General features: G+C 42.7%; 5 protein-coding genes across 9 annotated transcripts; all 5 read right to left on the reverse strand.

Annotated features, from left to right (window-relative positions):
* Positions 1-255: 255 nt before the first annotated feature.
* Positions 256-5,177, reverse strand: LOC133887791 (putative wall-associated receptor kinase-like 16). Of its 2 annotated transcripts, none has more exons than XM_062327775.1 (4): positions 5,066-5,177; positions 2,017-2,922; positions 1,753-1,896; positions 256-1,569 (listed from the first exon to the last, which is right to left on the reverse strand). In XM_062327775.1, the coding sequence occupies exons 2-4, from the start codon at positions 2,918-2,920 to the stop codon at positions 374-376; spliced, it is 2,244 nt and encodes a 747-aa protein (XP_062183759.1). In that variant the 5' UTR covers positions 2,921-2,922; positions 5,066-5,177; the 3' UTR covers positions 256-373. The 2 variants fall into 2 exon arrangements, with proteins under 2 accessions (XP_062183759.1, XP_062183757.1); XM_062327773.1 differs by having other exon boundaries at positions 2,017-3,461; positions 5,066-5,170.
* A 10,749-nt stretch (positions 5,178-15,926) lies between these two features.
* On the reverse strand, positions 15,927-18,771 carry LOC133888513 (phenylalanine ammonia-lyase-like). The gene is made up of 2 exons (XM_062328788.1): positions 18,310-18,771; positions 15,927-17,974 (listed from the first exon to the last, which is right to left on the reverse strand). Exons 1-2 carry the CDS (start codon positions 18,672-18,674, stop codon positions 16,228-16,230), a joined length of 2,112 nt encoding a protein of 703 aa, XP_062184772.1. The 5' UTR covers positions 18,675-18,771; the 3' UTR covers positions 15,927-16,227.
* An 11,169-nt stretch (positions 18,772-29,940) lies between these two features.
* On the reverse strand, positions 29,941-32,573 carry LOC133888715 (phenylalanine ammonia-lyase-like). Its single transcript, XM_062329055.1, has 2 exons — positions 32,050-32,573; positions 29,941-31,949 (listed from the first exon to the last, which is right to left on the reverse strand). The coding sequence occupies exons 1-2, from the start codon at positions 32,439-32,441 to the stop codon at positions 30,203-30,205; spliced, it is 2,139 nt and encodes a 712-aa protein (XP_062185039.1). The 5' UTR covers positions 32,442-32,573; the 3' UTR covers positions 29,941-30,202.
* A 16,912-nt stretch (positions 32,574-49,485) lies between these two features.
* LOC133887641 (uncharacterized) lies at positions 49,486-51,577 on the reverse strand. The gene is made up of 3 exons (XM_062327590.1): positions 51,405-51,577; positions 49,990-50,050; positions 49,486-49,757 (listed from the first exon to the last, which is right to left on the reverse strand). The coding sequence occupies exons 1-3, from the start codon at positions 51,487-51,489 to the stop codon at positions 49,703-49,705; spliced, it is 201 nt and encodes a 66-aa protein (XP_062183574.1). The 5' UTR covers positions 51,490-51,577; the 3' UTR covers positions 49,486-49,702.
* Positions 51,578-53,013: 1,436 nt separating this feature from the next.
* On the reverse strand, positions 53,014-55,592 carry LOC133889841 (uncharacterized). 4 transcript variants are annotated; one of them, XM_062330322.1, is made up of 5 exons: positions 55,442-55,592; positions 55,186-55,267; positions 53,985-54,062; positions 53,433-53,537; positions 53,014-53,345 (listed from the first exon to the last, which is right to left on the reverse strand). In XM_062330322.1, exons 2-5 carry the CDS (start codon positions 55,198-55,200, stop codon positions 53,229-53,231), a joined length of 315 nt encoding a protein of 104 aa, XP_062186306.1. In that variant the 5' UTR covers positions 55,201-55,267; positions 55,442-55,592; the 3' UTR covers positions 53,014-53,228. The 4 variants fall into 4 exon arrangements, with proteins under 4 accessions (XP_062186306.1, XP_062186304.1, XP_062186305.1 ...); XM_062330320.1 differs by having other exon boundaries at positions 53,985-54,065; XM_062330321.1 differs by having other exon boundaries at positions 55,186-55,218; positions 55,442-55,591.
* Positions 55,593-71,144: the final 15,552 nt, after the last annotated feature.

Below are 71,144 nucleotides of genomic sequence, written 5' to 3' on the forward strand. Positions count from 1 at the left end.
CTCTTAACTAATTAAGTTAAAAAATAATCTAAATAGTAATTCAGAACTACCTATTAAATATCTACTTATATCTCTACTCGTAACTAGAGGGGTTCCAAAAGCCCTGCACAGAGGGGGGAGAGTTTCAGTACGTTGTTGGGCAGCACATGCTTATCAGGAACACGCAAAAACAACGGGTAGTGCAGATTTGTAGCTGCAGATTTGTAGTTGCAGACATGGTGAGCAGAAACACACGGTACGTACTGAAACGGCGGAAACAGAATCAAATAGATAGAACTTTGTGCATGTATGTATTATACATATTAGGTAGCAGCCCAACTAGCCAATACCCCCATCATGTAGAAGTTCTAATGGAGTACAACATATGTTTTAGTCACCTCGCATAATACGAACTTCTTGGGTTCATGGGCAGGTCCGCACCTTCCTGTGAAGGATAGCCAGTAGTAGTAGCTTCTATCTCAGAACCAGTAGTTGATCTTCCATCAAGAAGGCTTTCAGATTCCATCTCTGTATTGAGTTGTATCCAAGGATGCAGTGAAAGCTTCCTCAATCTGCCAAGCTCATCGGCGATCTCTTTCATGGAGGGCCTATTGTTGCCGCACATATCCAGGCATTGCCTGGCTAGCTCTGCAATTCCTTTAATCAATTCGATGCTCTCTTGCCCTTTTACGTGGCTCGCCAACACTGCATCGAGATTGTTCTCCTTCATAGCCAACAGGAAATTTGATGATAGGTTCCTCCGTTTCTCAGGACCGTCCAGTTTCAGAGGCACCTGGCCTGTGAGGATCTCTAGAAGAATAACACCGAAGCTGTAGACATCGCTTTTGTCGGTCAATTGGCATGTCTGCAAGTACTCAGGGTCAAGGTAGCCACACGTACCTTGAACCATTGTTACATACTGCTCTTCATCGGATGGGTCTAGTACGGAGGCTCCGAAGTCCGACACTTTAGCCATGTACTTGTCGTCAAGGAGTATGTTGGCAGTCTTGACATCACCATGGATGATTGGGGGAGATGCGTACGAGTGTAGGAAGTTAAGTCCTTCAGCTGCTTCATGAGCAATCCTAAGGAGGGTGCTAAAAGAGATCTGCAGTGCTTGGTTCTTGCCATGGATAAGCTCGAACAGTGTGCCATTTGGGATAAACTCATAGACTAACATCGGAACTTCCACCTCAAGGCAGCAGCCCACGAGCTTGACAATGTTCTTGTGATTGATTTGAGAGAGGATTAACATTTCTTGACCAAATTCCTTCTTTTGCCTTTCGTCAATCAATGCACATCTCTTAATTGCAACATGCATGTTATCCTTAACTATCCCTTTGTAGACCGTTCCGTGGCCTCCCTTTCCAATTATTCTACTCTTATCGTAGTTGTTTGTGGCTTGTATAAGTTCAGCTTCTGTAAATACCGTGAAGGCAAGACCTTTTTCTGACTTCATCCTCTCGAACAGAAGAAGACCTCCATGTTGACGAAAATGCTCCTGCTTAACTTTGTTCAGCTTTCTCCTTTGAAGGATCATGCATCCAGAGGAGGAGAAAATCATGAGAACTAGGAAACCGATTGTAACTCCTGCATAACAGCATCGGATAAGAGCACTGCCAGAATACTTTCTTATACCTTTTTTGCTGATATTGGGTGTAAATCATTGTAAGTCAATTTGACTTTTACAATCATGTTATTAGTTGATGTTTTCACATAAATGTGATAGCAAGTTAATAAAGGTCTAGCTAGCTGAGGGTCAAAGGGTGTTACCTATTATTAAGCCGGCATCAGGGATGCATGTCTTGCTTTGCTTGGAAAGCTTTCTTCCTGCTCGACAAGAGCACTGGTATCCTCCTATTGTATTGTGGCAAACGCCGCCTGAAGGGCATGGACTGTTATTGCATTCATTGACATCTGCAGTATGATTAGCAAAATAAGCACGACAGACACAAAGTTTAGAGATTAATAATCATTGGACATGTGCAAATCTAGGACCAGGTTTACATATGAGATCCAACAGGAATTAGTTAGTACCTTGGCATCCATGTGGAAGATACGGGTTGCCTTCGTATCCCTGGGAGCAGTTGCACAAGTACCCTGGTCCGTTGGTGGAGTCCACACACACGCTGTTGTTGCTGAGGCACGCGTAAGTGCCTGCCTCGTTCCGTTTGGCGACTTCGCAGGACTTCGTCCCGTTTCTTACAGCCCAGTCCAACACCACGGGTACCCTCCCGGCGTTCGTGTCGTTGAATCTGGTCGTGTTGAGGTACATAGTTCTGAAGTTGAACGCCGCTGCCTCCATCAGCACAGCGTAGCTGCAGCGGCTGAAGGTCCAGACCTGGCTCGTGTTGAAACGATCGTCGAAGCTGACGCGGTAGTAGTCCATTCCTCTTGGTATCGCCGTCTGGCAGCAGCCGATACCGGAGCATGAGCCGTCTGTAAGGTCTGACAGCGTGCTGCATGTCGAGACGCACCCGCTCTGGTAGCCAGTGCCGTTTCTGTCGGAGATGTAGGCGAGGGCGTTGTGCCCGATGACCGTGAACTTGTTGTCGATGGCCGAGAACCGGTAGATGGAATCTCTTCCGTTCAACCCCGCGACTCCACTACGGTCCATGCGCCCGGAGGAGGTGTTGTAGCAGTATGTCGCGATGCGATGGAGCACCCGGACCGTGGCATGAGTCAAGGAAATGTTGAGGAGCTCCACAGTACCGATGAACGGCTTGGAGATGCCACCTTGGACTTTGCAGCTGATGTTAAAGGCTGCTGTCAGTGAGCAGCTCATGCCGATGCCGAACGGGTACTCTATCTCAACGTCGCCACACTGCCTTCGGCATTGAGGACTGGGAACCGCAATAGCGTGGCCATCCTGTGCCGCGAACAAAAGTAGAAGACCAAGGCCAACCTGCAGAATGCGCATTTCCCTACTTCTCGGCTGCATAACTAGAAACCATGATATTGGAACATTCAGCTTAATTAGTGGACGCAAACTCTTATGCACCTAAGTTGTACATTGTGCGCTACTACATCTACACGCACTTCGAGAATTCCTACATGTACTCTAAAAAACTATGCAAAAATATTTTCATATAGACGTGCATTGCGAAAGGGAACAAAAAAATAACTGAAAAGATAAGTTATATTATCTCCATTTTTACAGTATGCACATATGAAAAGATATTTTCTGCACAACTTTTTACAGGTGTACATGTCTTGACACGATTTACATGCAGTACAAATCCAATTTGGCTATAGATGAACCTAAATTTAGAATTAAATTTCCTAGTTTGATACCATAAAAACTTTCCAGCGGGAGATCTATCGGTATCTTATCAGTCAAAGTTTGGAGTGTGTCTTCACCTTAATATATTTTGAATTAATGGTGCTTCCAAACTTATCTCTTGAATTCATTGCAACAGAACAAATCTCTTGAAGTCGAAAATATGAAACCTCGGTTATATATATTGTTAGTTTATATCGCCCTGTTCCAATGAAGGTTAGGAAAATACAAAGATAATGAATATCAACTTGCAGTGGTACATCTGATTCTCAACTAAAACATGAAACATCTCGTGCATATGTTCGCAGGTTTTTAGACCGTTGAACGATTCCTGGCGAATTAGGAACTAACAAGCGAATACTTACGCTAAAGCCAGGTTTTGGAAACAGATATGGTTTGAAGTTGGGTTTACAGGCATCTGAGCTTTAGCTCAATCGACAAGGACTACGCTGCACGGAGCGCGCGTACGAGCCGGTCTGTGTTTGAGCTCGGACTTCTGCAGGCATGCAGGGGTTTTTTCCCCGATTCTTCGGCGGCCTGCACGTAGCAGCCTCGTCTGGCCCCACCTCCAACGAAGGCAGTGGAAATGGACCCCACCGTTAAAAAAAAGTTAGGTTTACAGGAAAAAGCCACTGCATCTAACAGCATAAATTATGCAAGACAGTATTGAGAATAAATAAGCATTCCATCTAATTAGAAATATAACTCATTTAGGACAATGACATGATCTACAAGGTGAAACTTTGACTAGTAACTTCTATAAAAGTATGGCATTTAAAATAAAATTAACTATATGTTTTTTTAGACAATGCAGATGCTGCCTCCTCCGATTTCTATTATAAGAAACCATAGTAGGGAAGCTACATAGAACATAGAGGTCTTAAACACAAAAGAAAATATTTGTAGACACAGATGCAACTCTAGCAATATGCAGACAACTACAAGCTAGCTAGAAGCCACTCGCACATGAACCGCTTCATCTACAGAGATAGCTCGAATGTGGAGGAAGCCTCCATCGCCGGAGACTCCATACGATCCACGTGGCAGAGATGTGGTCACTGGCGAGCTGGCTGCGGCGGCGTCGGATCCGTGAGACCGCACCACATCGCACCGCCCCACTTGTGTGGAGGCCGCCGATGCTAGTAGTGTGCAGAACCGACCATCGTCGCCCAGATCCCACCGACGGCACGCCACTCTGACCGCAAACACACGGATCCCACCAGCGGCATGTGGATCTAGCTTCAAACACACGGATCCTACCGACGGCTCGCAGATCTAGTCCACCGGCGGAGGATGAAGTCGCACCGTGAGACCGACCGCACCGGAAACAAGAAAAGGAAAAGGAGAAGGGAGGGAAATGAGAGGAGAGGGAGGAAAAGCACGACAAGGCTGCTTGGCACCACTGCAGTGGCGGCGACAGCCGCACCAAGCATGATGACGAGCCTAAGGGGCGGCGAGGCCGAGTCACCCTAAGAAGAGCGATGTGAGGGCCGAGTATGTAAGAAAATATTTTTCATGGTAAATCTACTAATATCAATCTTGCGTTGTGAGTTTACCTAATTCTTTATATATCAATGGTCAAAGTTTAAAAGATTTAAGGAATCCTAAATCAACTTGTATTTTCAATTCGGAGGGAGTATTTGTTTTGTTTGCCTAGCATCTAGAAAATGCAGCATCGAACTTCACGTATGCAGGAAAAGGAACTGAAAGGCTGGTAAACGTATAACTAAACGGTAGTGAATATGTTTAGTAAAATTCATCTGAAATAGCAAGGAAGTTAAATTTTCTGTCAAATAGAAGATGTACCTTGGGGGTGGGGGGCGTTCTGCCGAGAGGTCTGCCAGCACTAAACCTTTGGAGATCGCTTATGTTGATGTTTGTTCTAACACAAGCAAACACGTTACACCGTGTGTGTATGTTGTGTGTATATGAAGAGCACACCTCGTCGTTAGCATATATAAGCACACAACAAAGACCGGGTCTTACCAGAATGTGCACAGCAACCCTGTTTTCTATAAAACAATGCCTGCAAGTACTGCCTTAACTACTCAGCGGGAACAAATCAACAGACACCCTCATCCACACGTGCCGAGGCGACTACTGGGTTGGGTGGACCACCGACTGATCCAACGGCGAGCACAACAAGGCCCCTCGGTCATCTGCCTTACAGATTGTAGTTCTGTGATGCTCAAACTCCCCATTTCGATGCTTCAACAGCTCGAGTTATGAATCATTCGGTCCCGTCGTGACAGAGGGAAGATTCAGTGTGGTCACATGCATGCTGATGGATTCCTGGACATATTACGACATAGTAGTTGGCAAATGGCAAGTATGTGCTTGCTCACAGGATGCCATTTACATTTGCTAAAACAAGTTGCCGTACATGTTCTAGCAGCTTGATTGGCACATGCCACGAATCAACCCCTGGCCATTTCGCCGGATCATAGGAACGCAGAATTCTTTAGGAGTTTAGCACGTGATCGTTTGTTCATAGGAGAAGTATATGAGGGAGGAAGCACATGGTTCTTGACTAAACATTACCTATCCCGACCATATGACTTCATTTTATGGATAAAAAATCAAAACTTCCAGATTGATGAGCTGTATTTTGACAGTCCAATCATGTTCTGTCAACTAATTTTTTATAGGAACTGTTAGTGCCATGTCATCCGATGCTCGCTGTCGTCGAAGTTATTGAAATAGTCTCATATTAATTGTGTCAGGGAATGCGTCTAACTTAAAAAGGAGAGATCATTATCTCAATGGTTAGTTTTTGGGTGTAGAAATGTCCTTTTGATCCTATAATTATTATCAAAACCTCATCGGTTAGCTTTTGAGGTGTAAAAATATACTTTTAATCCTATAATTATTATCAAAGCCTGATCCACAAGATGTGAGCCACAATCGTATAGACATGAGTTTGTATAAAGGTCTGATGGATCGCTTGTGCCGATGGAGCATGGTCTAAGAGACTCAATGTATGGTGAAGAAACGGTGAAGGATTGAGGGACACTAATATGTAAAAGGAGAGATTGTTAGAATCGTTTTATATTGATTCTGAAAAGATAATACACTCAACTCAAATGGAGAGGCTCCTACGTCATCGGCTAACTTTTGGGTTGTAGGTAGGTCATTTCGACCCTACAAAAGCCCAATGCAAGTAGCGAAAACAACGTCTGCAAACAAAATTAGTTTAACATCTGCAACGAATGGATAATTTGATCTAAGAGAAAAGGGAAAAAAAATCTTATGCCTTTCGGCAAAAGGTTCATGAGAAGTTCCGGATCACATTGCAGCGCGAACTTGTACTTGAAAATGTAGCACATAGGCTTGCAATCGCAATAGCAAAGCGTCAAATGTCCAAAAGAATTACGTAATAATTCGTGCAAATGTGTGCCACATCTATCTATTATCTATGTATTTGGCTAACAAAAGATACTTCCTCCTTCACTCCCAGTCTAGAAATTACCACATTAATTAGATCAAAAAGAAAATAAATTATCCATATACTTGTATCTAAATTAACTACCACTGACATTATGAAAAAATTAACTTAAAATACTAATATATTTGCTTCACTATTACCCACATTTTCCATTATTAAAAAATAAAGCCAAGTGCTAGCAAAAAAGACAACATGATTAATGCATAAGTTCGTCGCCCTTCATGCATTTAAGATATCAAAGTTGCAATTCAAATAATATTTGGATGTAAAATGTAATGGAAAAAGAAGAAATAGAATCATAGCTCAATACGGGAGGTGTAAAAGAAAAAGAAAAAGGAGATAAGACCCTATAAAGGGAATGACCGATTTATTCAGCCGATACAAAATGATGACAGATCTATTCATATCGTAGAATAAACAAGTGTCCGCTCACATAAACATGTAATCTATTCTCTCTTCCTCTGGATGACATAGATAGGCGAGCAATGTCGGGTGAGAGGACGTTGACGCCTAGGATCACGATCAGAGTGTCAATTCCAATTAACAGGTCAAACTGTAGCCAGGCAGCACAACCTCTAGCAACAACAAGGAACATTGATGAAGTCATTTATCTGGTAGAGAAAGATATAGTCCGCATATCGTTAATGGTAGAACCACAACCTCTGACAACGACAAGGAAACCAACAAAACTATTGATCTGCAGTGTAGGATACTAGAGTGAAACGATACAAGAGGGTACAGGCTACGCTGCACTGGCCTTAAATTTCGTAGCTCAAGGTCGTGGCGTTAGGAAGATGACAAGAGAAGGTGTAGTCTACATACCAAGTACATAGTAGAGCATGACCTTCCAACCCAAACAATAGATCCTCAATTGGAATAGCAAAGAAAAATGAGAATAAGTGCTTGCGGAACAAAATCTACATGAAATAGAGCATAGAGATGATGATAGTGCCCGAACAGATGAAAATATTGTTATGATAGGGTCAAGTTCAAATTATGTCTAGAATAGTGGTGGAATGAATAGCGATGGTAAGGTAACACATAATTTTGTGGCAATCTAGGATTGTACAACATTACATAATTTTTAAAAAATAATATTAATTTAATGAAAAATTGCAAAAATAGTATGCATTTTCAAAAAATTGAAAAAATATACCCTGTTGGGTGGCCTGTCAGCAACTGATTTGCCAACAGGTGCTTTTTTGGCAGGGTATATTTTTTCAATTTTCCGACGGGTGGTTTGTCGGCAATTGATTTACTGTCATGATACTATTTTTTTAATTTTCCAAAAATGCATACTATTTTTGCATTTTTTTATTAAATTATAATTTTCCAAAAATGCTACTCCCTCCGTTTGTTTTTTCAAGGGCATGTTAGGATTTTAAAAAAAATCAAAAAATCAACAATCCGTCAAATTATATATATGTTTAGTATACAAAAGTAATATTAATAGGTCTATATTTTAAAGATCTTTTAATACGATATTGATTTTATAAAAATCGATAATATTTTGGAGGAGAAATTAATATTCAAAGTATACTTTGAAAGACATTTTCGGTCTCATCAGCCTCGGTCTCGGTAGATCCGGCGAGGTTCAGCCGCTGAGGCAACAATCCTGTGGTCTCAGGCCACCCCACAAGAGCTCCGGCCATGGCCTCGTGCCGACTTCCTGTACACGCGACAGCGATGGCTCGGTGGCAACGCGGCACGCACGGTAGACAAACATCGGTAGCGCACGGCCTCGTGACAGTTTGCCCCGCCGCGCTTACGACGCCCGCCCGCGCGCGGCAACCTCAGCGTCCCACAGCCTCACTCGCCCGGCGGCCGTGAGGTGAGCACAACACCTGTTGCGGTCGGTGGAACACCGAGCTTGGTCTACTCGCGCTGCTCCCATGGAGGAAAGGGGAACGGTACGCGGAGTCGTGCATCCTGGGAACAGGGAACGGTACGCGGCGGAGACGTGCACGCATGCGGGTGCGGCAACGCCGGAAAGTCCCGGTCCCCTGTGTTCGGAGAGCCCAATAAAAATAGAAGAGTTTACACGGCTCGGGAGTCAGGACTCGGACCCCATGACGACGACTGATTTAGTTAACTGTGCTGTTATTGGGCCGGCTCGCCTACGTTGATGAGTCATGGCCCACCACATCGTGGCCTAATGAATTCCAAGTGTCTCACAACACAAGGGCTGTACCGGTCTGCCAAGAAATTACAAAGCTCGAGACTAGCTCATCCTACTAGTAGTACGTTGTTGCAGCTAATGTCTATGCTGTTCTAATGTCTCGAAAGGACTATGGATGCTTAGGGTATGTGTAGCGGTATAGACCGTCTATAAGATTTATCTATATTATTTTTAGATATTAATAAAAACAACTTATATAATGTACTCTCTATAAAAGTTGTTTATAAGATTCACATATAATACTGTTTATATAATAGTTTAGACGTTTAATAAAGTAATAAACCCTGCAAAACTAGACCAAACATACGTGGAATAATTATTGCCGACATGCTGGGCAGAGACACACAATCCACACTAAGCAGAGGAAACATATTAAGATAGAAAACTTTGCCCCTGTGTGTAATATACACATTGGATAGCAGACCACCGAGCACATGCTCCAGCATGTCGAAGTTTCATTGGACTACAAGTTATACCTAAGTCACCTCTCATAGTACGAACTTGGGTTCATGGGCAGGGTTTCACCTTCTTGTGAAGGATACCCCGTGCTAGCTTCTATTTCAAAACCAGCAGCTGATGGTCCGCCAAAGGCGCCAAGATGCAGTGAAAGGGTCAGTGAAAGAAAATATCTTTCATAAATAAAGTATGGTGAAAGCTAATTAATAGGAATGACTTAAACTTGAAGTAGAAAAGATGTATAGAACACCACGAGTTTTCAGGAAAATCTATCCCCTTGATTTGTTGATAAGGATATGTATTTATACTGATATTTAAAATGTAAATATATAAACATGTTCATATAAGACTGCTAGAAATACAAATTCTTTACTGTACAACAGGGTATAATGACATCCCCGTAAATCATTGCTATAGCTGGTGAGACGGTTGTTCTAGCGGCTGATCGTCTATTCCAGTGCTGCACTACACCAGTGTGTCAGACGGCCATCACTTGCACCTGCGTGTCAGACGATCACCACTTGAATGGTATTAAATACCAGTCACTTCACTGCAAGTGAGGGTGACCTGCGGACCCCCTCCTGATTGATCTTTCTGAAGAGCCGATGGCTCCCGGGTCTAGAGGGTTTCGAAGGCATAGCCTCTGGGACCCCTCTGGAGCCATAGGGCTCTGGAGGGGTCCTGAGTTTAATGGTCCTCGGGCCTAAATTGACAGAGCCAAGGCAGGGTTCCTTAAGACCATCTACAACCATATTCTCTTCATTTCGTCCCCTTTCTGATTCCCTTCCCCATTCTCATTCTCTTTATTTATTCTCATCTCCAACAACTTCCCTTCAAGGGGAATCGCGAAGGGAAAGGAGAGAGAATCCCGTCCTGAAGGGAATGACCCTGAGAATCCTTTCGTAACAGGAACCGTGAAGGGAAACCATTGATGCGCTGAAGGGAACTAAAATCCTATTGTGAAGGGATTCTGGATCCTGAAGGAAAACCATTGAAGATGATCTAACGGTGACCCCAATAATAACTCCTCGCGAGGATGGCTAGCACTGTGACCGTCCCCGCCGTACTAGAATCAGGATCACCGGCGATCCTTAGCTCTATGGACTCTAAAGGTATGCTCAATGATGTGATGATTTTCTGTTGTGACGTCGGACTCGGTACTTTGGGATATTAAGTTACTAACTTCGAGCTTGACCATATCCGACCGTACAAAATTAAAACCATATCATGCTTTTTTGTCGTACTTACTGACTTTGTTTTCCATTCTCGATCCACAACAAGCCGGTAATATAACAACACTCAATAATGCAAGGGAAGCTAACAGGAGGAACAAACTTACATCGGCAAGTGCTTTTCCTCAGCGACAATGGCATTGCCAGGCTTCACATCATACCTAGGACACAGGTGCAGAGAAAAACATATCAATTAGCCGCCATAAGCCCATAACTGCAGGTGCTACCTACTTACTCCGTACAAGTAACCGATAAATCATGGTCCAAGCCTGCAAAGATAGTTCAGAACATCTGATCAATTAATCTAGGTTTGTTTGTTCGGTTGTTGCTTTCCTTTTCTTTTTCTTTTTCTTTTTCTTTTGGCGAGGAACCAACATAGCTGCAGCTATCATATTTGCAGACTCTAAGTGGACTGATGCAATTGATACTACTACTTGATTTCATTAGCTAATTCGTTTAGCACAAATGCACTGCAAATTGCGGGTTCAGCAACATGTTAGATGTCACGAGCAATTTATTCAGAGTTTTACTTTGACAAGCACCACCTGTAGAACCCTCGCACCAAAGTGCAGGCGAATATGACAGAGATGTTTTTCTGAGAGAGAGAGAGAGAGAGAGACAGACAGACAGAGAGGCCTATATGACAGAGAAGGTGGTGGCCATCATCGCATCACACGACTAACGAAATTACATACAGAAGCATCGGTAAAAAAAAAATCAGAGATTGTAAGATGAGAGAAGTGATCGAAGCGGAATCTGATTACTTGGCGAGGAAGGCCTCGTCGACGAAATCTCTCGTTGTTGACGAGCATATCATTTATTATTGAAAAAAAAAATTCTATTTTAATGAGACACAAAGCAAACCTACAGTCCCACACCATGTGTTCACCACCCGTAATGCTGGCAAAATGAATATGTTTATCAAAAGGAAGTAAGATTATGAAAAAAAAGAGGTTGGGTGATCTGCTGTAAGACCCATGAATTCTTACCCTACCTAATGCCCTGGTGGTACAAGCTTGAGTAATCATTTTTTATCGGTTATTTTTCAAAGGAGAAATTTGTTGTACAGTGCCACTGCTGAGGTCACACCAGGGTTCATAAAACCGTTGAAATTTGTGATATTCGATCAATTCGGTCTGAACCGCATTTTGAATTCAACCGGTTTTCGAATTTAAATTAAAAAATTCAAAAAAAATCTAAAAATATGAGACAATTCTAAGACTTTCTGTGAAAATAATTTCAAAAATAATATCGTTGTTATCATATTTCATGAAGAGGAAGTTTGAAAAAAAAAATACTAAAATAGACCGAATGAACAAAGATGATTTAGCTCATCATATTAAGGAAAATCTTAATATGCAAACACATATTTTTTTTTATATAGGCATATCTTAAGAGCATATTTAAAATTAGTCTCACTTCATTTATAGTTTTATTAATTTCTCCATAATTTTTACAAAGTTCACAAGCATAAAGTGAACATGTTAAGAAATAATATTGTAATTAACTTTTTCATATCTAAAATTATTTTTTCTACATAAATCATAGTATAAGTAAACTAATAAAAGTGGTTTCACTAATTTTGGAAGTGTGATGGCTTAGTTATGAATTAATCTAGTTGCAACACATTTACACAATCATGCATGTTACAATAATTATTTCATGAGTTCATATATTTTTAAAAGACATAGTATCATGCAAGAAGACTAACAAAATTAGTTTCATGATTTTTGGATCATCAAAGAATTAACTGTGCATTTAACTAGGTTTAGAAAATACATTTTTCTCACAGAAAATATTCAGTTTTTTACGAGTATAGATATTTTTATCATGTAGACCATGTTACAAGGAAACCAAAAAAATTTGTTTCACTTGATTTGAACCTCAGATGAATTAATTATTGTTTTTACAATATTGAGCTATTTTTTGGGTTTTTTTGCTAAACTTCATTGAAATTCGAGAAATGTGTTTGTTAAATCGGGAAATTCGACTGGTTTATGACTAATTCGTTTGAAATGCGTTCAATGTGGAAAATTCGGTCGGTTTTTGGTATAATTCGATCGGTTTTCGTTTGAATTCAAGCGGTTACCAAATGTCGATTCGGCCGGATTTTACCTCCGATTTATAAATTTGACTGAGTGAATTTAGCCAAATTCTCTCCAAATTTTGAGCAATTTTTCCGTATTTTACAAATTTCGAAAATTTGCTGAGGATAATTTTCAACCCTCAAACGATTTTATTAACCCTGGTTCACACTAGTGGAGTGGTAGTTGGAGCCAACCTTCTCAAGTTCATCAATGTATATCCATGCATGATCCATCTGATGCTTTCCTCACCTACCTCTCTCTCTCGCCAGGACGGATCGACGCGCACCATTGGCCTCCCTGTGGCCTGAGTAGGGAGAGCTATGTTTGGTATGTGACAGCGGCATGCATATACCTTTTCTATTAGTGTTGCTTAATCAGGCTGCTGAGCGAAGAAGCAACACCTTTCAGATCTCAGCTGCTTTGCTTTTATCGGTTTATTATACCCTGATCCATCAGCATCGCTGCACTGTACGTGTAATCATTCTTTTTGCACCGAAAATCATCACTGGGTAGCAGAAGTGATCGACCTACCAATGGATCGCTACACGATCGGCTGACTGAAAACTCGATGGCAAAACGAGACGTCTTAACTGAGACCTGCCGACAAATGCAGCCGGTAATATATCCTTGTTTTGTCTCCACTTGCTTGCAGATTCCTGAGATCTCACTCCTTGTTTGACGAAAAGAAGGAGAATCTTGCATGTTACAGTTTTGTGAGGATCAAACTCCATGCACGTTGATGCCTCAACAGCTCGAGTTTTCAGTTGGTCAGTTCCTTGGTGACATGTGAAATATTCAGAGTGGTCCTGTGCGTGCCGACGGATTCATGGATATATTACGACATGGCAAATGGCACGTACGTGCTTGCTCATCGGATGCAATGTACCTTCTCTAAACAATTTTTGCCGTACATGTTAGCAGCCCGGTTGGCACGTAAGACGAACCATTCTCTGGCCATTTCGTCAGACCAAAGGAACACACATTTCTTTAGTGGTTCCGGACGTGGTCGTTTGTTCATAGGAGGATTATAGATGCAAGCACATGGTTCTTGACCAAACATTAGCTGTCCCAAAACCAATTATCACAAGTTGCAGGTCGACCGCCGATCTGTTTTTTTTTTTTACAGTCTAATGATAACTATTCTGTCGGCTAAAACTTTTCAAACCTGTTCAAAATCATCTATTTTGAAGCGTCCCTGTTTCAAAGTTGCCGGAGAGAATAATGTTACTTCTGCAATCTTTCTAGCCTACGCTGCTTTGTGATTTCTCGCTTACTTTTGACCCAGGACAGAAGTTTATGTTGAAAGAACAGACACAGAGAACAGTATGTCCAAACCTTTTTGTTTTCCTTTGGATAGAGCATAGCTTATTACCTACGTAGTACATTGTACTGAAGTCGGATATCTATGTGCTCAGTGTTCTTTATTGAATTCTTGGTGCTCGAACTACTAGGTAGCTATCACGGTTGGTGTAGGTGTAACAGATATGAGATAGCGACCAAATCGTCGAACAGTAGGTGATCGCTATTTTAGTTTCTGCTCCAAAAAAACATCTTAATCCGGTAATCTATACTTATATACAGATTTGGAAATTACTTATGCGTCTCTAAATTCCAATAGAGGACTTTTACCGAGCACTAGAATAAATACACGCCGTCTATTTCTTTCATCTGACAGTTTAGATTCACAAAAGATATTATTCTTTCCACAAGTATCATTAGTATCATTTGAGAGCATCATTATTATTATAGAGGTAGAATTGGAAAATAAAAAAGATATAATAGGATTTACTTGTATCTCTTATACCCAAGTTATACACTTTAACTTTTTTTCATATATTTTTTTATCCATTCTGCTAGGGTTCATTTTCTTCTCCCTTCGGTTTGCTATCGCCATTTGCGAGCGCTGCCATCTCATGTCTCCGAACCCTGGCGTCGGCCTCATCTCTCCGACGCGCGCTGCGATTGGATCTAGGCAGACGGCTGCTACACAGCTCGTCGGTAAGCTACTGCAAAATAGCGTGGGGATAAATAGGTCGCCCATCGGCACTGCTGCCCTCTTGGGCAGTGAGGAAGGGGAAGCGACAGCATACGTGCGGCCGCATGGGACAGCGGCGGGGCTGCACGTTTGAGGTGCAAGTGGCTGCAACAGCGTGGAGGGGGCTTCTTGCAGTCGACCAACAAGCCAAGATCCTCACGCTCGATGAAAAGAACGGACAGCTAATTAGAGACCTAATTACCCTTAGGCTAATTAGTCCTAATTTTACACATAATGATATTATTATGAAAATACCCTATTAAATGGATTGTCGGATTGTATCAATGATACTCTCCTCCTACTTAGTATCATAATGCACTGTAAAGGTCCTCTGCAATTATACATATCACTAGAATGACCAATAATTACAGTATATATATTCCGAAGAAAATGGTCAAAACACAAAAGGTCCTCCTCTTGGAGAAAAAGAACTGAACCGAGGGAAAGAAAACAAGAACCGGATAATCTGCCGTTGCGCTTACGCAAGATCATCACCTCATATGCCTAACTCCTTCCTCGTGCAGTCAACTGTTACGGTTCCACGGACTGACTCCCATGCATAATCTTGCGGTTAGTCTATCGATTAGTTTGCATTTGGTCATTTCATTGTTGACCGTACTTACGAACCAAAAGGGGAGCGAGAAAGTATAGCAGCCAGGTGACCTATGAATATGGTGAAATACAATAAATTTCCTCTACCCATTCAGTCAGTGAAGAATATTGCTATGGTCAATCCAAGCTTAACTTTGCTATGCTATTCTTGGTTTAACATCTAAAAAAACTTAGCCTCCATAATAACTAAATGATGCACAACATTACAAATTTACAATGAATAGAAATGGGGGTCCAATTCGTTCCCAAATCCTTTTACCATTCACTGAATACGAAGAACTGAATTAGTGAAAGTTTTCCTTCACTTGTATGTTACCTGTTCTCACCAAAAAGAAATTGTTTTCTTCCCCTTGTTCTAACACTTGTATGATGCACCGCGAGTAGCCCCGTGGTCGGTAGGAGTGGGCTTCTCCATCCTCGCAGACCCTGGTAGTGGTAGACATGACTCAAATCCAATTGTGTTTCGCCACTGCCCAGCATGAGCTATGATGAACTGATTATGATCTCGATCAGACAATCACAAATTCGGAGAAACAAATATAAAGTTACAGACCCTGTAATGAATTTCAGTGAGTTCGATTCTCATGTAACAATAGAAACATTCCAAGATAGGACCACATGTAATCGAAATAGCAGTATACTTTACTTCCAAAACATAGTAACAGATCGATCAGAAAGCTGCGTGCCAGGCCACGCACTCTGCAGGCCACGGCAATGCAGCGATCTATGTAAAAACAACAGACATAATACACGGTTACACGGATCACTGTAACAAGCTCAAAAAAGATGAACAGAGAAACAACATAGTCTGCGCAAACAATCCTAAGAAGCCTTCAGAATCCTGAACTCTTCCCGTTTTTATTTTGCATGTACGGTAGGGTATGGTCTCCTCCTCCTCCTCCTCTTGGAGTTCGTGCTCAGGTTAGCAGATGGGCAGGGGCTTGCCGTCCCACTCCTTGAGGCACTCGAGCATGGGGTCGATGAGCTTGCCCTCGCTGATGGCCAGGAACACCTTGTTGCACTCCTCGCCGGGGGACTTGAGCTTCTCGCCGGTCAGGTACACGGCGCCGAGGTCCTCGCGGATGAAGCGGTACAGCGGGTACGACCGGCTCCCCTTGATCCTGTTGGCGATCGGCGCGGTGCCGGTCTCGAAGGCCACCCGGGCCGCCTCCATCTCCCTGGGCAGCGCCTCGCGCAGCTCCTCCTCGAACTTGGTGATCTTGGAGAACACCGAGGCGCTGGGCTCCTTGTCGGCCTCGCCGTTGGCGAGGGCGTGGTCCACGAGCACGGCGCGGATCTTCTTCATCAGCGACGAGTTAACGCTGCAGGGGTCGTCGTAGTAGCCGTACACCGCCTCGCGGTCGATGGCGGTGAGCAGGGTCTTCTCGCTGAAGCGCGCGCTGTGGAGCTCGCCGTCGGGGCTCGTGGTGAGCACCTTCCTGCCCACCGTCGTCACGCAGTTCTTGACGGCGCTCTTCATGTTCTCTTCGAGGTGGCGCAGGTCGACGGCCTGGCACAGCGCGACCATGTACGTGGAGGACATGAGCTTGAGGATGTCCACCGCCTCGGCGGTCTTCCTGGCGGAGACGAGGCCGAGGGAGTTCACGTCCTGGTTGTGCTGCTCCGCGCTCTGGACATGGTTGGTGATCGGGTTGGCCAGATACTGGAGCTCGGAGCAGTAGGATGCCATGGCGATCTCAGTGCCCTTGAAGCCGTAGTCCAAGCTCGGGTTGCGGCTGCCGGCCAAGTTGGACGTCAGCCCGTTGTTGTAGAACTCGTTGACCAGCTCGGAGAACTGGGCGAACATGAGCTTGCCGATGTTGGCGATGGCGAGACGGGTGTTGTCCATGGACACACCGATGGGGGTGCCCTGGAAGTTGCCGCCGTGAAGCGCCTTGCCGCGGTGGACGTCGATGACCGGGTTGTCGTTGACCGAGTTGACCTCGCGCTCGATGGACTTGGTGGCGGCGCGGATGACCTCGATCTGGGGCCCGAGCCACTGCGGCGACGTGCGGAGCGCGTACCTGTCCTGCTTCGGCTTCAGGAGCGGGTCCATCGCGTTGACCTCCTTGGCGTGCTTCATGAACGAGCTGCCGTCCAGGATGTGCTCCATGATGGCCGCGGCCTCGATCGACCCCGGGTGGTGCTTCAGCTTGTGGGTCAGGTGGTCGGTGTACTCGGGCTTGCCGTTCATGACTTCGCAGAACACGGCAGACAGAACCTCGGACAGGACGGCGAGGACGTTGGCGTCGTAGCACACCATGGCCGCAAGCGCCGAACCCACGGACGTGCCATTCACGATGGCGAGACCCTCCTTGGGCTGCAGCTTGAAGAAGCCGCCCTCGATGCCGGCGACCTTGAACGCCTCGGCGGCGTCCACCTTCCTGCCGTCGACGGTGACCGCCTGCGCGTTGGGGCGCCCGGTGATGAGACCGGCAATGTAGGACAGCGGCACAAGGTCGCCGGAAGCGGTGATCGTGCCCCGGAGCGGGAGGCACGGGCTGACGCCGGTGTTGATGAGCTTGGTGATGGCCTCGAGGATCTCGAAGCGTATGCCGGAGTAGCCCTGGAGGAGGGTGTTGATACGGACGAGCATGGCCGCACGTGACACCTCGGACGGCAGCGTGTGGCCGTCGGAGCCGGTGCCAAAGATCCCGGCATTGAGATGCCTGGAGAACATAAGGCAGAGCGTTCAGCAGCCAGCACGGTAGCATCAGTAAACTCTCGGTGGTTAGTGCCAAAAACTGTACTGTACAAAAGCTAAACACAAGTAGCATGCACAAAGTTTAGAAATCTGGAAGTCGCCTCAGAAGGTCAGAGCGAGCTGAGAGCGATGCACGTACTCATCGCACTAAACATGGGGCACTGATTGCCGACCGGCGCTGCCACTGGCACGCACATGAATCTATCATTGGAAACTGGAAAGCAGCAACACTGCAACAGTGTAGCAACAGTGCGTGGAGCAGTACTAGTAAATAAATCAAGACGAGGCTTTGATTAGTACCTGAGCAGCTCAACCTGCAGCGCGGGTCCGTCCTTGGTGCGGCGGTGCGAGGTGCCGCCGAACCCGGTGGTGACGCCATAGATGTCGCCGCCGTTGGCGATGCAGTTGAGGATCCACTCGCTGCTGGCCTTGACGCGGGGGCGCGCCTCCTCGTCCAGCTCGACGGCGACGCCCGAGGCGTCCTTGGCCGCGGCCACGGCCGCCACCTGGCCGACGCGCAGGCTGGAGCCCTCGATCTTGACGACGGGCTCGCGGGACTGCGCCACCATGCGCTTCACCTCGTCGAGGTGGCTCCCCGTCAGCTCCGCCGCGGCCTTGCCCCAGTTGAGCGGGTCGCTCTCGACGATGGCCGTGTTGCTCGCCATCTCGGTGGGTGGTGGAGAGATGAGGAGGAGGAGCTGTGGTGTTCGTGGAAGTAGAGCTCGGGAGGCAGAGGACTCGGGAGCTCTTCTTGGAGGGGAACGGGGTGGAGTGAGGCGCTTATATAGCAGCTGGGAGCAGGGGGTTTAGGTGAGCCCGGGTGTTGGTGGGTTAGTTGGCGACTGGTTTGGTGTGCGGTGGATCTGAATTCTGAAAGTGGGATTCATTTTTTCTCTTCCTTTTTCTCTTGACAAACAAGAGTATGTGCATGAGCGGGTGCAGGTGACTGTGTGTTGACATTGTTGAGCTGAGCTCCAGTGTGAGTTGGGTGGAATTGGCGAATAGATTGGGATGGAGTCATTTGGAAACTGGATGTAGTACAACTACAGTAAGGCTCTGCCTGCCCAACTTAAAAAAAGAGCGACACTAGAAGTGTCTTTTGAGCGGAGTAGAAATCCCTCGTTTACCAGCTTGATTCATCCGCAGGCATCTGATCCTTTCGGAATCGAACCCGGGTTTTTTCTTCGATTTTTATGAGAGTCGTTAAACTGTTTACGTGTGAATTTTCTGCAAGCTCCTACGTTCTCAACGTCACCTGGGTAGTCACATTTCCAGGTTTACGCACACACTCTTGCCAACCCTCCACGCCCTCAACAAAAACGATTTTTAAAAAATAATATTTTATTAGAAAATTACAAAAATAATATAGAAATTTATAAAATTATAAAAATAGATACATATCGGTACGTGGAATACTGATAAGGACCTAGTTAGCACTCTATATACCGACATCCTATGTGATAATGGGTCCGAGGGCCTATCGGCACTCAGGTCATATCTCCCGCAGATGATATTTAAAAAAAAATTATTACTTTTTCATATGATCTTGTATAGAGATGATGTTTATACGAAAATTATATCTCTTAATGAGATATATAACTTTTTAGTTGAACACTTTTCTATTTGAATCTGTTTAGATATATAAAAAGTGATTATAAATTTTAGATCTGAAAAACAAGATCTAAGAACTTCTAGCTACATTTTAGATATCTAAACGAATTTAAATAGAAAATTGTTCAATTACAAATTGCAGATCTCATTGATAGTAATAATTTTTATTTAAAGACCATCTTCATCTGATATCATATAAAAAAATTTATGATTTTTTTTTAATATTATCGGCAGGATACTTGACAGACCTCCGGGCCTACTGTCACGTAGAATGTCGGCACGTGAAGTGCGGATAGTTCCCTACTCATTACTTCACGTGTCGACAAGTATCTATTTATGTAAATATTGGATTTTAATCATTTATTTTTATAATTTTTAATAAAATAATATTATTTTTAAAAAAAAATGCTGCAGCAAAAACCCAGTGTGACATCAACTATTGGCAGGAATCGATTTTTGGCCAACCATGTCTCTACGGTGGTATAACGGAGCGTCGAATTATTTCGTGGCATAACGACTGGCACCTATTTCTATAAAAATTTTTATATTGTATAATATTTTTGCATTTTTTAATAAAATAATGTTATTAAAAAATCTAAAATATCGATCTCACCAACCCTGAAAGGGAAAACAACCAAAGGGTTGTTGCTCTTGCTCCCTCTCCCAACTGTTGCAAATCAGGGTTGTTGGGGGCTCAGTAGTTGTGGCCCGTCAACCAATTGGACCCCTTTCCTCGCATACTTATTTAGTGGTTTTCTACGTGCACACAACGTCACGTTCCGTCCTATGATAATAGCGCTCGCTTGTCATCGTTTAGTGGCCCGAAAATGCAAGAACGAGCGAATCATTCGCATGGTTCTAAATGTCACGAATTATATTCATCGATCGAATGTTAGTTAGGGTGACCGGCCGGCCGGTCGATTGTTGTTCTCGTGGAGATCGGCAACCTATAGCTCATCGCAATGGTTCTTCAAAAATATCATGACGACGGAGATTCGACCGTTACGCTGATGTTAGGAATGAGTGTGGAGCGATATGTGAATCTATACTAATATGATTTAATTAACTAACTAGTTAAATTTATGAATATTTATTGACGCTCCACGCTCATCCTACCTAATGGCGATAGAGATTCTTAACAGGCTGTGCAAATGTGCTAAATCGGTTGTTACCAAATTGTATGGTTGCCTTTTCAAACTTGTGCAACATACTTGTGTACAGCCGGAATCAGAACGAGTCAGGAAGAATGTCAAAATGCAAAAACATAGTCCGGTTAGTATTATCTCAAAGAAGAACAACATGACGAACTAGCGAATCAAAACCACTCCGCGTAAAAGACAACGTAGTAACCACATGGCTCTAGCATTTGTCCAGTTCATGCATGTCAAAAGTTAGGACTGACTGGGCTTTAAAGCTTCTGGCGAGATAGGTTGGAAAAAATGTATGTTGACCTATAAATTCAGTTCGCCTTTCTGAGAGTTTATAGTTCCAACCACTGGAGCAAGTGTTACACCAACCTTTACTGGAATTTAGAGTGACGCCGTTAATACCGTCGGCTTACCTTCAGGGGCGGAGCCAGGAAATTTAGTCAATGGTTCACTCATTGAGGGGATTTGGTATGAACTAATTAATGCAAAGTACAATTTCTCATCATTTTACAGCAAGATAATAGCATTGAAAGACGATATAAGGATTAGAAATATGATACGTATCACTTATCACAGATAGTTGTTACATTAAAACTAAAGAGTGCAAGATATAGCGGTTAAATAAAATTATAAAACCACTTGTCTACATATTTAAAATATAGTAGTGCCAAAATAACTTCATATTTCTGAAAACATTGAACAAAAATGACATTAGTTTCACAAGTTTTAAATAAGTGCCATCACGACATCAAGCAAAACATGTAAAGTCACTCGCATTTCAGAGTTTTCCCTTCCGGTCTTTCATCATCTTAAAAAGATCAAACACAACATCATTACTAATGGTAGAAAATATGTCTTTCTCCACATAGCAAATTAGACAACCACTCATGAATTGATCACCCATTTTATTGCACAACTTTTTCTTCACAATATTCATAGCTGAAAAGCATCTCTCCACTGATGTTGTTGCAACTGGCAAAATTACTATGAGCTTTAGAAGTTCATAGACCAAATAAAAAGTAATATGCTTATTTGTCTTCACCAATAATTTAGCAAGATCAGCAATCCCATTCAAATTGGCAAACCCATTCAAATTAGCAAGTAATATGCTTATTTGTCTTCTCGCACGTTTTCAATGTAAGTGTGAAGTTCAGGACCAAGATCATCCATTTTTTTAATCAAAACCATCTAGATAAACTCAGCTAGCTTTACTAAGGTCTCCAAGTTAAAAGCAACAAAGGAGTCTTTTGGGTTGAAAGAAGCCAAGCAATGCAGAATTTACCTGGTTGAAATGGTCGTCAAACTCTTGAAGTTGCCAGCCAATAACAGAATAAAGACACTCTATTTGGTAATGTTGGAGGTTTGTCTTATTGGTTCTTTGCCGTGGTTTATGCCGATTGACATATTCCTCCTGCATGTTTAGCTTTAGAATGTGATATTCTTCACATAATGAATATGCCTTCTCTAGAAGTGAGTCACATCCATTCTCCCTTAGTTCTTGCAGATCATTCCTTGTTGACTTCACACATGACATGGCATTCAGGATGTCTTGATCCTTCTTTTGTAAAGATTGTGATAAAGTATTTACACTTCCTAATATATGGAGCATCATGCTAGACGACCACGTGTCTGGCATTTATTCTCATTTTTACCTTCTTTCTCAACATATTTTAGAACAGAAACAATATGTAAGAACAATTTCACTAGACTTGAGCGAGTTCTGTAGTGTGTACCCCAATGTGTGTCACCAACTCTTTGAAGAGTTTGATCTTGATTTAACCTTGTGCCAGTGCTAATCCGTCCACTACTTATAGCTTTTTTTAATCTTCTCTTGGTGTTTCTCTCTAATCATGTCTTATCTTTTGCAAGAAGCTCCAACCACATTGAATAAAACGGAAATCATGTAGAAAAAAATATGAAATATCTTCATTCTTCTTTGCTATTGCCACAATAACTAATTGGAGCTGGTGAGCAAAACAATGCACATAATATGCTGACCTATTATCTTCCATAATCTTGGCTTTCAAGCCATTGAACTCACCACGCATGTTGCTTGCCCCATTGTAGCATTGGCCTCTGACCTGTTTTATGCTTAATCCAATATCAGTGAATAAATTTTGAAGAGCACCCTTGAGACATATTGTTGATGTTTCCTTCACATGTACAACTCCAACTAACTGTTCAATGATAAATGCACGCTTGCTAAGATATATCAAGACAACTTCCATTTGCTCTTTGTCAGATACATCAAAAGCCTTATCAATCAATAAACTGAACACATCACCACCAATTTCTTCAACAATAGAATTCAAAGTGATATGTGCAAAACAATAATAAACTCATTAGAGATCAATTGTAACTTTTATGAAAGCAAAAATAATAGACAATATAATTAATGATGATGTTACCTCTGCAAAATAATTAGCAATTTTCTTTTGAATGTCTCCACATAACCATTGATAATTTTCTGGAGCATTCCAAAGAACTACCTTCTGTATAGCATCATTTTGATATGCTAAAATTTGTACCAACTCTCAAAAGTTTCCCTTCTTTTTTGACTTTTTTGATTCATCATGGCCTCAAAAAGCTAAGCCTTGATGCAACAAGTATCTAACTGAATCAATTGAAGCATTAAGCCAAATTCGATTATCCTTTTTTGTAAGATCAGTTTGCTTATTAAGAGCAATCTGAATAGATTGATCTTGATTCATCAAAGCATCACATCTTTTCACTGCCACATTATGAAAGCTATTAACATTACCATTACCCACATGGGTATCTAGTCTGCATCCCCCCCCCCCCCAACCGTTCTAGCCTTTAATTGAAAATGCATCATTCCCAGCTTGTCCCTCATTGCAATCTCTGAAAAGGTAGCATCACAAATAAAATTCCTTATGCACCTTGTCACTATACTCAAGCCAACCACCATATTCCTGAAACCATTCTAGATTAAATCTTTGTGGATCATATCCAATGACCCTCTATGGATAATCAAAATCAGGTGGTAGCCTGTAAGGTCCCTTGGTTAAATATCTTTGTCTAATCTCATCTTGTTTCTTATGATTTCTGTTGTACTTTGAAATTCTCTTCCAATCAACCAACTCATAAGGCAGTTCATCTAACTCAATTTCTCTTTGCATAGAAGGCTTTGGGAGACTACTAGCAGAAGCAGGATTTTATTGCTTGCGTCTAAGGGGTGGCCTTGAAGTGCATGCATCATTATCTGGACCTGATGATCGATCTCTTTTTGAGAAATATTGTTCCATAGCCTAGATTAATCAATGTCCAGGGAAAACCAATTAGAACATTACGGCATTAGTGCATTACTACATATGCATAAGGCTAGGCAGGGAGATGGCAAGATGGAAGTTGCAAAAGAGGGAGACGAGCGATGTGATCTCACGTACTATAGTTGCTAGATTTTTGTTGCCGCTACCATTTAGCTGTGGCTACGGTGATGGGCAACGAGCCTACTAGAGTAGGAGATGACGGGGCGACGAGTGACGGGCGATGAGATGACAGAGCTTTTGAATTTTGTTGGCGTGGTGGTGAATTTCAGAATTGGGGAAGAGGGAAGCGAGGCAATTGCAGTGCGGCGTGCCTACGTTGGTGCATCCTATGTGCAGCGTGGAAGGCTTGGGAATTTCACTTGTGGGCTTTTGCTTTGGGGGTTTATGCGTTTAGCGGTCTGCTGGCATTGGGTTAAGTCGTAACTTTGTAATGGGTTCATACTAGCTAACTACATATATATATACACACACAAACACACATGTTCTTGATTGGAAAATTTTATTAGTGTCACATGCACCCAATAACTATATATTGGCTCTGCCCCTACTTACCTTATTTGTTAGTTTCTTAATTTTCTTGTGATCAGCATCTAGCCTAACTGCTTGCAGTTTTCGTCTAAAATAGTCAAATGAAGATGCAAGATAGTACTATCTGTTAAGAAATCTTTTTTAGATATTTGTGGGCTTATGCAAAATATACTCCTGGAGGAGGGTTTTAATCTATATGATGAAACCATGTACCCCAATAATGAGAATAACATAAGAGTTCCGCCTATGTACTTTGTGTCTCCTATGTGCTTTCTTCTTCTCCGCACCTCATCTGCTACCGCTGGTAGGATGGGAAACAAATCAGAGGATTCACGATGGCACCGGTTGTTTAACACAATCTATTATGTTCAGGGAGGAAAAGCAATTATGTTCAGGGAGGAAAAGCAAGGCGGAAGCAATCCAGGTTTTTCACACGTTCTTTTCCTCAACAGAAAATGGATCAAGTTGCTTAAGAACACACAGAAAGAGTAAGGTCTATGATGGAGTGTTTAGTAAGGTACGATAACCGTTGAAGAATAGCAAAGATGTCTTGAAATGAAAGCTCAGCTTAGCCCAACCCACATAAGATCAACATGTCTTATTTGGGTCCAACTGATGGTTAGACAAGTCAATTTGTTCCATTTGGATCAGCACAACCCAATGTCACTGCTGAGTCTAGGCCGACCACGGGCTCTAGCTCCACAGAGGCCCTCCTTTAATTATGGCCTGCACGACGGCAACATGTGTTACAGCCTAGTCAACACCTCGAATCAGTTGCACAACCGTGCTGGATTTCTGAGACATGGGCATTGATTAGGGGACGCCGTGGCCCATGGTGGAGTGGACATGGAGTATTCTGAAGCTCATGTCGAATGAAGGGCCGTGCAGCTTGAGCTACCATGGCTCGCGGGACGTGGCTAATAGGACACATCAAATATGTCATCGGTGGCATTGGTGGCAACACATTGCGCCTGATCTTGGCCTCTACTGCGAATCACGATGAGCACGAAGCAAAACTGCAAAAATGGACTCCTTTATCCAGTATCAAGAACAAAGGACATCATATTCTTAATGATTTTTCGTTGTGCTAGGTGATATTATGTTTTGGTTATGGTTACGACTTGACTATTTTCTGCTCCTAGGATGATCAATTGAAGTCCAATATTCTAGATAATCTCTTTGATCATAAATACATGACGTTTTGGATAAGGTCCTGTAAAACTTTTGAAACTTTTACTATTAATAACTTTTGAAATATTTAGTTTCAGAACATGAAAAATTATGTGTCATATACTTATTGAATTATATAAATATATTCTAGTTGAAAATAGTTGTCAAAAGTAAATATCAAAGATCGTGCTGTGTTCAAAATGTGAGTAGCCGCCCCACTACTTTGTTTGATATAAAGATGAATAAAGACTATGTTGTCAATGCACAATTCCCTTGCTGGAGAGGTCACAGATCGTAAGTCAGAGATTGGTCTCTCTGGAAAAAGGAAAACATGCGAGCAACTGAGCAGTAAATGGAACTACAGCGATAGGTACATGCACAATTGTTTGCAGAAAAGAAAAGGGTCCTGCAACAACACAGGCAACTGAAAATAACTATTTTCTCGGTCGACACCTCCTAGCCATCAAATTGTGATTGGACCGTCCAGAGCACGTCTTCAATCTAAAGTGATCTTCCTATTCCCAACAAAACTCACCTTCATCCCTCTCGCACCTGTGCTGCCTACCGCCATGATAACCCAGCATTGCCAAGCCATTTCCATGCCTCCCCTGTCATTGTGACCGCCTACCCATGGTGCCATTATTGCCTCGTTGCACAACCAAGCCACCACCTATTGTTGATCCGATCGTTGCCCCTGGATACCCTCTGAGCCCGACAACCTCTAGAACCCCTAAACCTAGAAACCCTCTCGCTAATCTCGCCAGCAACCATTGACTGAATATCTCGATTGAAGCCGAAGAGACACCAAAATAAAAGGAACCCCCTACCAACTACCGAGTAGGTATGTGTGCCATGTCGTCATGAGCAACTTCATAAGAAAGAGGGGAGTTATCTTCGGCATGCCCCATGAGTGTTCATGTGCACAAGTAATGGGCATCTTCCACGCTAATAAATTCATGCTTCTTTTTTCTTTTACTAACCATTACTTCGACACACACACACACACATCTGATAGAAGATAATAAGAATATCTGATTTTATCTCCCACTCTCTTTGTTCTCATATTCTTGTATACCAATTTTCGATAGTTAATAAGTAGTTAGTATATAACATGTTATCAGCATGATTATCTCTATAAGCTATCATGAATTGCATTTCTTTAAGAAAATTTTGCTGATCATTGTATCCTTTTTCATGGTATGATATTATTTCTAGTCTATTTAATTTATGTTATCTCTATTCTATATTTATACTTTGTATTTGTATATTGTAGTTTGCTATGTCGATTCTTGACAAACTTGATTTATGGCTTTGGATATTACTAGCAAGAACTACTTGCCTTGGGTGCTAGATGCTGAAATTCACTTGAATGCTAATGGGCTTGGTGAAACAATCAAAGCAGAAAATAAAACATCTAATCAAGACAAAGCTAATACTATGATCTTTATTCACCATCGCCTCTATGAAGGTTTAAAGGTTAAATACCTTACTGATAAAGATCCACTTGTTCTTTGGAACAAATTAAAAGAAATGTATGACCACCAGAAAATAGTAATTCTCCCTAAAGCTTGTTATGACTAGTTGCAAGATTATAAGAGTATTTCTGAATATAATTCAACCATGTTTAGAATCACTTCACAATTGTTATTATGTAGAGAAAATGTTACTGATGAGGAAATGTTAGAGAAAACATACTCTACATTTCATTCTTAAAATGTGTTGCTTTAGCAGCAATACCGTGAGAAATGATTCAAGAAATATTCTGAACGTATTTCTTGTTTACTAGTGTTTGAACAAAATAATGAGTTTTTGATGAAAAACCACAAATCATGTCCAAGTGGTTCAAGTCCACTCCCAAAAGCAAATGCAACTAGATACGATAATCAAAATAGAGGACGTGGATGAGGTCGTGGACGTGGACGTGGATGTGGTTGTGATTATGAATTTGGGTATGCCCGTGGTAGACGAAATTATGGTGTTCAATTTAAGAACCCAGTCAATTCTCATAAAAGGCAAGAAAAGGGAGATTAAGAGAAAGGTGAAATAGCTAAAAATGTATGACACCGTTGTGGAGAAAGAACTCATTGGACACGGAACTATCGTATACCAAAAAACCTTGTCGATCTATATCAAGAATCACTTGAGAAGAGAAGAAAAAGATAGAGACTAACTTTGCAAGTGGCAGTGGTAATGATATTTTCAAAGATAATCTTATTAGTGCGACAAATTATGGAGAACACAACCATGATGATGCAACTCACTTAGATGTTGTTGATTTCTTCACATAAGAATAGATCATCTAGTTATTACTTATTTTTTAATGGACGAATAAATATGATGTAATAATAGTAAGAATAAAGAATGTTGCACCTTATTTATGAATGAATAATTTCTATTATGTTTGTATTTAGCATTCATGGCTATATTGTTTCACTACTTATAAATTCATTTTAAACATATTATTATTTATTAGTACATTTTCTTTTGAAGTGAATGAATGAGTTGTTGGCTCAAGAGCCTATATATGAAAAAGATATATGTCTTACCAGTGGAACAACACATACCATATTAAAGAGCAAAGTGTACTTTTTCTTATCTTATGACATAAGATGCAACTATTTATATTATATCTAGAAGTGCTAAATTAATATAAGGCTCTGAAAGAGCCATAATTATATTACCTTGTAGGACAAAAGTAAACATACATGAAGCACTATATTTTCCCAAGACTCAAAGAAATCTGTTGAGCTTTAAACATATCTGACAAAATAGATATCATATTGAGACAATGTGTGAGGATAATTGGAGTACCTCAAAATTACAAAGATCTCATTGGGGAAAAAGTATGTGTTGAAAAATTACCAGTATTGCCATCTAATTTATACTACAAAAATCTCAACAAGAGTGAATCATATATGGTGGTAGAACAAAAGTTCACCAATCATGACAACTTTATTCTTTGGTATGACTGGTTAGGCTATCCCAGATCAGTAATAATGCGAAAAATTATTATTAATTCATGTGGGCATATGTTGAAGAACCAGAGAATTCTTCAATCTAATGACTTCTCATGTGTCGCATGCTCTCAAGGAAAACTAATTGTGCGTCCATCACTGGCTAAAGTTGTACATAAATCTCTTGCTTTTCAAAAGCGCATACAAGGAGATATATGTGGACTCATTCATCCACCAAGTGGACCATTTAGATACTTCATGGTCTAAATTGATGCATCAACTAGATAGTCATATGTCTCCTTGTTATCAACCCGCAACCTGGCATTTGCGCGGCTGTTAGCTCAAATAATCAAGCGACGTGCATAATTTCGAGACAAACATATCAAAGCTATACGATTGGATAATGCCACTAAATTTAAATCAAAAAATTTCAACGATTACTGCATGTCGATTGGAACAAGTGTTGAATATTGTGTAGCATATGTCCATACACAAAATGGTCATGCAAAATCACTTATCAAATAGCTCCAATTAATAGCAAGATCATTACTTATGAAGTCAAAACTCCCAACCATGCTTGGGGTCATGCTAATCATTAATTCGTATCAAGCCAACAAGTTATCATCATTACTCCTCGTTACAATTGGTTTATGACAAAGAGCCAGATATTTCTCATCTAAGAACTTTTAGATATACGGTATATGTTTCAATTACTTCACTAAAACGCACGAAGATTGGGAATATATGTTATGTGTAAGTCCCTATCTATAATAAAGTATCATGAACCATCAATGAGAGATATATTTAACGCAAGATTTGCCCATTGTTATTTGATAAATCAAATTTCCTAACAACAGGGGGACAACAAGCAGCTGAATAAAGAAATAAGTTGAAATGAATTATCACGTCCATCCTTGCTCTACATTATATTCCGATATTTTATATATATACTTAGTATATAAATATATAAATATTATATTATATAGGGAAATAATAAATTATTTTTATATTTTTTTTCTAACCTATGATATTTAATTTATCTTGTATTACTTACACTTATATGCATCAATAAATTACTTATTTATACTACGGACATATAGTTAATACATAAAAATAATCAACTATGATTCAATTTTACATCTCTATTAGAGATCCGATCTCCGCAAAATTCTCTACGAGAATTGGGATGGGAGAAAAATTTATTCTGATAGCTAAATAGGGATAGAGATAGAAAAGTATTTTCCGATGAGGATTGACCCGTTACCATCTCTAGAGTTGCATGACATTCCACTACCAAGCAATGCAAATCGCAAAACTTTGGCAGTGGTATTGCACACATCTGGAAACAGAAAAATAAAAAATAAAATAAAAGATGTATTATTAGCTACACACATCTGGTGTCTGGACACATTCAAATCCTGGGTCTAAATTATGAAACTTGGGATCTGTTTAATGTCTTCACTTCGTCTCCTTGGTGTCTTCGGTCCTCTGTTCAGCAGATGGGCAGGGGCTCACCGTTCCACTCCTTGAGGCACTCGAGCACGGCGTCGATGTGCTTGCCCAGGTTCATGGCGACGAACACCTTGTTCACCTCCTCGCCGGGCGACCTCGTCTTCTCCCCGGTCAAGTACTCCGTGCTGAGCTCCTCGCGCACGAACCTGTAGAGCGGGTACGACCGGCACTCGGTGATCCTGCTGGGGATCGCGGCGGTGCCGTTCTCCACGGCCGCCCGGGCAGCGTCCACCTCCCTAGGCAGCGCCGCGCGGAGCTCTTCCTCGAACGTGGCGACCTTGGCGAACACCGAGGTGTCCGGGTTGTGCTCGGCCTCGCCGTTGGCCAGGGCGTGCTCGATGAGCACCGAGCGCATCTTCTGCATCAGCGGGTAGTTGGCGCTGCAGGGGTCGTCCGCGTACGCGAACACCGCCTCGCGATCGATCGCCTTGAGCAGGTCCTTCTCGCAGAAGCGCGCGTTGTGGAGATTGCTGGTGGCGCTGGTGCTCAGGGTCTTCCTTGCCACCACCGTTACGCAGTTCTTGACTGCAATCTTCAGGTTCTCCTCGAGGTGGCGCAGGTCGATGGCCTGGCACAGCGCGATCAGAAACGTCGAGGACATGAGCTTCAGTATGTCGACGGCCTCGGCTGTCTTCCTGGACGAGACGAGGCCGAGAGAGTTGACATCCTGGTTGTGCTGCTCTGCGCTCTGGACATGGTTGGTCACAGGGTTGGCCAAGAACTGGAGCTCAGAACAGTACGAGGCCATGGCGATTTCTGCGCCCTTGAAGCCGTAGTCCAAGCTCGGGTTGCGCCCGCCGGACAGGTTGGAGGGCAGGCCGTTGTTGTACAAGTCGTTCACGAGCTCCGAGAACTGCGCGAACATGAGCTTGCCGATCGCTGCGATCGCAAGCCTGGTGTTGTCCATCGACACACCGATGGGCGTGCCCTGGAAGTTGCCGCCGTGGAGCGCCTTGCCACGGGAGACGTCAATGAGTGGGTTATCGTTGACGGAGTTGATCTCGCGCTCGATCGACTTGGTGGCGGCACGGATGACCTCGATTTGAGGGCCGAGCCACTGCGGCGACGTGCGGAGCGCGTACCTGTCCTGCTTCGGTTTCATCAACGGGTCGAGCTCACCGAGCTTCTTGGCAAGCATCGTGTAAGAGCTGCCGTCCAAGATGTGCTCCATGATGGCCGCGGCCTCTATCTGTCCTGGGTGGTGCTTCAGCTTGTGAGTCAGATGGTCAGTGTACTCGGGCTTGCCGTTCATGACCTCGCAGAAGACGGCGGACAGGACCTCCGCAAGGACAGCGAGAATGTTCGCCTCGAAGAGCACCATCGACGCGAGCCCCGAGCCCACCGCCGTGCCGTTCACCATGGCAAGGCCTTCCTTGGGCTGCAGCTCGAAGAAGCCGTGCTGGATACCGGCGATCTTGAATGCTTCCGCGGCGTCAACCTTCCTGCCGTCGGGAGCCACCGCCACAGAGTTTGGACGGCCGGTGACGAGCCCGGCGATATAGGAGAGCGGGACCAGGTCGCCGGACGCGGTGATCGTGCCCCTCAGCGGCAGGCACGGCGTCACGTTGGCGTTGAGCAGCGTTGCGATTGTCTCGAGGATCTCGAAGCGGATGCCGGAGTAACCCTGGAGCAGGGTGTTGATGCGGACGAGCATCGCGGCGCGCGTTGCCGCCGCCGGAAGCACGTGGCCGTCGTCGCCGTTGCCAAACGCGCCGGCGTTAAGGAAACTGAAAGAAAACACATGTTCGAAACGCATAAGGCCTCTAAATTTCTGGAACCGAACTTCCGTTGAACAACAGTTTATTTTTCTCCGTCGTGCGTACTTACCGAATGAGCTCTCTCTGGAGAGCGCCGCCCTCCTTGGTCCGCCGGTGGGAGGTGGCGCCGAAGCCAGTGGTGACACCGTAGCTGTCGGTGCCGTTCATCATGCTGTTCATGACCCAGTCGCTGCTGGCCTTAACGCGGCCGCGGGCGGACTCGTCGAGCTCCACCCTGGCCTCGCCCGCCGCGGCCACCGCCGCGACCTGAGCGACAGTCAGGCTGGCGCCCTCGATCTTCACCACAGGCGTGCGGTACTCCTCCACCATCCGCTTCACGGCTTCCAGATGGCTCCCGGTCTGATCCTCCGCTGCCTTCCCCCAGTTCAGAGGGTCGCCCCGCGGCGTCGCCAGGCAGACACCGTTGCCATTGACAGCGACGCGTCCGTTCCCACACTCCATCGTAACGCAAAAGAACCAGTGGACCACACGTAAGCTGGAGAGCAGAGTCGTAGAGACAGGTGGGCGTATTTCGAAGTGGTGATCGGCGTCTGGAGGAGACGTGGAGAAGAGCGAACTGCAGAGGAGGAAGCAGAGGCTCTTCTTGGAGAGTAATGGGGGCGGGGGGAGAGGTTTATATAGGCAGCGCAGCCTGCGCAGGGTGGGTGTGGGAGGGGGTTGGTGTGGACCTGGAAGGCGGGGTCGAGTTGACCGCTGGGATTGGTGCGCCCGAGTGGGAGGTAGGAGAGCGTACCGACCCGATGGTGGGCTATGCAGAGAGATGCGCAGTGGTGGCTCTGCGGCAGTTGCGCTTAGACCATCCCAGGGGATTTTTTTGGGATGAGCTCTCCGTAAAAAGATTTTTATTCTTCTTAGCCTTTTAACTATTTTTCTCTATAGTTTCTATCACGAAGAGATTTTTCAGACTATTCCTTCTAAGATGGGATTATCTTTCTTTTCTCTTCACAAATTCTTTAAAAAAAAAACATGTTGGAGATGACAGAAAATAAAGGGAATAAAAACGGGAAGGAGAATCAGGAAGGAAACGAAATGAAAGGAATATGATTGAAGATGGTCTTAGGAATGTCAGTGAAGATCTGATCCTCTATTGTCTGTGAGGAATTCTTCTATTAAGACTTGTTTGATTTTTTGGGATTTAATCTTCAATGAAAATTTATCTAGGGAGAGATCGAGTGAATCCCTCCTATGCCATCCGAACCTAAATCATTTGCTTCCTCCTAATCCCTTTCTTGAAGAATATGTTTGGTTTATCTAGGAAGGGATTTTGTAGTGGAACTGAAGGTGCATGGTTTGCTCTCCTCTGCTCTACAGCTCACCCTGGTTCCGTTTCAAATTAGCCTGCTCTGCTCTGTATCGGTTGGCCAAGCAAGGGGTTCAACTCTGATCATCCATACAGCCAAACAAGCTGTTAATGGGTCATACATGATATAGGATCATCCATACAGTTGTACAGGTCGTGTATCATGATCAGAACAGGACAACCATACAAGATCATCTTCTATGTTGTAGTTATGAACATGTTTGAGCCGGGAACGGTTCTGCGCCGGGCTGATCCGCGGGAATTGGGTCGTGACCCTGGCTGTGCCCAACCCAACCGAACAAGGCCTTAGGGAATAAAGATGGGACGTTTTCGTCCTCCGTGAACTAATATAGGAACAGGGATGGGAAGACGCTTATCGTCTCCGCTCCTTGCTATATCCCTGATATCATATATATACACGTTTTTCTTAGTATATAAATGTACAAATATTACATTACGTAGAATAAATAATAAATTAATTACTTTTATCCTATAATATTTAATCAATCTTGTATAATTATCCTCGTATGTATCGATAAATTACTTATTTATATTATATACATATTGTTAATATATAGAAATAATTAAATATAATTCAATTTTATATCCACGTTAGAGAACCGATCCCTGAAAATTTTTCCACATGGACTGAAATGAGAGAAATCTTACTCCCATAGCTAAATTGAGATGGGGATGAAAAAACATTCCGGATTGGTACTGGTGCCATCCCTAGCCGTTGTCGGACAAGCGGGGGGCGATAGAGGTGGGTGCACCCCGCGTGTGCGCCCGTGGCTGCAGCCTCAGTGAGGAGGGCCGTTGCTCCTCGTCTTCAGTTTCCATACCGTTTCCGGGACATTTCTTCTGGTCTTGTACGATGTTAGTAGTGTTCTTGCGTCTCCGAGAGGGTGTTCTTGCGGCCGTGGTTGGGTAAAGTGTTCTGCTTTTGCTGCCACGGTGCAACGAAGTTTATCCATCATCTCGTAGTTTCCCGCTCTGTAAATGGTGGCTGGCTGGCGTAAGCATGCGCATCATATCTCAGTTTCAGATTTGCTTTCGCCTAGGAGATTTGGATAAGTTTGGTTGGTTCCCTTTTCATTCCACTGATTATACTAGCTGAATAGTCCTCACAATTTGTATTCAAAATTTGAAACCAAACCCCAATGCTGTTTCCTTCACGAAAATGATGTGGAGATTCAGATCTCAAATGTAAAGCCACACCCAGCTGATGCTAACATTCGGTCTGGCACTCAGCTGATGCTAACATTCGGTCTGGCATTGCTAGTGCGATCCTCTCGTCTGAAGTTTTATTCTCAGTACACAGTTGTCCTGACGGCAGGAGGAAGTTCTGCTTAATTTTTTTAGATGCTTACGTTGCGGTGTTCTCACTCAAGTGAACAATACGCTAGAGACTGGACTAATCTGTAATGCAGACGAGATTACGGAGTAACTACAAGTCCACAAAGAGTCTGGGCACCGCGCCACGACTGTACTGAAGTGTAATTCTGAGCTGCGACTTCAGTGAATCCGAAATTGCAGCACAGCTTCGCGCGGTTCGTGTTTCAGTTTTTTCACAGAAGTCATCAAGGACAAGCAATCTTCAGGACGGTTAGCTCATTTTGACCAGGTAATCGTGCGACGCGTGCACTGGGCGCCGCGCGCACAAATTTTATGAACGTTTTGGGTTTACGACTCACGACCCGAGCCAAGCATATTCCTCCGTGCGGCCGTGAGGTCAGAAAAAGTTAAAATAGTTGATAAGTGATTAATATGATTTTCGATTGATTTGTTAAGTTTTGAATTGTTTGAGTTTAATTTGAGTATTTTGATTATGAACTAACTAAAGTTAGAGTTTTAAAAATATGTTTGTTTATTTAATAGTGTGCAGGACTGCAGGTAATAGATGTAAATTGATAGTCGACGGTGAGTGATCGGAACTAAACAAGTATTTAATGCTGGATCATCAAAGAGGCCGGACGGATTTAAGAGTGATCCTAGTTAAAAACATGAAGGTCAAGTAAAGCAGAGAGGATAAAGACGGTGTGTTAACAAAGTCGAGCGAAAAAGATACTGGTGCAAGTGACAAGACAACTCGAGGGATCTGGAGTGGGAGGGATTTGCCAGCGGTCAAGATCGTAAGACAGAGTACACATATTGACATCAGAGTATTTGCTTAAGACGTAAGTAAGTGACGAGTCACGCTTTGAAAAGCGTGTAAGAGTTTCGCAATTTAGCATTAAAATTATAGGAGGACTAGAGAAGTATGTAGTACCATCGTGAAACTTGCGTCGAGGTGAAGCTAAGTCGTGAAGGCGTCGTGGCCGTCCGATGAATGAAAAGAAAATAGACCAAAATATCATCGGTGGTGATATGAGTGTACTACAAGAGAGTAGTATTTTAGGAGAAAGCTACGAAACTTATGGATCAAGTTTCATAGACCTATAAATAGAGGAGTAGGACTATTGAAGAGAATGAATCAGCCACTTAAATCTATTATGCTACTCATTTGAGAGTCTAGTGCTAGAGTTTTAGATAAGAAGAAGGATGAGTATTTAACTTATGTATTATGTGAGAGTTTTGAGTAAAAAAAATATTTGTAATTCGTGTAAATAGGATTAACCTCTTTGAGTAATGAAATTTATTTTTTTATATGTTTAAATTTCTGTACTTCTAGTTTTTCTCTATTGGTTTCTTTTAAGTTTGAGAGTTTTTATATTTCGTTGTGATTTTCATTTTGATATTTAGGTTGAATTTTTTAATATTTTATGAAGTCATTCTTCTTGTTACTAGAGGCATAAAAATAATATACGAGTGTATACTTATGAGTAACTTTTTAATCTCTAGATTATTAATTTGGTGAATTTCTTCGATCGATGACTTTGGACAATTTCTTCGATCGATGACTTTATCTTTGATTTTTATATATTTTTTTTCTCAAGTTACAAACTTTGTGTGATGATGTGTTATGAATTGGTTTGTTGTGGAATATAGTGTTGGATTCTAGTTATGAAACCCACTTTTGATTAGATCTTTAAGTTCAGTTTTTGAATTCTTTAAGTTTCTGTTCTGTTCTAGACGGATCTTTCGAGTTGAACTTTATGTTTTTGTTGTGTTTCTGTGTTTTATGCTATGCTTTGTTTATGAAATACGTTAGATGATAAAATAGAAAAAAAATCATATTTTTTTTAAAATTATTAAAACACTTATTCAACCTCCTCTAATCATCCTATGACGTGTGGCCGTGGCGTGGCAGCGCATACATGCCCATCTCTCTCGTGTTCCACGGCGGTCGAGATCAGCCGGGTGCGTAGCGTCCGTTGGTGACTTCAGTCTTGGGTCGTGAGTCGTACCCCGACTGCAGCTTCACACGGACAAAGAGAAAACCAATAGGGACAGGGAACATCCACTCCTGGTCGGTCATGTGCATGCACACCACCATGCGTGACACGAGGGAAGTATTGCGAGAGAAACTACTTCGATTATGCCCAAGCAGTGTAGTGCAGAGGTTTACGTCGCTAGATTGACTGGACTCGACTTGAGTGGTTGTCAGCACTCACCAGAGATGCTCACGCATGTCTGGTCCAAAGTCAGTCAGTTGCTTACATACAGTAGTCGTATGCTCTTCGCTTAAGGCTCGGTTATTTGCGTGTTAATTGCATCGCAAATTCATGCGTTTTTGGTTCAGTCGTACTAGTACTACTAAATTACTAACAGTGTTTCGGCGGAAACGCTTATCGTCGTTCGGTCTGACTGTTTCCACGGGCCCAGGATGAAAACCGCAGGAATTCTCACACGTGGGCCCGCCCAAGTTCGTTTCCAGTCCCTGCAGCGTAGACATGTTCGTCTCCCTCTCCAAATTCGTTCGTCTCCCTACCGTTGCTAGCTAGCACAGCCACCCCGTTTCTGCTCACGTTGATTCTGATACTGTTTGATGCACAAACTGATAGAGATCGGTCAGTCTCTTCTAAAAAATCAAGTTGAAATGTTCTTTAATTTATATTTTTTTTAAAAAAAATAGATTAAATATTTGTTTTTTTATCAAGAGATGCATACAACTCACATTTGATTATTACAAAACTTCAGCAAATGAAGCCAACATCGGACGATGAGGAAACATGATGAATATATATAAAAAGCATAAAACTTGTAATCTCTATCATCTTTACCCATAACAACCCCTAAGCTCTTAAGATTAGAAGTAACAGTCATGTTGGAAAAAGGAAATGAACATGTATTATTTGTACCTTGTTCCAAGCAATTCTTTGACACCATACGCTTTGCCTTCATCACCATATCCTCGTCATTGTGTGCCAAAGACCTGGTGATTGTACGTCGATCAAGCCCAACTCCTCCAGCGATAGTACATAAATCTGTTGCGGCAACCTCCTGGTGAAATATGATGAGTAATTGGTTTATATATGATGAGTGATTGATAAGGTTGTCGATTTGGTTTATCAAGTTTTGGATTGCTTAAGTTTGGTTTCAGTATTTTGATTATGAACTAACTAGAATTGGAGTTGGAGAAATGTGTTTTCTTGTCTCATGGTGTGCAAGTGATGAGTGCAACTTAGTGGTTGATGGTGGGTGATCGGAGCTAACTATTTGCTTGGTGCCGGACGATCAAGGAAGCTGGATAGAGTCAATGGTGATCCTAGCTATACATGTAGATGTCAAGTAAAGTATGAAACGGGAGATGAAGACGGTGTGTTGATAAAGTCAAGCGAAAGGGATGCCTATGCAAGTGACAATATGACCCGAGGAATCAGGAGTGGGAGAGACTTGTTGGCGGTTAGGATTGCAAGACGGAGTACACGTATCGTTATCAGAGTACTTACTTAAGGTGTAAGCAAGTGGCGAATCACGCTTTGAAAAGCATGCAGAGGGTTTCACGGTTGAGTCTCAAAACCGTAGGAGAACTAGAGGAGTATGTGACACTATCGCGAAGCTTGCGTCGAGACAAAGCTAAGTCGTGAAGGCGCCGTGACCGTTCGATAGACAGAGTAAGAAATGGATTAAAATATCCTCAGTGGTAGGTAGTAGTGTACTAAAAGAAAAGAATATTTTAGTAATAAGCTAGAAAACTTAGGAATCAAATTTTCTAGACTTATAAATAGAAAGATAGGGCTACGAGAGAGTTAGAACCAACTACTTAAGCCCCTTGTGCCACCTATTTGAGAGGCTAGTGCTAAGTTTTTAGAGGAGAGGAATGATGAGTGCTTAACCTATGTAATATGTGTGAGTTTTGAGAGGAAAATTATTGTAATTTGTTTAAAATAAGATTGACCTCTTTTAGTAATAAAGTTTATATTTTTGCATATGCTTGAATTTCCCTCCTTCTAATTTCTCTCTGTTGGCTTCTTTGTTTCTGTTTTGCAAGTTTTCAATCTCGGTTGCGATTTTTGTTTTCGTGTTTGAGTTGAATTTTTCTATCTTGTTAGAATTAATCTTCTAGTTGCTAGAGGCCTAAAATTCACGTATAAAAGTAAACAAATGGATATTGAATTTCTTTTTCTCTAATCTATCAACTTGGAGGTTTTCTTCACCCGGTGATCATCTCCTTAAGTTTTTGGTGTTTCTTTTAAAGATCTAATTTTTGTGTGGGGTTGAGTCATGTATTAGTTTGTTGTGGAATCTAGGGTTCGATTCTAACCATGAGATCCACCTTTTTGTTGAATTTTCAAATTTAATTTTTGAATCGGAACTTCTAAGTTGAACCTGAATTTTTGATACCTTACTCTTTATGATGATTTCTTTTTAAGATGTGTTGGATAAATAAGGAGTCTATTTATTACGCAAAAAAATTGTAAGACTCTATCCACCACCCTCAGCCACCTAAATCTTCGATTATCAGTGCAGAAAACGGAAACCATACTATCTGGTCCAAATATGTACTTCACCTTCAGAATCTTGCGCGAACATACATGAGCCACAGAATTCTTCCGTTGCGTAATTTAAAGCATAAATTGAGACATGACGTTAGTTTCTCGATGCCTCCATGTAATGGGCCTTGCACTTGATTCATGAGTCACGCCGTGCACCATTCACGAATGCAGTTTCACATCGTTATCGATCGACATTGTTGCCCTTGCCCATGCGTACAGGGGTCCCAACCCCATCGCCCCAGCAGTGCGGTCGCGATTACGGGCAGGCAAGCAGGGGCGGCGAGCGCGCGGTAGGTAGCAGCGTGCGGCGTCGATCGTGGGGTGGGTGGGTTGGCTGGGTCGGCACGCCGTGGAACCACAAGTCCCACCAAACACTCATGCGCGCGAGAAGAAGGGTTGGCGTTCGGGATGCCACTCGCTCGCGGGTGCGGTGCCTGTAGGGCGGTACGGTAGGTAGGTGCGGCCTGCGGTTGGCCGCGAGCTGCGACGCTTGCTCGCGCCACGGTCCACTTGTTCGCCCTGTACGCCACACAACGCGTTGGATCGGTTGGTGCGTGCGTTCGAGCTGCTTCGTTAAGTTCTCGGCTTGTTGAATGTATTGATTACCGATGTCGCGCATCGAAGGAAAGATGACCAGTGGCTGGTGGGGAATCGTATTGGTTTCTTGATCGGGGGCGAACTATACATGGCTATGGCTATGAACTCTCATCGGTTATTCTGGTCGGTGGAATTTGTAGCGCTCGAGCTGGAACTGGAAGAAAGCAAGAACCCCGAAGGAGCCGAAGCTGAAGCACCTTACTTTACAGACCCCGGCCCGTAAGAAATTTATATTTTTCAGGTGTTTCCTAGGTAACGAAGAGCGGACGCCTTCTTCTGACGGAATTTCTGCAAACGCGACAAGAATTTGAAGTGGGCTACTGGCTAGCAGTGGACCACTCACTCGTCATTAGATGCAGTACTAGAAATATGGCGCGGCCCTCTGCATCAGTATACGAGAATAGATTGATATGTTAGGCTAATGTACATATTTCTCTTGTTGCAATTTAGCTCATTGATCCACATAATAAGAGTAGTAGGATTTCCTTCGTAACTTTGCATATTCTACATGTGGAAGAGATATCTTCCACATGTATGCTAGGGCTACTCACCAGCAGACAAATCTATCGATGTCCGGACGGATCGCACTCCCGGAAGTGGCACTTGCTACGGAGCTGGCGACTGCGCCATGCTCCTTGGTATCGCTGGTGCGTGGCGAGGCCGCGGACTCCCGGAACCGGCACTTGCTACGGAGGTTGGTGATGGCTGTGGGGGTGGGGGACCGGGGACAAGGCGGTGCGGCCTGGCGCTGGCGGAGCGGAGGCGTGTCCGGCTGGCCGCGTGGGTGTTTTGGACTAGGGAAGAGACGCCACGGAACGGAAGGCGTGCAGTGCAGGTGGGTGGAGGTGCGAAGTAGACTTGGGCCAAAAGCAGAGCAGAAGTCGAACGGAAACAAGCCCTTCGAGTCCCACATTACAGTCCAAGCTCCTCGGCCGGCCCAGGTTAGGTTCTGATTCCATGTCGGCCTATGTAATTAAGCGCGAACTGGGCCATCGTGATTTTCTGTTTTTAAATTTTGCAATTATATACTCCCATCGCTACACAAACGAGCGACATGTTAAAAAATGCAGCGTTCCAATACCTCAAAATTTAAAACACTATTAAACTGATCATAATTTTTTAAAAAAATTATAGTGTAGAGGATGCTATAATCTAGCGCTTAAAAAATATTTCAATGCAAACAATTACTTGTACAATCAAAAAGACAGACAAATTTTAGGATCCTTAAAATTTTTCTTTATTGTTTCTCATTTTACAAGTCAATTTTTTGAAATTTTTTGAGAGCTAGAGATGACCACATCCTCTATACTATTTTTTTAAAAGAATTTTTCATAACTATTTCAATGGTGTTTTGAATTTTGAGGGTATTAGAATTTTGTCTTTTTAAAAAAATTTTAAAACGGATGCATATATCTATAATTTTCGGATTTTGAAAATATAAAAATAAAAAGGTCGCGGGAACCAATCCTATCCTTATCGATCTCTTACAGGCAGCCGTAACCCGTATGAAACTGGCTCACTGACATGCGGGGAAAGACACTTGTGGGGCCCATGTGTCGGTTGCGACCCAGTCCAGAAGAGTTTGGAACTTTGGATCGCGAACAACAATGCGATCCGAAACCGGAAGTTGGAAAGCGTAATCTAAAATATAAAGCTAAGTATCTCATCTAACGCCTCCACATCGAGTCTAATGCCTCCCTATGTGTTTCCCCTGATCTACTGCTGTCTTCTTCCCTTTTCGTGTACCGAAATAATCGGTCCTATTCACAAATAGAAATAATGATACTGTTCGTACATAGAAATAATCGATCATATTAATCACCAATTATTTGTCTTCTATACTTAGATATCTACTTCCATCTATTATTCCGCCTTCTTCCTTCCAACTGTTATTTCACATCCTCCATTTTTAATCATACACGGTTGTATGTGAAGGTGTCTATTGCCACAGCCCCTCCCGGCCCGAAGCTCACCGTGTTGCACGGCCATGCCCCATCGACCATGACGCCGAGCATCGCTCCTCTCGGACTCCGCCACTGTCGCCATCTCATAAAGCTGTTCCCGCCCAAATCTTTGTCTACTTTACCTCGAATCCATCTCTAACTGGTGCACAACGCCCCCGATCTCCATGCCCCTGCCACCACCGCATACCCCGCCAACGAAGGGGATGACATGGAGGTATTGTCTTGCTCCTTCCCGTCGAGCACCTTCTCCTCTGAGGTAGTGTTTCCATCTCTACATTCCTTCCATGTTCAATCTATAAGGCATATCTGGTTTTGCATTTGTGATTCTTGGGTAGTAACAACCTAAACTTATTTCTAGCGGTACATATTTATCTTTTGTAGCAAATCAATATTTGAAATATCTTTACTTAGACTTTTCCATTACGATAGTTTTGTCTTTTTTTATATTTTCTTTTAGTATTTTGCAATTCCACTTAGAAAAATGTTTACCTTTCTTTTATGTTAATTTGCAGTTTTTCTATAACTCCAATATATATGTCCTCCTAGTTTGCTCTGTTCAACCGCCGTCTTGGTTGAAGTAGAGATTACTTAGGTACTACTATTTTTCTTCCTAATTGTATTCACGATATATATTCTTTAATTCTAAAACATACAATTTTTATGTTCAAGAAGAGATTGCCATTCCTTTTCTGTTCTTGGTTGCTTCAGAAACTAATTGCTCATAAGTCAATATAATAAAAAAATGTACTTTCTTAATTAGTTGTTCCTTTTGGTCGTGTCTTTCACATTAGTTTGTATTTGATAACTCTACTAGGTTTAGTCTTTTTTATGGGACAAATCTTATTTTTATTGTACAATTTTTTCATGTTCGTTAATATAATCTGTCCGTAAATTGCTTGTATTACCATGTACAAAGCATGGTCTTTGAACTTGTATATCTGTTTTAAATTTTGCATTTTATTCCTTGAAACGCACCAAATTTTGCAAGAGAAATTTCTGCAATGATCGTATGAAGTTTTCCATATTCCAAACTATGACTACCTTAGCATAAAATTGTTTATGTAGGACTCAAAGATTGAAATCTTAGTAAATCCCAATAAGCAAAATTATTGAATGGGGAAAAGAGGAGATCTTCGTGACTTCTTTTTACCTAAGTATGGTGCTTTGAAGACCTCTTTTTATAATCATATATGGTTTTCAACCATGAAAAACCTCTTTCTGATTCTATAAAAAGTATCTGATAGAGGAAATCAGGAATACACATTTTGTTGTTTCAGACTTGAAAGAAAAAGATCTGATTCATTAGTTAATATATTTCAAAAAAGAACATGTTCCTGAAATCATTCCTCCTTCCATTATGCTCTACGTCAGGAACATCTGATTCACACACTATCACCTTCAAGGATGAAAGGTCATGCAAAGAAGCCTCAAACACAGAGGATAACAACAGAGGATAAACACTTTCTTTGCATAAAATTCAGCATGGCAAATACTGCCAATGGAATATGCAATCACATAGATTTACCTAGCAACCTCAACATATTTTTTATTACTTTACTTACATTTTTATGACTGGTCTCTTTTCATGTAAATAAATCATCTAAACAAATCATTGAACTAAATATGATGGTAAAATCAGGGTACGATTGATATATAGGCATGCCAATATTCACAAACGGTCAAAATCTAGCATTATCACATATCAAAAAATTATTGCACTACATTACCGCCTTATCACTTTCCTTCCAAATTAATTAAATAAATCACTCAAAAAATATCCAGCACAACTCAGGACATGGTTGATATATAGTATAGACGAGCCAAATTGCTCAAAATTTTAAACTTTTTGGTCGAAGTCTTGGTGGGAAAAATCAATTGATTCGTCAACACACACACACACACTGATTTAGCTTTAATCTTAGTGCTCAAAAATATCTAAATTAAGTCTAGAAAGTGACACAAGCTCACATCATGAACACCGAGTCAAATCCTTCTTTGTGACATCGGATGTTCCAAAGTTTATATTGGATCTTTTGATGTCATCTAATGTTTCAAAATTTCACAACATAGGGTTCTCATTTTTTTTTTAATATCAGACGTGTTGAAGTTTCATCAAGTGTTCCGATGTGAGTCGGAATGTCCGACTTTCTCAACCTTAGAGTTCTCAGATTGGAATAAAATTCCAACATCGGATGTTCTGATAGTTGGATCGGATGTTTTGATCAGGTCAGAACATTCGGTTTTAGTGAACATAGACCTTTTGATCCCGATTTAATTCTCCAAAACCACATTGGATGTTTTGATGTGTTATTTATACCAAATTTGAGTTGGTTTTTGAAGTTCAAATCTATTATTTTGAACTGATCAGATGTTCCGATATGGAGTTTGAAACATCCGATGTAGATTGAAAGGATGTCCAACGGCTAGTTTTTAAGGGGTTTGTATATATACCCCTTCCCTTTTCATTCTACTCCTCCTACGCATTTTGAATCAGATAGCTCTCTAAAGTAAAAGGCCCTCTCCTCACCCAGGAAAGTGTTCCACCTTTGAGAGAGATTTGAAAAAAAGAGAGTTTGAGTGCTAGAAAGTAAAAGTTGATCTTTGAGCACTAAGTGTCATCTTCAAGCTTTTGAGTTTGCATTCTTTTCTGTTAGAATTTAAGGCCTCCTAGACGGTTAGGAGTTGCTCACGAGCCACCAACACGTTTGTGATGCATCGTAAAAAAGTTTATGAAGGCTGAATTTCGCCTCTGTAAGGGAAAAAATACCACAAGGAAGCAGAGGAGTACTTTATGCAACCTCAGGAGGAAAAAGGTTGAAAGAGATCTAACTCAAGTGTGACCAAACCTCTCAACTGAGACGTAGGATCCCTTCAAGTATCTGAACTTTGGGAACAACATCTTGGTCTCTCTGTTCTTCGATTATTTCACATAATTGCTTTACTTTATTGCAAGTTCATAAATTGCTTTGTGATAATCCTAGTGTTTATATCTCATATAGCATTGCATCTTGTTACTAGCTTTAAAGTAGATTTAAATTTCATATTTAATTTTATTAAAATGAAATTTCAGTTTGTTTAGGGTATTTTTAGAAAAAGACGTATCACCCCCTCTAGACCGCAATCTCGATACTTCAATACACCCATGTTGTCATAGTCAGGAGGAACACACTCCAATCATCATCAAAAATAGTCACAAACAAGGAGGCTCCCCATCGGAGCTCTAATATATATTTGAATTTTGGTCAATTTCTATACTTCGCATGTATCCTTTTTTCATAGACAAATTATGTCATTGTAACATATCATATGCATCTTTATAGAATATTTTCATTCTCAATACTTTTTTTATTACACGAGGTAAGTCAGTTGAATTTGATTGTATACAAGTTAGTGCGATAATTTATATGCACTCTATTCAACCATTTCTTACTGAGTAGTGTAACCCATAGTGCCCATCGTCACCCGTAAAGGCCAGTGGACCGGTCACACGCATGGTTATAAAGGAATATGGGCCGGCATAAAAAATTCTCACCCGTGTTCAGATCATGCACCATTCCCTCCCTAATATTGTACCACCTCGCGTAGTTACTTTAGCAGGCGCCAACTTATATAGAAAATGCTTCTCCACCTCATTAAAATCTTCCGGTTCAGATCAAAGTATGTTCTACTTAAAATGTTGTCAGGCAAAAGGGGGTGTGTTTCGACCCTTGCTCTTTTCCCTAATTTTTTTTCATTCTTATATATTTACAATGACACCTTTGCAAAATAATAAACCCTGCTGCCACGCTGATTGTATTTTGGTCTCCATTTGCCTTCGTATTTGGAAAAAAAAATGGTGGAAGCTAAAAAAAAAGTAATATCGAGCGATTTTATTCTCTTTCCGTATATTTTTCTCTTTCCAAACACACTAGGTCACTGAAGGTGCAACCTTTCTTTCAATCTCCACGAACTCTATATCACGTACAAATATATTTTCTCTCTTTTGTTTCCATTTCATTTTACCTATACACGCAACTGTAACTTGTACGGGTGATGTGAAAGAAGCTCATGTTCTAACTGTTCGCAAGCAACGAGGACGCTCTGAGGTCCTAAACAACATAACCTTCACAGTTAGATGGGGGCAATCTCTCTATGTCCGTTCCTCTATCGGTTGAGCTTGATTCTCTGTTTTTTAGCCCATAACCAATATTCTCTCTCTTTTTACATTATTTTGGTAGCTGTTTTGCCAAATTTATTTTTCCTTGCTTCAATTAAATTTGTTCATTTAATATTTTCATCACAGCTCTCAGAACTTAGATTTGTGATCAATCTGTAGCTACATACTATTTGCACTAGACATGGATAATAGAACTATATTTGTACTAGACATGCGTCTTGTGTCAGCATGGTTCAAAGTTCCATTTTATATAAACTAAAGTCCAAGAATGAAAAATTTGTCAAGAACTTTCCGCTTACCATGGAAGTAGCTAATCCTGGTACAAATCATGATATTTTGATATGGCCTCTTAAGCTACCTCATAGTGTTCCTCGGTTTCACAATTGGTAACTTGTTTTTAATCTCAATATAACTGATTCGTTTGTGAAGAACAAACGTAACAATTAATTGTTATGTACAAACGCTTGTGGTTTCTTTGTTATCGAGTTCATAAGCGTATGGGATGGAGAAAGACTAGAACCAACAATTCATAGAGTCGAGTTCCTACGTGTATGGATTGGAGAAAGACTAGAATCATCAATTTATAGAGTAAGGTCCTATTTATTTTTGCTGTAGATTGTCACAATCTAGATTCTGTAGAAAAACTCACTCCCACCATATTATGGATTGTGGGATTTTGTAGTACAACTTGACTTGTGGATTGTGAGAATCAATTTTTAGATTGGGACTATTTGTTTTTGCTTTTGCTTTTAGGGTTAGAATCCATAATCAGAATAAAAAATAATCAAGGCCTAAGTCTTATCCATCGCATAACGGTGTACAATTCGTACTGATCAGTGCCTAATTACTATTCTTATTATTGACATGCAATGCACATGTATGATGGTTATCAACTAATAAAGCAGTTTTTGGTAGACCCACCAAAGTATATTGGGAACGAATATGAAGATGATATCCCCTCCCATGCACTTTAAATTGTTAAGTGCATTAGGCATTAGATATTTCGAAAGATAAATTAGTTATGATAATATATTTACACATAATTATCTATCTAACCATATATTACTTGCTATATCGTTCATTTTTATTCTTGATGCACTAAAAATCATATCAAAAATCATAGATAACAGAAGTTACACGTGCGTGTCGCACGTGCATGGTTACTAGTTATAGACTATAAGGGTCTTATTATTTGTCCGTATGAGAGCAACTTGTCCCATTGGATACGTACAATCTCAGGAAAAAGAGTTTTTGGTTATCTACATGCATTGTTCCAGTCTGACTTAGCGGATACAAATATACACTCGTAGCTTGGCCTGGGAATAAAGCTCTATTCGAGCTTCCCTCCGCAGTCTGGCCCAACGGATGTAATTAAACTCATGTATCCGCTCATGCAAACAGACTATTTATTAGTGTCACAAAATCATCTTCATACCTAAATAGAGTGGAGCCAGTTTGGCCTGACAGATATAAATGTACACCCGTAGTCTGACTCGAAGTGAAACTCTATTCAAGCTTCCCTCCGTAGTCTAACTCAACGGATACAAACTCATGCATGCGCTCATGCAAATAGACCTACTTATCAGTGTCATAAATCATCTTCATACGAACGATCAATCAAAGTATCAACTCTTGGAACCACTTATACAGCTTCAGATTCAATCAACAAAATAGAAATTTAACTCAGCATATCCAGACAAATACAATCAAACAAACATTCTCTCTATTTACCCTATTTTCCCTCTAACTACGTATACAATACATACTAGTAAATACTAATACGGACAACTAATCATGCATGGTTCCGTGTGAAAAATCTCCATCTGCTGCACTAGAAAAAAAATCCTCGATCTGAGCCGCACAAGATGATCGAACGGGGCGCAGCGAATCTAGGCCGTGTACCACCGATGCGTGGGGTCCGCGTCGGCAGGAAACCATCCGTCGGTGATCAACTTCTTCCCTTTGCTTGGTGCCCTTCCTTGTTAATCTGGTCAAATCAGGTGTGCTCGAATGATGACATGGCTGCAATTTTCAGGAGTGTGATCACTGCAAAGGATTAGACTTTGATACGGCTTGTTGGTACTGTTTAAGGTGTATTAGTGTCAGTTGGATTATCCTCTGATACGCAAAGGTAAGACTTTGACATAGGATTAGCTTGCATAGCTGTGTTGTTTGGTGAAGTCTGGTCACTGGTATGTAAACTGCTCATGAAAGAGAACAACTTGATTCGAAACCGGCTGAGCTGAACCGCCATGTTAGGGAATTCAGAATTGCAAGAGATCTGAAAGACTGAAGCCAGAAATTTTGCAGTCAGCGGTTATGGCGACAGGAAGAATTCGTTTGAAGTTTCTGAATAGTATGACACTGTGACCAGAGCGATTCAGTACCACAATACAATTCATCCATCAACTTCGTCGACGGCCAAAGAAAATTTATGTCAAAGCAATCCAGTAGTTTGAAGTTTGAACAACATGGACGAGAAAATTGGAGCCGTGAACTCAAAGAGAATTCTAACCCACAAGCTTCAGTATTGACGTTGAAAATCAAGCGAGAACAAGAACAATAGTACAGTGCAGCGATACAAGCAAGGAAAGAACCGCACAGCCGCATGGACCAACTGGAGAACTAAACCATAAATCAAGACGACCCTGCTACTTGGGTGGCAGCGTTGGCGGCGGCGCGAACTGCTGCGGCGCGGCCGCCTCCGCACGGCCGCGGTTCCGGCCGAATATGTAGCACCCCAGCGCCAGGATGATCACCAGGATAATCGCCGGGATCGATATCACAACGTCAAACATGACCGAACCTGCCTCCTTCCCTCCTCTTCTCTGCAAGATCCGCGAGCTAGCGATGCCGCGAACTCAAGCACGCACTCGGCGTGCTGTGCTAGAAGCCTAGAAGAAACGTTAAGCACCGAACGAACCTGGAGACGCACGGGTGGGCAGTGCGACTTCTAGGGGCAAACCAGAATGCGGACCACTATTGCAAGCGATCAGCGATGTGACGAGAGGTGTCGGCAACTCAGGCCGCGGATTGCTTCAGCATCAGTGGCAGTAGTTGACGCTTCGGAACGAGCTGACGTACAAGCCCGGACTATGGATTGTTTGACAGATCAGTGAGAACGCCGAGACAAAAGTTGTTAACCGTTCCTACGTCAGAGTTTCAGAGGCCAGACCTGGAAGGATCGCTGCTTCCATGCTAAGGATGCATCCATCAGGGTCAAGGACGTCGCAACTCGCAACAGCCTGCCCAGCTAGACGTCTAACCAGTACAGTACCGCTCGTCGTTTCGTGTACTGCGTCTGGAATATAAGATTTTTGGGGGATTTGGACAGTTACTTGGAAAACGACTGCATTCCAACTGAAGCCTGCTTGGTAGATTTCTGCATTTGATGGGTTACGGGCCTTCGACAAATACAGAAGATATCACAAATTAATGCTTAATCACATGACAAATGCACGTAGCACCAGGAGAGTTTCAGCACGAATTTCCGTCTGGGATTATGGAAAGCTTCAGGAGAAAGTTGTAAAAATACTGAATTCAACAAAATTGTGGTGTGTCCACGAAATACAGCGGTATAACAATCATGTACAACACAAAAGGTCAATCTTGCACACATCAGTTTTTTCATCTTCATTAACAGGAACACCAAAGGCATTTTAGCTTCCAGGGACGATACAGATAATGGCTACACAGTGATAATTTTCCCATTAGTTCTCTGGTTGTTCAGTTAACAACTAATTAAACAGATGGAATTACATGGACAAATAAGTTAAAAACCATAAACAGATCTCATTTGCTCATGGCTATGTACTGCCTTGCACAAGATAGTTTCCACCTTGAAAAAGAGTCTTCAGATTACTGCAAGGCAGAGAAAAACAACCAAATCGGCATTAGAGTCCAATGAACCAGGGAGGAGATTCGTTGTTCACCAAAGAAGAAAAAGAAAAGAAAACCAGAGAGGAGATATATAAGACCTGAGAAGCTAGTAATAAAACTATAGAAATATTTGCATGTAGTACTCCCTCCATTTCTTTTTATAGGGTGTACTAGGATTTGAGAAAGTTTAGTCTGAGGGATAAGAAGAATGTACCTTTGAAAGAACCCAAGGAGATACCGGAGAATGTACCAAAAAAGGCAAATCATCAATATATCTAATTATAGTCAAGTGATAACATGTTATAAATCTCTGCAGCGATTTATTGAGATTCATAAAGTTATAAATCTCTGTAGTGATTTATTGAGATTCATAAGTAATTCGGAGCACTAGGAGTGGTAAAAGGACAATAACAATGAAAAAATTAAAAAAAAATCAAACACTCTTCTATGCAGTCAGAAAACCTCCCTAACTTCCATGAAGACACCAGAGATATTCAAAAAACTTTGTGTGTTTATCAGTTAAAGCATTTGTTGGTAGTAACAAATGAAAAAAGAGCGGGTAAATTGGGAAAATAAATAAAAGGTTGTCTCTGAGAGAACATCAACTTTCTATTCTATCAGGACCCTGGATAAGCAACTAAAGATATTCGCAAAAAAAAATTTGCACTGTTTCTGGAGCAAGGGAGTGGGGATACTTTAAGTATCATTATCTAGTTTTTCAGGATTATCTGTGTATAATGGAGCTGAAGTTGCCAATGTATAGGATACGAACATTAGCGTGTAAATTACTTGGTATTCGAAGTTAAAAAATGACCAAGAACATAGAGAGTAACACTGTTGGTTGCAGGATACATAGAGAGTAACACTGTTAGTTGCAGGATAGCCAGGGTTGCATACAGTTCTATAAAGGTAGCTGGAAGAGTACAACATCATCTAGCAAGATTCATGGACACAAGAGGAATACTTTGCCTCTTACTGAAAAGGCAATGGTTGGAGTTATGGTCCTAGCTGTTTAGTGTTATGATATTTTTACATTCTTATTGTTTTTCCAGCATCTTTCAAAAAGAAAATGATCCTGTAATAATCCTAATGTCTAACCAAATGTTCAGACTTCCAAAAATAGAGACTTTAGTTACTTGAAGTCTGGATTACTGTAGAAGCGGGAAGTGGATAGGATAGGATGGAGCACCATTAATGATTGACAGACCAATGCAAGATCTGCCAGATAACTTTCTGAACTTCCAAACCAATGTGTAAATTGCTATACAGATAATATTCTCAGGATGTTTGGTGCTAGAAAACCAGAATCTTAATAGAGGAATGCATCAAAGGAGGCACAAGGATTCTGGTTGGCAACCAAGCAAAACCTAGGAGTATAAGTTGTGGTACAGGCTATCTAAAGATGTGAAATTGCCGCAGTAAAAGGAAGAATGACTGTTCCTTCAACACTGAAATAATGAAATGCTAGCGTAAATATCCTAAATTCCACAGATTCTAGAATCTGTCCACACGGATTTCGCAGATTTAGCAGGCAAAACCAGGAAAAGACGACTAGACTGTACCAGGTCCTAAATCTACAAACAAATCACAAATCAGGAAGGGAAGAAGAGAGGCAATCGGGAAGGATACTGAAGAGGTAGCGCTCCCACCAATCGAGCATGTAGAGGCCGATGGTGACATTGTAGAGGTGGATCTTGCGCCCGATCCAGTTCATCCTCCCCCCCAGGAGGCCCCGGCACCGCAGGTCTCACCTCGCTCAGATCCGAAAGAAGCGGCGGTCTGTCAGACGCGGAAGAAGGCGGTCTTTTTGTCTTCACACGGAACCGATGGAGTTCTGTGGATCTCGCCCAATCTTACCCGCTAGTTTGTGATTCAACGCTCCAGATCCTACTCCCTAGGATCCCTATTGACGCGGGAAGCGTTAGATCTAACGCGGACGGTTCAGATCAAGGTCCTCGAAGTGGGGTCGGAGCCCACCAGATGGACCAGATCAGGGTCGTAGCAGGTACAGTACAGACTCGGATGGTGAAATCGCTCAGAGTGCTGCACTGCAACCAGCTGCAACTCACGTGTAGAAACTTGTACTACTTAATTTTTACTGTAGCAACTTTAATTTTACATTTCCTCAACGAAAAATTTATGAATACTTAAAAGTATCTAATATTAATAAAGTATATTTAACAACGAATCTAATGATACGAAAGTTTAAGTTATTTATAAATTTTTAAAAAAAACGTAAGATCAAAATTGCTACAGTAAAATCAGGTGCCAAGTAAATAAAAATAGAGGTAGTACGGGTAGCGTGAAACCATAGTTGACTGTCAGGTGCCGGCAATGTCCCGTCGAAGAACGTTAGGTAGCAGAGATCACACCACACGAGTTCTCGCAAAACCTCTATATTTACTTGTCCAGCTTCGGTAGCTAGTTCGTCACTTCAGTTTGACGATCATGGACCCGCCACCGCTGGCCCCTTCCCCTCCCGCCGCTCCACCACCACTGCCGCCGCCGTCGGGTCCCGGGGTGCCACTGCTTCCACCAGCCCCCGAACCGCCTCTGGATGATCGTCTTCATCCATGGTATTGGTTCTGGCACTAGTGTCTGTCAGTGATGCCGATAGATAGGGAAGGAAAAAAAGACGAAGCAAAGCACATTTTGCATGCATGTGCTCATCTTGTCCTTACAGCTAACTCGGTTGCGCACGTGCTTTTCTTGCAGCTTGTGGTTCCTGGGCTGCTGTGGCCTCTTTTCGTGTTGCTGCCCGCCGATGTCTGAGCCCGCGCCGCCACCCTTGTAGCTGCAGGGCCACACGGCTCCTCTGTCCAGGTGGAGCAGCCTAAGTATCGATCGTCTCTTGTGTGTTTCACTGCTGTGTGCTTGTTCTAGCTGTGATTTTCTTTCGATAAGCTTTCGTAAATTAGTGATCATTGGGGAGTATACTACAAGCCTATCAATATTTGCCATGCTTCAGTTGCGTGAAACTTGCATAAGAGCTTTCGCGGAGATAATTGTTGTCAACCGACTCCAATCTGTACAGAATCCGGCACGCCGCGCACGCCTCGTCGTCAGCTCTGTCCACCGGGCTGTTCACCATCCGCGCCCAGCATCCCCGGTCCACGGTCCACGCGGCCAAGCAGTGGTGAACGAGTGGACGTACAGGCGATCAGGCAGGAATGGAACAACACAGATTATACCGCAGTGCAAGGACTACTGAACAATGTGTGGAACGAGACCAAAAGCAGAAGCGCAAGCTCAACACTCCGTGCTCAAAATACAGCAGTTGGTACATACACCAGTTAACAACTCATGAAACGCGTGCTCATGCATGCCATATGAGCGCTAGTTCCAGACTACCAATTAATCCTCCAAAACATAATTAAACTACAGCGTTCAACAGAGACATGGCTTTCCCAAGCCCACAGCAAGGGCACAGCTTCAAGGTGCCTTGTTGGACCCTCACTTTGGGTTCCTCAGCACGATGATGACGGAGTCGCCCCTGAGGAACATCTTGCTGATGAACCTGTCCTTGTTCACAGGCAGAGCTTTCTTCTTGCCCTTGCCAGTCTTGGGGACCTGGAAAGAAACCAGTGACAATCAATCAGATTTAACAAACTCCCAGTGTTATGGGAACAATCATCCTTCCGTAGTTCAGTTTGTTACCTCCGTCCACATTTCCCGCACATTCTCGAGCACCATGTTACAGTGGCGATCAAACGCGCGAACACGACCAAGTAGCTTCTTGTTGTTGCGGCAATTGATGAGCACCTGCAGACATTAGAAAATTAATTCGTTTGCTCGATTGACCAATGGCAGACAAAATGTAGCAGTACAACATAAAAAAGGTAAGAAACATGCTTAATCAACATATTATTCCGACGAATAGGAAAAGAAGATATACAGAAAAACAAAAGCCACAGCAATGACAGCATGAAAAAGCTATAAAGTGACTGCAGCATACACGAGGGTTACTAAATACAGAGGCAAACATTTTTTTCTATGCACCAATGAACATACAGGTTCTTCAATTAGGAGCAAAATGCAGTGAAAACTAGTGCGCACAACAGAGGCTGATCCATGTATGATGTCAATCCCATTCACCTACAGGAGCCTTACACTTGGTACGCAATCAAAGAGCAAAAAAAAAAAAAACCCAGCAAAGTGACCATACGTTTCTAGCGAAGTTACTGCAAGGAAATATGATAGAGTTCACACCTGGGTGTTATTCTTAACACTCATCATTAGGACAGACAAAGGACCTGTGCTAAATTCCTCCTCCTCTTTCTTTCCAGCCTGCTGTAAATAGTTAGAGACGAGATAGTGTTAGCATTGTAATGAACGTATAGATAGATAACATCAGCATTTTCAAGGAACTCTTAATCATGAAAAGACTAAACAAGGATAGAATTGAACTTCAAAAATGCCTATTTGTTGATTTTTGCAAGTCCACCAGACACAAATGACATGCAATCCCACTTGATACTATGTAAAGTAGAACAGTAAAAATTAAGAAACAACACCAAAATATCAAATAGGACCAAATGCTTAGATATAACAATATATTATTTGAAGAGATAGATATAACAATCTGAATAACTAGTTATCAGTTCAGTACTTACTCATAGAGGTGAGATTTGCTACAGATACATAAATTATGCATACCAATAATTCTAGAAGAAATCGGATTTCTCTCGGAAAACGTCACATGGTTTTAAGTTTTCAAAATTTTGGTCACATCCAGCTCTAGAAAAGCTGGTCAAACCAGCTATCTGAGACCGTATCTTCAGCAAGGGTAACTAAAACATTTGATCATCGACAAGATTCAGAATATATTTGCAAGTACCCCATATCATCAGGTTAACAGAAAAAAGTGTGTAGCAGGCTGACTTACTTATAGAAGCTTAAGTTCTTGATCAGTTACTGTCAAGATTATTTGTTAGTGTTAGGAAGCCAGTATGCATAGGATTACTCAGATCAATTCTGTTTCACTTGCTCATTGAAACAAAATAATCGTTTCACAAGTGAAACAGAGACTTGCATATTTTAAATGCAAATTGGTCGCAGATCCCAGTAAGTTATTATGTTAATGGAACTCCTTAGCTTAAATATCCTTAAATGCATAGAAATTGCATCGTGCTTCAAGAATAGAAAGTAAGAATTCAATGTACTAGTACTTTCACGAGATGTACTGGTTAGAATCAGCCAATTCCGTGCCTAAGAGCCAAATATTTTAAAGATCCACCTCACAACTAGCTAGCCTATTTCTTGGGTAAGGAACACAAGATGGAACAAACGAAGTTAAAAAGCTTCAATGCATCTTAAACTAAATTCTAACTGAAAGGATGGAATTTCCCATACTAGTAGTAAATCTAGACAACAAATCTGTATTTTGAAGAGCAGAAAGAGAGCAACTTACATTCTCATCCGCCATCGCCTTGCCTCCTGGCTCCTGCGAAGGGGAAGACGAAGGGCAGCCTGAGTTTGACGCACGCAAAAAACTACAAAAGCAAAAACAAGCTGACATCTAGAACCGGGTACTAAACGGAAGCTAGGGGCGCCCCTATCGAGGAAGCAATGGACGGCGAAATCACAAATCTTGCAGCTAAAGAACGACCCTAACCGAAAGGCGCACCCTTAGGATTGGGCTCGGTAGTACAGCGCCGGATTCGTACCTTCTCCGCGTCGACGGCGAGCTGCTCCGGGTGTTCTTGGTGCGCTGCTAGAGGCGAAAACCTCGAGAATTTTTGGGCGTCCTTGCCTTCCCTCTCTGTGTTTGAGTGGCGGCGTGGTCAGGTCAGGACTGCCGATCTGCTGCGGCATCAGAGGCGGTTGAAGTATTGGGCCGGGCTAGCACTCAGACAATTGGGCCGCTTTTCTTTTATGGAGCCACATGGTCCTCTTGGCGGAGTCTTATTGGGTAACTGAGTCCACTGGCCCAACTGAGAAGGCCCAAACTATGAAACTGAACTGGCCTAACAAAATCCCACTTAAAAAACTAGCCTAAAATGCAAAATCAAATTGAAACGACGAGGGGTGCCGACGATCCATGCTAGCTAGCTATAAAAATATTCATATTATATTTTTATCTATGTAAAGATAAGTTAATGTTAGAAGAGAGAAAAACTAGCTATTAATTTATGGTCGGTTTATAATGTATTTCAAGACATAGGTAGGCTTTTAATAAATAAATTAATGATTTGTCACTTAAAAGATTGATACTTTGAATATGATGTGGGATCATCTGAGTCGATGACTATAGATTAGAGTGATAAATAAGCGAAGCTACTCCTTAATAGTGGTAAAAAATCAATTGGTTTGATTTTTAATATCCTATTACATAAGAGGAAATAATATAATCTATTATATTATATATAGATTATATAAATAATTTTTATAGTCAGTGGTTAGAGACGTTGAGAAGATCAAAATTATGGCGGTGTCCTCCTTGCTGCCACGCCGCCGACTCGAGGAGGCAGACCAGCAGCAGGCTGGCGGCCACGGCAGCGGCGTCGGGCTCGCGGCCTGCTGCTCGGAGCGCCGCGGGTTTGTGATGCGAGGAAAGAGAAGGAGAGAGAGGGAGTGTCAGTACTGGTGGGCCCAACGAGCGAGCGACGTCGCTAGCGCTGACTGAAGCGCTCGTACTTGCCTCTTTTCACCCTCTTTTCTACATGAGCAATTGGGACGTGGAACCTTAACAAAAGCTGAGGACGTGGAAAGATTCCAAAAGATTTGAGTATATGGAAGAGAAAACATCTGTCTATTACGGTAGACTAGTCATCATTAATTCTATTACGAGCAGTCTAACTATATTTATGTTTCCATTTTTGGAAGTTTTTACAGGGATTTAAAAAAAATTAGATTATTATTAGTCCAGATTTTGGAAAAAAAAATATAAACTTACTAAATAGAATATGTTATGTAGGCCAAAAGATCAGTGGATTGGGTATTTAAGATCTTAATATCTAAAATAAGTGTCTACGTAGTAAATAATTATATAAGCTAATTAATGAGAATGGGGTTTGACAGAGATTACTTAGAAATAAATATCTAGATAGTAAGACTATTGCTCACGTAGAAAAGAAGCTAGATAATTCATATTTCTGGTCAGGTCTAATGAGTGTAAAACTACTTTTTAAAGTTTAGATAATTTTAGACTACATAATTGGACACAAATTAGATTTTGAGTGTATGGATAGGTTCAAGCACACCAAGTGAGCAATATCCCATTATGTAGAATATTGTTCATAGAAAACATACGACCATATTAGAAGTGTTAAACTCAAACCCTTTCAATGTCTCCTTCAGAGGACTTTGGTGAGAAATAAGTTAGAAGCAGTGCATAATTTAGTGGCAAGAATTGCATCTGTTCAACTTAGTGACTTAATTGATACTTTCAGATGGTAATTACATCAGAATGGTAAATTCTCTGTTCAATCAATGTATATGGTTGTAATAGATTCAAATATCATAGATCATAACCAACATGTATGGAAACTAAAATTGCCCCTTAAAGTCAAGATATTTATGTGCTTCTTGCATAATGAGTAGTTTTTACAAAAGATAACTTAGTTAAATGAAATTGGCAAGGTGATGAAAAATATTGTTTTTTAGTCAAAATGACACTATTCAACATCTTTTCATTAATTGAAATTTGCTAAGTTTATCTGGAGAGCTTTACAAATCACTTTTGGCTCACAACCTCTTCTTAGTATATCCAATATGCTTGAATCATGGCTAAATGAAATATGAATGAAGCTCAAAAAATAAATTCTGGTTAGGGTAAGCGTTATTTGTTGAGCACTTTCGCTCAATCGGAATGATGTTGTGTTTGATAAAGCACATAATCAGACTTTTATGCAGGTAATTTTTAGGACTACTTAATGGATTCAGTTCTGGGCGTTGCTACAGAAGGAGGAGTGGGGCACAATACGTACCACATGCCGCCTTTTGGAGATAACGATTATAGATATCTTCATCAAATATGGATAGAGGTTTAACAATAGAATATGTTTTTGAGATGAACATTATCTATCTATTAAATCTTATTTGTTTAGATGGTGAATTGTGGCTATATTGTAGATGTAGTCTACATCACAGAAAAATTGTGCAATAGTGAACGACTTTGTATATCTTCAGATGCAGCGGCTGGAATATGCTTTATTCCATTATCTGAAAAGCTAAGGTCAGCTCTATTGGAGCTGCCCTTAGCGATCTGACCATCTGAATCGGAATCAGAATCTATCACCTACGTCGCTACATGAGACCTGTTGTAGTGGCACCCATTAATGTCGTTGTCTGGAGTATATGCTTACGCACCATAGCCTCCTCATATTGGTGTCATTCTCTGTTGCGAAAATACCCTAGCCCTGAGATATTTAGATGATGTATTGTGGCCTTACTATAGCGATCATAGTATCTCGGTTATCACGTCACATATAAAGGGGTGAAAGGCCTAAAATACCATCTACACACATTGTTGTAATATAATATCTTAGGAATAGGCTGGTAATTTACCCTAACCCTTCTCTCTATAAAATAAGTCCTCAAGGGCAGAGGAGAGGAGGTCAAATTTGGACCCATGACATCGACTATGCCTCTCTTTCTCTCTCTCTTTCCTTTTTATCTCACTATTCTTCTCCAATCTTGAGCCTCTCCTGTGGGGAGGGGCTCTCGCCGCACTCTGTTTGTGACACATTTTTGTGCACCAACAGATGACGCTGTTCGTTGGGATGGGACAAAGAGCCTTCCTGAAGGGAGGAAGCAAGAGAGTATGGGGAAGTGCTTCTTGCTGCTCTGCACATTCCTCTGTTTTTCTTGCAGTCATGTCATCCATGCATCTCTCTTTTCATGAGAACGGCATCAAGCACCGTGAAGCAAGGCACAACAGCGGCAAGCGACAGACCACCAAGAGGCAACACATCGTTGCGATGAGCAAGACAACCGTGGAATCAGTGCGCACGTCGTGCTACAGAAGCACCTGCGAGGTCTACCTGCCAGTAGTGGCATGTTCCTCGCCACCGTCATCGCGTGGGCATGCAGGCCGTCTCCAGTCCTAGCATGCCGCCAACCATGTGAGAAAAGTGTGGTGTGCATGCGCAAGCTCACATCTGGCCGCACCATCAAGCGCGAGCCGTCGCACGTCCTTGCACGCAAACCCTCCAGAAGGAACACAAGGACCTCTTTGACCCTTCCGGGTAGGCACTAGGTACGCATCATGGTATGTATTGACTTCTTGTTGGGAAGCATGCAGAAGGCAACATTGTTGAGCAAGAGAGGTACAAGGTGTGATGGGATCTATCATAGTAGCCTTACACGCTTTTGACCCGTCACAAGCTAGATAGCTGCTCTCATCACCATCTAGTACATCCTATCACCGCGAAAGGCCGCTAGGGGCATGGCAAGAGTATTAATCTATGCACTCCATCTTTTCCTATTATTTGCAAGCACGTATCCACAATACACATACCACGTGTCAGACTCACAAGTTCTCAGTACCACACGCAACTTGCATGCTATGTGAAAACAGTTAAGTCATAGCTGCATAGATAAAAAATAGTGGCCATATGATGAGGACATCACTCCCTCGGATACATACAATGATCCTCCATTGAACTTTCAAGGTCCAATCACAAGAGCTCGCGCACGACAATTAAATTTAGAGGTGAGCTCGTTCCTAAGCAACTCTTTATATAATTTTGAGAATAGATTACTACCTAATGATTATGTGTTGTTTAGGAATCATGGAGAGGACAAGGAAACACATAGAGGAAGGCTTGGAGGCGTGGAGGAGCAGCTAGGACGTCCAACAACAGCAGGAGGTCCAGTCCAACTCGAGTCCGAATCAGCCTCGGCCTCCAGGACCAGCGAGCAATAAAACGGACGCCCAGGACGCATCCGGACTCCGTTTTCGACGATTCACATATGGTTGGAAAGATAATTTCATAAGGAAACCAATGGCGTTGGTTTGAGGTCCAAATTCCTTCTGAGTCAACGGAAAACGTCGAAACAAGTCAGCGTCCAGAATCTGTCCCGGTGCTGCGTCACCGTTTTTGGTCCGTTGGGCCATATATCGTGTTGGAGTCCATTAGGGACGCGTCTAGGGGTCCTTGGCCGACCCTAATCCTTTATATACAGTAGCCGCCGCCCTAATTAGGGTTGGGTTTTGCTTAGATTATTCTGTCCAGAACAGTTTCGCCGTTTCGTCGGTTTGTGAGACCCCAACTCGTGAGATTAATCATTCATCTGCAATTTGGTTGCATTCTTCCTTGTTCTTGCTTGTGTTCTTCGATTCGCAGGCAAGGATTTTAGCCTTCTTGGCGAGGTCAACCGTGCAACGCCGGTTGATAACCAGAGGAGACGTGGTGCTGCGATTGCGGGGTTTCGGATCGTGTTGTTCGGAAGCCGGATCGACTTGTGTCTCGTTTCCACCAAATCGAGAGTTACCAGAACCTTTCGGAAGATCGGGAACCCTTGTTCATATTAAGTGGTATTCAGAGCTTCAGGTATACCGTCAGGTTCATATCTACCCTTAGTTTCGAGTGTTTTTCGCCTTCGTTCCATAGTCCACTGCCATATCGTTTTTTTTTCCTGTCCTATAACCCTTCCGCGCCTTTAGCTTTTGCATATTTCAGTTTCAGAGTTCGTCGTGTTGAGTTTGTGTCCTGGTCAAGGTCTTGTTGCTGGTTAGGTCGTGTTAGAGTCCAGTTCGTGTGTTTTCCCCCACCGTTTCCATCAAACCCTAGCCTCCGTCGCATATTTTCCCCACTTTCTTCCCGTTTTGTCCTCTAATTCGGAGTCGTTTCCCAAATCGGGCATAACTTTCGCATACGAACTCCGTTTTCAGAAAAGTCATAGAGTTTTTCGCATCGAAACAGCGTGTTAGAGTCCAGTTCGTGTGTTTTCCCCCACCGTTTCCATCAAACCCTAGCCTCCGTCGCATATTTTCCCCACTTTCTTCCCGTTTTGTCCTCTAATTCGGAGTCGTTTCCCAAATCGGGCATAACTTTCGCATACGAACTCCGTTTTCAGAAAAGTCATAGAGTTTTTCGCATCGAAACAGCGTGTTAGAGTCCAGTTCGTGTGTTTTCCCCCACCGTTTCCATCAAACCCTAGCCTCCGTCGCATATTTTCCCCACTTTCTTCCCGTTTTGTCCTCTAATTCGGAGTCGTTTCCCAAATCGGGCATAACTTTCGCATACGAACTCCGTTTTCAGAAAAGTCATAGAGTTTTTCGCATCGAAACAGCGTGTTAGAGTCCAGTTCGTGTGTTTTCCCCCACCATTTCCATCAAACCCTAGCCTCCGTCGCATATTTTCCCCACTTTCTTCCCGTTTTGTCCTCTAATTCGGAGTCGTTTCCCAAATCGGGCATAACTTTCGCATACGAACTCCGTTTTCAGAAAAGTCATAGAGTTTTTCGCATCGAAACAGCGTTTCGGATCCGTTTGTCCCCGCTTTGTCGGGTTCGGCGAAATCAGAATTCCCAAATTCGCCTCCGAAGTTTGAGTTTTCAATTTCCAAATATTTTTCTCATTTTACGGCTGAACTTCAGAAAATTCTACAGGCCACGTCTTTCACTTGTTTAAGCTCAAATTTTCTGTGGTTCCCTCTTGTGTGCTCCTAAGTGAAAAAAAAATATCAAAAAAATAAGAAGAAAAAGTCGAATTTTCCCAAAAAAACAACGACAGCCCAAAAAAATAGAAAAAAGAGAGGGGCAAAAGAGGAACAATATCTAGAGGAGCACATAGAGAAGGGCAAAGTGAGCTGTGTTAGCGTGTGCTGTTTAGTTCTTTGTTTCTGTTGCTCTTGCTATCCATCATACTTGTTTCTCCACCTTGTTTAACACACATACTTGGTACTTGCAACACTTTAGGCCAGCAACGAGAACAAGTACTTGGGACTATAATTCAGCATTACTATCTGTTTCTGATTTGTGTTCCACATATACATATTTGTTCTCTTTGTGAGCCTTCCAAGCCCCACAGATTCTTCTGAACAGCATTGTTTTGCATCCCTGCAATCGCTCGCACGCCTTCCAGGTATCCTTTGCTTTGCTGGTAAGAACCCGGGTAAGAGCTTGGTAAGGTGTCTACCTTTGCTGATCTTGATTGAGAGGCACCACTCCACCTTTGTAGTACGATTATTAGGGATAACCTTCACTGTTTGTTGTTGTGTTTGTTTCCACAATGTCAGTTGAAGGAGATAAAACGCCAAAGGACTTCAAGGAGTGTGTCAGCCAAGAGCAGCTACAAGCTGTTGTAGACAATGCTCAGAAGGAGATGAGGGAGACAGTCATCAAGGCTGTCACTGAAGCGATAATTGAAATGAAACTCGCAAACGCGGTTGAGCGGGTGGACAAACGGTTATCCGAGCTCACCGACAGGGTAAATGCTTTGGAAAACCGTCCTGTGCACAACGAAGATGTGAATGGAAGCAACACCGGTGATGAGTTGTATGATGACGATGTTAATGTTGATCCAGCGGCGACATTGCAAAACAGATTACGACGTCGTCTTCGCACTAACACCACAGGTATGGGTGGCGTTCCACATCACCACCACCATCGAGGTATGTATAATCGAGCTCCTGAAGATCCTTATGCTAAGATTAAATTTACTATACCTTCTTTTTCGGGACATTATGATGCTGAGGGATATCTTGATTGGGAGATGACAGTAGAGCAAAAATTTAGTGCCCATCAAGTACCTGAACAACATAGAGTTAGACAAGCCACTAGTGAGTTTAAAGATTTTGCTATTATTTGGTGGACTGGTTTAGCTGCAGATGGTGCCACACCTCGTACATGGGAAGAGCTTAAGGTTGCTATACGTGATAGATTTGTTCCCCCATCTTATCATAGAGACTTGCGTAAGAAATTGATGCGCTTAGAACAGGGAGATAAATCTGTGCAGGATTATTATGGTGAGCTTCAAAAGGGCTTGATGCGTTGTGGCATAGTAGAGGGAAACGAAGATTCTATTTGTCGATTTTATTCGGGTTTGAGACGTGAAATCCAGGATATTATTGATTATAAAGAATTTAACAATGTCAACCAGTTGTTTCAGTTTGCTATGCTTGCAGAGAAGGAGTTGCAGGGGCGTGAGCAGCAGGGCAAGTACAAGGCCAGCACCACATACACGCCACGCACAGGACCATCCTTTGGGCTGTCCAAACCATCCACTTACAGGGCACCCTCACCAGCGAGCAAGCAACAAGCAGCTACGGCACCAAGTCCTGTCACTACACGACCTTCGGGCTCAGGTAAAAATTCTGTTTTGCAGGGACCTTCCAAGAGTGCTTCCTCTGTTGCATCAACGGGACGCACCTCTGGCATTCAATGCCGTCGCTGCCATGGATTCGGTCATGTGCAGAAGGATTGCCCAAGTCAACGGGCATACATTGCAACGGAAGATGGGTACATCAGCGCCTCTGACATTGAAGAAGAAGAAGAACCAGTTGTTGAGGAGAGCAACGAAATCTTGGGCAGTGATGACACAGCGACCTATAGGAGCATCATTGTGCAGCGGGCGCTTAGCACAAAGGTACAACAACCAGAGAAGCTGCAACGCCATAACTTGTTCCAGATTTTCTTCGTCGTCCAAAATCGGCGAGCACGTGTCATCATCGATGGAGGTAGTTGTAATAATTTGGTGAGTTCAGATTTGGTCAAGAAGCTTGGCTTGACCACACGCCAACACCCCCATCCATATAATCTTCAGTGGTTTAATGATGTTGGAAAAGCTAAGGTAACACAAACTTGCAGAGTTTCTTTTTCCATTGGTTCCTATGCTGATTATGTTGACTGTGATGTGGTACCTATGGAAGCTTGCTCATTTTTATTGGGTCGACCTTGGGAATTTGATAATGATGCTATACACCATGGTAGAAGTAATACATATACTTTTATGCATAAAGGAAAGAAAATTACTTTGGTTCCTATGACCCCTGCTGAAATTGTACAAGCTGATAAAGAACGAGCTGCTAATTTGCGTGATACTAAATCTGAAAATCAGCAAGTTGCTAATTCTCTTTACCCACCTAAAAAGGATAAGTCTTTACCTAGTTCTAAGGTAGAGGGCATAAAATTGAAGGGTGGTGTTATGCTTGCACTAAAAAGTGACCTTGCTGAAATTTCTAATAATGATATTTGCTACACCTTGGTTTGCAAACGAGTTTTGTATTCGCTTGATGATGTTATTAGTTCGATACCTCCTGCTGCCACTAACCTTTTGCAGGAGTATGATGATGTTTTCCCAGCTGAGATACCCCCGGGACTGCCACCTATGAGAGGGATAGAGCATCAAATCGATTTGATCCCGGGAGCAACATTGCCAAATCGTGCTGCGTATCGAACCAATCCCGAGGAAACTAAGGAAATTCAGCAGCAAGTCCAAGAGCTTTTGGACCGCGGGTATGTACGTGAGAGCCTTAGTCCTTGTGCTGTTCCTGTGATTTTGGTTCCTAAGAAAGATGGTACTTGGCGTATGTGTGTTGATTGTAGAGCCATCAATAACATTACTATTCGATATCGCCATCCTATTCCTAGACTTGATGATATGCTTGATGAGTTGTGTGGCTCTGTAATTTTTACAAAGATCGACTTGCGTAGTGGTTACCACCAAATTAGAATGAAACTTGGAGATGAATGGAAAACAGCTTTCAAAACTAAATTCGGATTATATGAGTGGTTAGTAATGCCTTTTGGTTTAACTAATGCACCTAGCACTTTCATGCGTTTGATGAATGAGGTTTTAAGAGTTTTTATTGGACGATTTGTGGTGGTTTACTTTGATGATATATTGATTTATAGCAAGTCTTTGGATGAACATATGGATCACTTACGTGCTGTTTTTAATGCTTTACGTGATGCACGTTTATTTGGTAACCTTGAGAAGTGCATCTTTTGCACGGATCGAGTCTCTTTTCTTGGCTATGTTATTACTCCACAGGGAATTGAGGTGGATGAGATGAAAATTGAAGCCATAAAGAGTTGGCCGGTGCCCCAAAACATCAAACAGGTGAGAAGTTTTCTTGGACTTGCAGGTTTTTATCGTCGTTTCGTGAAGGATTTCAGCGCCATTGCTGCCCCCTTACACGAGTTGACAAAGAAAGGTGTGGTGTTCCATTGGGGTAAGGCACAAGAGGAGTCCTTTGACACTTTGAAGGACAAGCTTACGCACGCGCCATTGCTGCAACTTCCAAATTTTGGTAAGACCTTTGAGCTAGAATGTGATGCTAGTGGAGTTGGCATTGGAGGTGTTTTGATGCAAGAAGGTAAGCCCGTTGCATACTTTAGCGAAAAATTGCATGGCACTGTTCTTAATTACTCTACGTATGATAAGGAATTGTATGCACTTGTACGTTCTTTAGAGACGTGGCGTCATTATTTGTGGCCTAAAGAATTTGTTATACATTCAGATCATGAATCGCTTAAGTATCTTCGTTCTCAAAATAATCTGAATCGTAGACATGCTAAGTGGGTTGAATTTATTGAATCTTTTCCTTATGTTATCAAACACAAGAAAGGGAAGGATAATATAATTGCTGATGCTTTGTCTAGACGATATGCTTTGTTGTCCCAACTTGATTATAGAATTTTTGGACTTGACTCAATAAAAGAACAATATGTGCTTGATCCTGATTTTAAAGATGTATTGCTGAACTGTAAAGAGGGACGTACATGGAACAAGTTTGTGATCAATGATGGATTTGTGTTTAGAGCTAACCGTCTATGCATTCCAGTTGGTTCCGTTCATCTTTTGTTGTTGCAGGAAGCACATGGAGAAGGATTGATGGGACATTTTGGTGCTAAGAAGACAGAGGATATGTTGGCCACACATTTCTTTTGGCCAAAGATGAGGAGAGATGTTGAGCGGTTCGTGGCACGCTGTACCACATGTCAAAAGGCTAAGTCTCGCTTGAATCCACATGGTTTGTATATGCCTCTTCCTGTTCCTTCTATTCCTTGGGCAGATATTTCGATGGACTTTGTTTTGGGATTGCCTAGGACTAAGAGGGGGAGGGATAGCATTTTTGTTGTTGTGGATCGTTTTTCTAAGATGGCACATTTTATACCTTGTCATAAAAGTGATGATGCCGTTTATATTGCTGACCTCTTTTTCAAAGAGATTGTTCGCTTGCATGGTATGCCTTCTACTATTGTTTCAGATCGCGACGCTAAATTTTTGAGTCACTTTTGGCGCACTCTATGGAATAAGTTGGGTACAAAACTATTGTTTTCTACTACTTGCCACCCACAAACTGATGGCCAAACGGAGGTAGTGAACCGCACTTTGGGTACCATGTTGAGAGCTATTTTGAAGAAAAATTTGAAGATGTGGGAAGAATGTGAAGGGTTGCGGGTAGGCTACGCTAGCACAAAATAAATTTTCTCTACCGCATTCAACCAGGAAGCCATGCGAGTAGGGGATCATGAATCGTTACCACTTGACGAGCAGTGCAGCGGAAGAAGAGTTGGAGCAGACCAATCCAACGTCGTGCGCGTCAAGTAGTCGATCGTCAACCTCGTCCCGAGCACGTCCCGAGCACCTTCCGAGTACTCGCGGGTACGTCCCGAGTACTCCCGAGCAGATCAGCACCGCAATAGTAGCAGCGCCTCCACGGTATCCACACGTACAAGGATGGAATCGCCGTGCGCCGGTGTGCTAGCACCGCGCGCCCGGCTAGGGTTTCGAAGGGAGTTCGGGAATAGGAGGCGGCTAGGGTTTCTAAAGAACACCTTGCGCCTTGGCCCCTGCCTATTCTTATATAGAGCACGCTAATGGGCTTTTAATCAACATTAAAGCCCATTATGACTCTAAACCCTAATGGTCCTTTAATCAATATTAAAGCCCATTAGCAGATCCAATCCGCAAACTCAATCGCCTCTAGGGCATATCACCAACAGAATGTTTGCCCCACGTGGAGTTTGCTTATAATCGGGCAACACATTCTACCACCAAGGTAAGTCCTTTTCAGGTAGTGTATGGTTTTACCCCTCGCGCTCCTATTGATCTTTTGCCTTTACCTACCACTGAAAGAACACATAGTGATGCTAGTGCACGTGCTGATTTTATTCGTAAGTTGCATGAAACAACTAAAATAAATATCGAAAAGATGAATGAAAAGTATAGAATTGCTGGTAGTGAAGGTAGGAAAGAAGTCAAACTTGAACCGGGTGATTTAGTGTGGTTACATTTAAGAAAAGATAGGTTTCCAGAGCTGCGTAAGTCTAAATTAATGCCAAGAGCTGCTGGTCCTTATAAGATAATTGAGAAAATAAATGATAATGCATATAAACTTGAGTTGCCACCCGAGTTCGGGGTTAGTCCTTCTTTTAACATTGCAGATTTGAAACCTTACTTGGGAGCCGATGATGAGCTTGAGTCGAGGACGACTCCAATTCAAGAGGGGGAGGATGATGAGGACATCACTCCCTCGGATACATACAATGATCCTCCATTGAACTTTCAAGGTCCAATCACAAGAGCTCGCGCACGACAATTAAATTTAGAGGTGAGCTCGTTCCTAAGCAACTCTTTATATAATTTTGAGAATAGATTACTACCTAATGATTATGTGTTGTTTAGGAATCATGGAGATGACAAGGAAACACATAGAGGAAGGCTTGGAGGCGTGGAGGAGCAGCTAGGACGTCCAACAACAGCAGGAGGTCCAGTCCAACTCGAGTCCGAATCAGCCTCGGCCTCCAGGACCAGCGAGCAATAAAACGGACGCCCAGGACGCATCCGGACTCCGTTTTCGACGATTCACATATGGTTGGAAAGATAATTTCATAAGGAAACCAATGGCGTTGGTTTGAGGTCCAAATTACTTCTGAGTCAACGGGAAACGTCGAAACAAGTCAGCGTCCAGAATCTGTCCCGGTGCTGCGTCACCTTTTTTGGTCCGTTGGGCCATGTATCGTGTTGGAGTCCATTAGGGACGCGTCTAGGGGTCCTTGGCCGACCCTAATCCTTTATATATAGTAGCTGCCGCCCTAATTAGGGTTGGGTTTTGCTTAGATTATTCTGTCCAGAACAGTTTCGCCGTTTCGTCGGTTTGTGAGACCCCAACTCGTGAGATTAATCATTCATCTGCAATTTGGTTGCATTCTTCCTTGTTCTTGCTTGTGTTCTTCGATTCGCAGGCAAGGATTTTAGCCTTCTTGGCGAGGTCAACCGTGCAACGCCGGTTGATAACCAGAGGAGACGTGGTGCTGCGATTGCGGGGTTTCGGATCGTGTTGTTCGGAAGCCGGATCGACTTGTGTCTCGTTTCCACCAAATCGAGAGTTACCAGAACCTTTCGGAAGATCGGGAACCCTTGTTCATATTACCATACCTTCGCCTTGGGACTACTGGTGTGGTCCAGTGGAGCATGACAGGCCACATGGCTACATCACGTATAGACTGCTAGGCTTGTTGATGTGTGGTTCGTTTATTCCATCGAGGTCGTTGTTAGCTTTAAAGAGTGGGGCCCAAAGGCCTGCAACGCCTGTACCACTAGCTAAATGAGAGGGCCACTTTCAATCCCTCAGATAGTGAAGTCTATCTTCTGGCTAGTTGTTTTTCCAGCAAGGTCAGCATACATTGAAAGTAGACGAGCGTACCTTTGCCAAAATGGGGGCCCCATAGTGAGGTCGGAGGCCAAAAAACTCTGCAGCCTAAAGGTGGTGGAAGGGTCGGCTCCTCCAACCCAGGTTGTCTGCCGAAGGGTCTGGGCTGCGTGGGCATCCAAAGAACCCGGAGCCAAGTTAGGGGCCCCAATCGCTTCGGAGGCTCAGGCGGGGCCACCTACGTCGGAGGCCTTCTGGATTCCGTGATGGTCAGGATCGTTTGTACGACTCAGTCCTCATTGCTGGGGTACTACACTGTTAGTGGTGGAGTCAGAGGGGGCCTAGTAGTCTGAGGGGGGCTCTGTAAGGCCTGACCGCCTGCTTGGTGGCCCGCTGCAGGCTTACGGCCCCTAGGTCACCTATCATCGGCCTTTTCCCTTGTTGGGTGCCCCTTTTGCCTTCTGAGGTAATCCTCTTGTAAGGTTATGAGGGTTTGGCAGCCATCTGTATTGTGGCCACGTTCGTCCCGTGCAGGATGCATTGGTACCCTTCTGGTGGTGTCGAAGCCAGTGGTCGGCGTTGAGGGTGCTGACGAGATCTGCGCGCACTGGAGCTTGTAGTTTCCCGAGAACCCCTTTTTGCCAGGGGAGATCGAGGAGGCTACTGGGCAACCAGGCCTTAAGAGGATAATGGCTCAACAAAGGTGCCTTGGATGTTGTCACAGGAGGCATCTAGGGGCTAGGCCGAGGCATGTGTGCCTCTGGGCTTGAGTGTCCAAAACCACTGGAGGGCAGCTTGTCTGGCAATGGCCTCAACCGTAAATGTCAGGGGTGCGACAAGGTCCTTCCTGCACCATTGTTGGAAGGCCTCCGCGCCGGCTTGAGACTCTGTGCTGACCCAAGCTGTTGGGTCGGTGGTGGTCAGGGGGTTGCCATTCCACACAGCTGCAAAGCTGGTGGGTGCACATAATGTGCCTGGTTGCGACTGCCATGCATACTTTTGCATGGGTGCGGCGACAAAAACAGCTGCTTGGGCTAGCATCTTAGTGGTCTTTTGGTGGTGTCCTATGTACTTATGTGTTCTCTCCCCATGGATGATGCGTTGCTATGGAAGAAAAACTTCTTTCACAAACAAGGTGCGACGAGAGCCTCTTCCAGAGAGGAGACTCAAGCTTGAAGAAGACGAGAGGCAGGATAACACCAAATATATTGATCATCAAAAGATTGGTCTTTTGCCTTGATAGCCATGGTTTGGTATTTATAGTGCTTTCTGAGGTGTAGCATATAAGTTGCTTCTATGTAACAAGAACCTAGGGCCAGCCGAACTACAAGGCGCATGCCTAGGTAAAAGTACCTTTATAGTTGACTAGAAGATATTATCTACCACTACAGGCACAGGGACATCCAATAGCGGTAACCTTAGTCGGTCGTCGATGTAGCGCTGACCCTATCTTGTGTGTTAGGCTGGTTGTTGAAGTGACCGACATTTAAAGTTGGTCACTTCGTAGCAGGTGAAAGACGACCGACGGACTCCTTCTAGCGGATCTTTAGGGAGACTTGATGACTCCCCCTCCCCTCATGCTTTGAGGGTAGGTCGGCTCTGGGTAACTCCGGAGTCTAAGAGCTCCAGAGGCTTTGTAGGTCCGAGGGACCATGAGCTAACGCCATCGAAGGGCGCGGTACTAAGCTGGTTGTTAATTGTGGCATGGCGCTGCACTATCACAGATGTCAGGGTGCCCACCACTTGTACTGGAATCAACTGCCAGTCACTTCGTGTCAGACCAATCACAGTGAGCATTCTTCTCTTGCTGAGATTCTCTGCGGAGGCCAAATGCTTCCCCATTCCGAGAGGTAGTGGCCTAAGGAGCCTCATGATCTCCAGAAGTTTGAGTCTCGATAGAGAGTCCGAAACCCTAAGGCTTCGGAAGAGCGTCTGACAGTGACTCCCTAGTAATACCTTTGAGCTGGGGCATTTTTCCCACAGTTTCCGATCACCGTGTCCAGTGTCACCAACGCCCTGCCACGACGGTGTTCACCGAGTAGAGCTGGACTAGGCAATGGAACGGACGTGAAGCAGTCAAGGCTACGCCACCGTACAGTGTGTAACGCCCCGGGCAATTAGATTACCCAAAACTCTGTGTTTCCACTGTACTTATCCTATAATCAGTAGCAAGTACACATGGTTACAATAGTGATATCACATCCATACATTTTACAAGGTGAATATGTTTAATTGGATTAAATTTACAACATTATGACCAATCGGTCTACAATATAAAAGGATATGTAGCGGAAAAATACAATAAAATAGATTCAAATATCCAGCATGTGTGCCTCAAACCCACCCACAGGAAACCGACTAGGAGTTGAATCCTAGAAAGACCCGACATCATCGCTTACATGATTTCCTGGCATTATTTCTGAATAAACGACTTCAGGAGGCAAGCTATATATATTGCAATGATACAATAATGCAGGTTGAATTGAAGGATGGCCAACATATCTAGTTTTGCATAAATGCATTAAGAATTTGGAAAGTACACAATATAATAGATTCATAACGTAATTTAAAGAGAGCAAAAAGTAAATGATAGTGCAAATAAATAAACAACAACAGCTTCATATCTACCATAGACCATGAAGATCGATTCTCCATCTAGACATACACAATACTCACACTAGCGCCTACAAGTGAAACCCAACATCCCAAAACAAATAATCTAAACCATGTAGCCTTTCCTAAGGGGCTCTTGACCACGAGCTCGGCTATTCGAATAGATTTATTACCTGTAGAGTTTGTACACTTTACCCACACGACGTGA

Source organism: Phragmites australis, chromosome 13 (genome assembly GCF_958298935.1).
Source record: "Phragmites australis chromosome 13, lpPhrAust1.1, whole genome shotgun sequence".
Taxonomy (NCBI): Eukaryota; Viridiplantae; Streptophyta; class Magnoliopsida; order Poales; family Poaceae; genus Phragmites; species Phragmites australis.

Excerpts from the sequence above, each read along its gene's own strand:
- LOC133887791 (XM_062327775.1), bottom strand. The coding sequence starts at position 2,920 with ATGCAGCCGAGAAGTAGGGAAATGCGCATTCTGCAGGTTGGCCTTGGT. Across the intron at positions 1,897-2,016 it reads TCTTCCACATGGATGCCAAG|ATGTCAATGAATGCAATAAC; the intron begins GTACTAACTAAT and ends ATCATACTGCAG. Across the intron at positions 1,570-1,752 it reads TGATGCCGGCTTAATAATAG|GAGTTACAATCGGTTTCCTA; the intron begins GTAACACCCTTT and ends GCTGTTATGCAG.
- LOC133888513 (XM_062328788.1), bottom strand. The coding sequence starts at position 18,674 with ATGGCGAGCAACACGGCCATCGTCGAGAGCGACCCGCTCAACTGGGGC. Across the intron at positions 17,975-18,309 it reads CTGCAGGTTGAGCTGCTCAG|GCATCTCAATGCCGGGATCT; the intron begins GTACTAATCAAA and ends TATGTTCTCCAG.
- LOC133888715 (XM_062329055.1), bottom strand. The coding sequence starts at position 32,441 with ATGGAGTGTGGGAACGGACGCGTCGCTGTCAATGGCAACGGTGTCTGC. Across the intron at positions 31,950-32,049 it reads CTCCAGAGAGAGCTCATTCG|TTTCCTTAACGCCGGCGCGT; the intron begins GTAAGTACGCAC and ends GTTTTCTTTCAG.
- LOC133889841 (XM_062330320.1), bottom strand. Across the intron at positions 53,538-53,984 it reads GTGTTAAGAATAACACCCAG|GTGCTCATCAATTGCCGCAA; the intron begins GTGTGAACTCTA and ends TAATGTCTGCAG. Across the intron at positions 53,346-53,432 it reads TGCGGGAAATGTGGACGGAG|GTCCCCAAGACTGGCAAGGG; the intron begins GTAACAAACTGA and ends GTTTCTTTCCAG.
- LOC133887641 (XM_062327590.1), bottom strand. The coding sequence starts at position 51,489 with ATGAACTGGATCGGGCGCAAGATCCACCTCTACAATGTCACCATCGGC. Across the intron at positions 50,051-51,404 it reads GTGGGAGCGCTACCTCTTCA|ATATATTGATGATTTGCCTT; the intron begins GTATCCTTCCCG and ends GACTATAATTAG. Across the intron at positions 49,758-49,989 it reads CTCCTTGGGTTCTTTCAAAG|TAATCTGAAGACTCTTTTTC; the intron begins GTACATTCTTCT and ends TCTGCCTTGCAG.